This window comes from Neoarius graeffei, chromosome 21, assembly GCF_027579695.1.
Source record: "Neoarius graeffei isolate fNeoGra1 chromosome 21, fNeoGra1.pri, whole genome shotgun sequence".
Lineage (NCBI taxonomy): Eukaryota > Metazoa > Chordata > Actinopteri > Siluriformes > Ariidae > Neoarius > Neoarius graeffei.
Window position 1 is genome coordinate 23,282,837 of NC_083589.1, and position 72,089 is coordinate 23,354,925.

At 43.1% G+C, this 72,089-nt stretch overlaps 2 protein-coding genes across 3 annotated transcripts in view; both read left to right on the plus strand.

Annotated features, from left to right (window-relative positions):
- Positions 1–1,130: 1,130 nt before the first annotated feature.
- On the plus strand, positions 1,131–17,428 carry tigarb (TP53 induced glycolysis regulatory phosphatase b). 2 transcript variants are annotated; one of them, XM_060902835.1, is made up of 6 exons: positions 1,131–1,257; positions 5,918–5,955; positions 7,901–8,022; positions 14,007–14,084; positions 14,225–14,335; positions 16,622–17,428. In XM_060902835.1, the coding sequence occupies exons 1-6, from the start codon at positions 1,154–1,156 to the stop codon at positions 17,018–17,020; spliced, it is 852 nt and encodes a 283-aa protein (XP_060758818.1). In that variant the 5' UTR covers positions 1,131–1,153; the 3' UTR covers positions 17,021–17,428. The 2 variants fall into 2 exon arrangements, with proteins under 2 accessions (XP_060758818.1, XP_060758819.1); XM_060902836.1 differs by having other exon boundaries at positions 7,928–8,022.
- A 45,853-nt stretch (positions 17,429–63,281) lies between these two features.
- Positions 63,282–72,089, plus strand: part of fgf6b (fibroblast growth factor 6b) — an 11,803-nt gene continuing 2,995 nt past the window's right edge. The window contains exons 1-2 of the mRNA XM_060903592.1: positions 63,282–63,615; positions 64,121–64,224. Coding sequence (XP_060759575.1) covers positions 63,282–63,615; positions 64,121–64,224 — 438 coding nt within the window. The remainder of the gene's footprint in view (positions 63,616–64,120; positions 64,225–72,089) is intronic.

Consider the following 72,089-nt stretch of genomic DNA (forward strand, 5'->3'; position numbering starts at 1 on the left):
GGACCAGGGCATTCGCCCGCCTGGCTGTGCCCGACGAGGAGCGCTCTCGGCCGGCTTGGGAGGCAGACGGCAGCCCCTCCTGGAAGTGTGGCTTTACCATGGGCCTCATGCGGAAAAATGCCGAGGTGCATTCGCTAAGCGACTGAAAGCCAAGGTAAGGATTAGTATTATAATTTTGGGTGTATCAATTATTGATTATCATAATTCTGACTCGTTTCGCCATTTTGAATGTTTTCATCTTGGACTGTGGAAGCATTGTATCTCAATCAATCTCGAAAAATATCAGCAAAAAAAAAAACTAGCTTGCAACGGACATTAGCTAGATCTATGATGAACTTTCAATGTATGATACAAAAATAATACTTCTTTCAACAGATCATTAGCCTTTGAGCAGAATTGTTTTTAACTTACCAGGAAGTGTTATCGAGCCGACCGCTTTCAGTTTCATGGGGATTGAATGAACTCTCACTCTCAGAATCATCTGACCCGTCAGAGTAAAGACAAGATCTATGTTCATGTGAATTTCCAGCTATCGGTTCGAATTGATAGGGTCTAACTTCACATCTCTGTGAAACATCGGGAATGTCACTGTCGATGGTGTCCATTTCGGTAACCTGTTTACATTAGATTCCCAAGCGCTGGCTCCTTGGAAAGTTTTTGTGACGTCACGGGTCACGTGACCACCTAGCTAATTATTGTTTTACGCTGATGTATAAAAAAGTTGAATAATGTGATGATTTTCACATTTTTGACATCCTGCAGTGATTTAGATGGCATTTCTTATGTCCTTTATACATAATTATACCCAGAAAAAAATCCATGTCCCATGTCCTTTAATTCACACCCAGTCAACATTTAACCGAACCAGTATGATTAGAAACCAGAACACCCAGAGGAAACCCAGGCAGACACGGGGTTTCAAACTCCACACAGAAAGGCCCTTGTAGGCCATTGGGCTCGACCCCAGCACCTTGCTGTGAGGTGACAGTGCTAACCACTGCACCACAGGCCCACTCTGCTCCATAACCAGAAAAAAAGTTTATTTTAGTGTAGTTCCTATTTCTTGCCACAAGATGTCGCGTGTTTTCTACGTCAAGCAAGGCGTCGTTAGAGTCCCGTTAGCTGACGTCATCAAGCTGCGGCTCATTTCCACATGAAAATAAGGAAGTGTGGGGTGTGCGCTGGATTTATTTTTCTCGTTGGACGGGTTTGTGGTTTATTTATTATGCTTACGTTTGGCCTGACACTCATTCGACAGTAAGTGGGATTTATAGTGCTGGATTAGTGCATGCGTTTTACTAGAGGTGAGCGCTTTCCTTACAGTGTCCTGTGGAAAGAAAGGACAAGGGCGCGCGCGAGTGTGTGAGAGAGATGTGAGTGAGTGAGTGAGAGAGAGAGAGGTGTGAGACTGTGTGTGTGTGTGTGTGTGTGTGAGAGAGAGAGAGAGAGAGAGAGAGGTGTGAGACTGTGTGTTTCTGTGTGTGTGTGTGTGTGTGTGAGAGAGAGGTGTGAGACTGTGTGTGTGAGAGAGATGTGGGTGAGTGTGAGAGAGAGAGGGGGAGAGAGGGGGAGAGAGGTGTGAGACTGTATGTGTGTGAGAGAGAGAGAGGTGTGAGACAGTGTGTGTGTGAGAGAGATGTGAGTGAGAGGGGGAGAGAGGTGTGAGACAGTGTGTGTGAGAGAGAGAGGTGTGAGACTGAGTGAGAGAGAGGGGAAGAGAGGTGTGAGACAGTGTGAGTAAGAGAGAGAGGTGTGAGACAGTGTGTGTGTGTGTCTGAGTGAGAGGTGTGAGACAGTGTGTGTGTGTGTCTGAGTGAGAGGTGTGAGACAGTGTGTGTGTCTGAGAGAGAGGTGTGAGACAGTGTGTGTGTCTGAGAGAGAGGTGTGAGACAGTGTGTGTGTCTGAGAGAGAGGTGTGAGACAGTGTGTGTGTCTGAGAGAGAGGTGTGAGACAGTGTGTGTGTGTCTGAGAGAGAGGTGTGAGACAGTGTGTGTGTCTGAGAGAGAGGTGTGAGACTGTGTGTGTCTGAGAGAGAGGTGTGAGACAGTGTGTGTGTGTGTGTGTGTCTGAGAGAGAGGTGTGAGACAGTGTGTGTGTGAGAGAGAGGGGGAGAGAGGTGTGAGACAGTGTGTGTGTATGTGAGTGTGTGTGAGAGAGAGATGTGTGTGTGTGTGTGTGAGAGAGAGAGAGAGAGAGAGGTGTGAGACAGTGTGTGTGTGAGGGGGGAGAGAGGTGTGAGACAGTGTGTGTGTGAGGGGGGAGAGAGGTGTGAGACAGTGTGTGTGAGAGAGAGGGGGAGAGAGGTGTGAGACAGTGTGTGTGAGAGAGAGGGGGGAGAGAGGTGTGGGAGAGAGGTGTGAGACAGTGTGTGTGAGAGAGAGAGAGAGAGAGGTGTGAGACTGTGTGTGTATGTGAGTGTGTGAGAGAGAGGTGTGAGACTGTGTGTGTGTGTGTGTGTGTGAGAGAGGTGTGAGACTGTGTGTGTGCGTGTGTGTGTGAGAGAGAGAGAGGTGTGAGACTGTGTGTGTGTGTGAGAGAGAGGTGTGAGACTGTGTGTGTGAGAGAGAGAGAGGTGTGAGACTGTGTGTTTCTGTGTGTGTGTGAGAGAGGTGTGAGACTGTGTGTGAGAGAGATGTGGGTGAGTGTGAGAGAGAGAGGTGTGAGACAGTGTGTGTGTGAGAGAGATGTGAGTGAGAGGGGGAGAGAGGTGTGAGACTGTGTGTGAGAGAGAGGTGTGAGACTGTGAGTGAGAGAGAGGGGAAGAGAGGTGTGAGACAGTGTGAGTAAGAGAGAGCGGTGTGAGACAGTGTGTGTGTGTGTGTGTCTGAGTGAGAGGTGTGAGACAGTGTGTGTGTCTGAGAGAGAGGTGTGAGACAGTGTGTGTGAGAGAGAGAGGTGTGAGACAGTGTGTGTGAGAGAGAGAGGTGTGAGACAGTGTGTGTGAGAGAGAGAGGTGTGAGACAGTGTGTGTGAGAGAGAGAGGTGTGAGACAGTGTGTGTGAGAGAGAGAGGTGTGAGACAGTGTGTGTGAGAGAGAGAGGTGTGAGACAGTGTGAGTAAGAGAGAGAGGTGTGAGACAGTGTGTGTGTGTGTGTGTGTGTGTGTCTGAGAGAGAGGTGTGAGACAGTGTGTGTGTCTGAGAGAGAGGTGTGAGACAGTGTGTGTGTGTCTGAGAGAGAGGTGTGAGACAGTGTGTGTGTGTCTGAGAGAGAGGTGTGAGACAGTGTGTGTGTGTCTGAGAGAGAGGTGTGAGACAGTGTGTGTGTGTGTCTGAGAGAGAGGTGTGAGACAGTGTGTGTGTGTCTGAGAGAGAGGTGTGAGACAGTGTGTGTGTGTGTCTGAGAGAGAGGTGTGAGACAGTGTGTGTGTGTGTCTGAGAGAGAGGTGTGAGACAGTGTGTGTGAGAGAGAGAGGTGTGAGACTGTGTGAGTGAGAGAGAGAGGTGTGAGACAGTGTGTGTGTCTGAGAGAGAGGTGTGAGACAGTGTGTGTGTGTCTGAGAGAGAGGTGTGAGACAGTGTGTGTGTGTCTGAGAGAGAGGTGTGAGACAGTGTGTGTCTGAGAGAGAGGTGTGAGACTGTGTGTGTGTGTCTGAGAGAGAGGTGTGAGACAGTGTGTGTGTGTCTGAGAGAGAGGTGTGAGACAGTGTGTGTGTGTCTGAGAGAGAGGTGTGAGGCAGTGTGTGTCTGAGAGAGAGGTGTGAGACAGTGTGTGTCTGAGAGAGAGGTGTGAGACAGTGTGTGTCTGAGAGAGAGGTGTGAGACAGTGTGTGTCTGAGAGAGAGGTGTGAGACAGTGTGTGTCTGTCTGAGAGAGAGGTGTGAGACTGTGTGTGTGTGTCTGAGAGAGAGGTGTGAGACAGTGTGTGTGTGTCTGAGAGAGAGGTGTGAGACAGTGTGTGTGTGTCTGAGAGAGAGGTGAGAGACAGTGTGTGTGTCTGAGAGAGAGGTGTGAGACAGTGTGTGTGTGTCTGAGAGAGAGGTGTGAGACAGTGTGTGTGTGTGTCTGAGAGAGAGGTGTGAGACAGTGTGTGTGTGTCTGAGAGAGAGGTGTGAGACAGTGTGTGTGTGTCTGAGAGAGAGGTGAGAGACAGTGTGTGTGTCTGAGAGAGAGGTGTGAGACTGTGTGTGTGTGTCTGAGAGAGAGGTGTGAGACAGTGTGTGTGTGTCTGAGAGAGAGGTGTGAGACAGTGTGTGTCTGAGAGAGAGGTGTGAGACAGTGTGTGTCTGAGAGAGAGGTGTGAGACAGTGTGTGTCTGAGAGAGAGGTGTGAGACAGTGTGTGTGTGTCTGAGAGAGAGGTGTGAGGCAGTGTGTGTCTGAGAGAGAGGTGTGAGACAGTGTGTGTGTGTCTGAGAGAGAGGTGTGAGACAGTGTGTGTGTGTCTGAGAGAGAGGTGTGAGGCAGTGTGTGTCTGAGAGAGAGGTGTGAGACAGTGTGTGTGTGTCTGAGAGAGAGGTGTGAGACAGTGTGTGTGTGTCTGAGAGAGAGGTGTGAGACAGTGTGTGTGTGTCTGAGAGAGAGGTGTGAGGCAGTGTGTGTCTGAGAGAGAGGTGTGAGACAGTGTGTGTGTGTCTGAGAGAGAGGTGTGAGACAGTGTGTGTGTGTCTGAGAGAGAGGTGTGAGACAGTGTGTGTGTGTCTGAGAGAGAGGTGTGAGACAGTGTGTGTGTGTCTGAGAGAGAGGTGAGAGACAGTGTGTGTGTCTGAGAGAGAGGTGTGAGACTGTGTGTGTGTGTCTGAGAGAGAGGTGTGAGACAGTGTGTGTGTGTCTGAGAGAGAGGTGTGAGACAGTGTGTGTGTGTCTGAGAGAGAGGTGTGAGACAGTGTGTGTGTGTCTGAGAGAGAGGTGTGAGACAGTGTGTGTGTGTCTGAGAGAGAGGTGTGAGGCAGTGTGTGTCTGAGAGAGAGGTGTGAGACAGTGTGTGTCTGAGAGAGAGGTGTGAGACAGTGTGTGTGTGTGTCTGAGAGAGAGAGGTGTTGCTTCATGTTTTGAAAATTGTTCGAGCTTTGTTAGAGATTACAGTAAGGGCTTGGAACATTTGGAGTCTTGACAAAACATGAGCAACCCAGTAAGGTCAGATAATGTCCAATACTGTATTTAAAGTATTTTCTTGTTTAAGACTAGGATGATATTTAGTGAGACCAGCGCTGACCACTGAGACAGCTCCAAGTATAAATGTGAAAGAGGTGTGCAAAAAAGTCTCAAGACCAGACTCAAGTCCATCATGAACTCTAAACAGAGCATGTTGCTTTATATGAAAATAATGGCTGTCAAGGTGGTGTGATGTGGAACGACGCACAAGTGGAGTGTATTCTTCACACACACTGTGCATTTTAATGGGTTATAGTTTGAGTTACTGTTGTGGAACATCTAAGAGACTAGTTAATTCCAGTTATCACTTGAGTTATAGCCGCAATAAAGAGTTATTCTCTCTCTCGCTCTCAAAAAGCGCAGCCTGTCATGTCTTCAATTCTGTGGAGCGCCTGCTGTACAAGTCCCTGTGTATGAGCTGTTTCTATAGAAACACTATCATATTAGAGCGAGTGCATTATTATTAGCCTGCCATTCATGTTACAGTCTGAACTCCTGTCCAAACTCATAGAAAACTATTGCACACTTTCTGATCAATCAAATTCAAGCATTAAACTGCAATGTAGTATAATTTGATATAATCCCCAAATTTATCCCAAGGTTTGAGACTACGCTTAGAGCTTGCCTTCAGCCAAGTATAACTAACCTGACTGTGACACATACATTAAATTACACTCGTACTCTTGGCTCATTGTGGCGATTTGTGGCTTTGACAACTTTACACTGGTGGATACAACGTAACCTGCATCTCAAGTGTTCTTGTAGATGGTCAGATTAAGGCCTTGCAACTTCTAAGTTGTTGTTTGTGTCATCTTCTTCCTCGTAGTGGTGAAACTCAGTACAATAAAGACAGACTGCTGCAAGGTACGAGCAGAAACGTGTGAGACGCATGTATGATGTATTTTTTTTTATGTGTGTGTGTGTAATATTAGATATTATTCTATCCACATTCACTGGATATGAGCAATCGTGTGCTCTGATTGGCTACTCTACTACAAGGCTATCAGCTCATACATAGACATATAAACATAGACGCCACCTTCTGCATAGAATCATACGTCATCCTCGCCGCCATATTGGATGTGGCAAAGTGGAGATTCTTCAGCCGTCTCTGGTATAGCGTCTAGACAGTAGCCGAGAATAAAGATGCCTCATTCATGTGCTGCGTTTAACTGTACCAACAGGTTTACCGTCCAAACGAGATCACATGGGATTACCTTTCACAGGTGAGAATGGAAAAATACTTTTCATTGTATTTGGTCATTATAACGTAATTTTACAAACAGATTTTTCTGACTTTGTGGCTAATATGAAGTCTCGCGCATAATAGCCGCTCGGTGAAACCTGTCTCCAAACAACGAAGTATTTCCTTCGTAACTACGCTGATTGTTGTTAGTTGCTTAGCTAACTTTTCACATACTATGTAGGTTTCCCAAAAATAAAGACATGAAAAAGCAGTGGGAGACAGCTGTGCGACGGGAAGGGTTTTCTGCTACTCCGTCATCCATGCTCTGCAGTGAACACTTCAGAACGGAGGATTTTGACAGAACAGGTCAGACAGTCAGGATCAGAGAGGGAGCTGTTCCTTCAGTCTTCAGTTTCCCAGCTCATCTCCACCGGGTAGGTGTAGAGTTATAAGCAGTGAGAATTAGATAATACAGTGCCACACTATGATGAACGTTTTTGAACGTATGATGAATGTTTTTAACCTTTCTGAATGTGAAGGAATCAGTGATGTATTTTGTTTTGGTATGACGTTAGAACCTGGCTGAACTCAGTTTGGCGGTCATTCAGCTCACTTTATTCAACAAGAGTAGGTCTGTGTGGTGACTCAATAAATAAAACAGTAAATTTTTATTTTCATTCACTATTTCCAGTTTTTCCACTATTTCCATCATTTATCATATTCAGTCTTGTAGGTTGGTTATTGTGGCCTCAGGTTTTGGTAGCTTGCTACGGTATGCTGACTGATTAGCTTACCTGAGCTATCTATCGCGTATCTGTCGCTAGTTTGCAGTGTACAGGGTATTTCGCACACTATTTATAACCATCACATTAAAAGTTATATGTGTTGTTTTGATGCCTGTTTGTTTCCCAAATATATACATGTGTGTCTTAATGGGTGAATAAAAGGCATCGAGTTAAATATTATTGTAGAAAGGGGCTTTATGAAGTTCAGTCCATTTACTTGCATTGGTTTACGGGGAAGATTTGCCACATCAAATATCCCAGAATCATCAAAAAAATTTAATGTAATTAAAACATCAAATTTGCCACACTGACTTATCCCAGCAATGGGCCACCCAGCTCAATGCGGCGTCTATGTTTATATGTCTATGAGCTCATATACCGTGAGTAGAGAAAAACAAAGTGGCGGAACATGTTACTGAAATGCCCAAGGACGAAATAAAAACTCTACTTGAAAACAAAACCCCAAAAAAGCAACAAAATATGGAATAAAAGTATTTGATGGTAAGAGTGCTTTTTTTTTTTCCTCCCAAGGATTATCGCATTTTTCACAAATTGCTCCTGTCATTTCACCAGTTTGTTTACATTCTAAGGAAATTCTTTTGTTGGACGTTTTGTATTCAGTTTTAATTTATTGAATTTGCAAAAAAAAAAAAAAGAAAAATGCTTTGTTTCTCAAAATCCAGTGAATGAGTGGAATAACTGTTTTATTCTATCTACAATCTCATCGTACATGGCTTATAGCTAACTTGGTGCTATGTGCCTCATCGGCTATCAGCTCATGTACGACTTGATTTCGTGGAATAACTAACTGTTAAATATACTGTATCTGCGTGTGTAGGTCAAGGTATTGATTCTTCCTTGTCAGAAACGGGACTATGGCAAGCGGAGGCTGCTGGCCGGTACCTGCAAGACCTTTGCTTCACCAACGTTTTTGTCAGCAATCTGCAGAGAGCCATCCAGGTGTGTGCATTTTTATAACATAAATAGGACAGAGATCATCTCTTTAGATGCACCTCGAAGTTATTTTCCTCACACTTGTATGAAACAGTGTTTCCCACAGAAATTTTGGAAACTATGAGGGCAGCCCATTGGGGGGCGTGGCGCACATGTCAGGTTGAATTGCAGGGGTGCGCGGGGGTTGTTTAGCCTACTAATACTACTAAACTAAGACTAACAAAGAACAAATTCGTTGGTATTGGTTATGCACCTTGTATTTTATTTTAGCATATTGCTACAGAGGGCAGTCCTACAAGAAGAACATATTACAGATAGCAACCAAACCAAAAGTCCTACAATACTTCACACCCTGAACTCCTACAAAAAGTCCTACAGAACAAGGACTTCTAGCTCTGCTGTATGTCAAAAATGACCCTGACAAATGCCTGCCCTATTTACAAGGACCACACCCTGCACTTGTGCATTTGATTTTTCTTGGCTTTGAGAAAGAGTTCGAGTTCCCTTTCATAATTTATATCTTCTGGTTGCGGCCCATTAATGGAAATCCTCAAGCAGGCGGCCAGGTTTGCTCTCCTTGCAGTCTGTTCCGAAGGTCTGTTTTGACCTAAAATGGCAAACAACTTGTTACTACAATGAGTCATGTGATTGTAGAGCTCACTCTGAAATATTTAATTAAGTGAAAGTAAGATTGAACTTGGGTGGGATTTGAGCATATAAACAATGGGTAAATGTAAATTGAAATTCACATCCCTGGTTTGCCTGCAGATGTCCTTACCCTGTTCATTGTGGAAAAGTCTCTTTCACAATTCACGCTCAACACCGTCACAACAAGGGCAATCGCTGCTAAGTGCAGGGTGTCCGCGGATCCTTAAAAAGTCTGAAAAAGTCTGATATACAGTATATGGCATTTTAAGGCCTTAAATAGCCTTATATTTTGCTAATATTTCGAAGTGTGGCATTAATTTTCATATGGGTGGCATTAAATTTCATCGGGGCACAAAAATATATGTTTGTACTTTTTTTTTTTTTCCTGTGCTAACGTTGTTCAAACAGCACACGTCAATGTGTAACAAGAAGATGGCAAAAAGACCGCTCTGAACCTAAAAGTACAGGCGTCACACAACACTTAGGGGGCAGTGTTTTCCTTATAGTGTTTTGGGAAAAGACGAAGAAGTGGTTTCTTTAGCGTGGCAGACATGTAGGATGGGGAAGTGTAAGTTTAGGGACAAGTGGCTTGAGGACCAGAAATGTAGCGGTTGGTTGTCAAAAGCAACGTCCGAAAATGAAGCTCGGTGTAAACTCTGCAAGAAAGACATAAAGTTGGGAACAATAGGCTCTACTGCCCTTGACGCTCACATGAAAGGGGAAAAGCATAAACGCTTTGCCGCCAGTCAGGTAACAACAGTTCCCATGCAGATGTTTGCAGCACCGGTTGCAAACGTTAGCGCAAAGCCCACTTTCCCTTCGGTGCCTACTTCTCCCAGCACAAGTGCCTTCGGTGCTTTCGCCTCGACCGCTACACTTAAGGCTGAAATACTGTGGGTTCTGCAAACGATTGACTGACACCACTCCTACAATTCGAACGAAGACGTGGGCACCGTCTTCAGGGCAGTGTTCCCTGATTCTGAATATGCAAAATCGTTTACTTGTGGGAAAGACAAGATTCTGTTTGTAAACTGGAGATGCACTGATTAAAATATAAATATGCTTTGACCATAATAGCCTAGAGTCTGATTTGTTTTTTTTTTTTTTAATATTTTTTCCCCGCGGTAGTGGTCTTATTTTTTATTCTCACAGGTCTTAAAATGGCCTTAAAAAGTATTATTTTTGGTTATCAGAAATGTGCAGATACCCTGTAAGTGGCTGAGTAATGGGTATATCTGCCCCCATTCATCGCACTCACTTGCTAGGAGTGTTATACCAATTTGACATCCTGACAAAGACAGCAAGCAGTTGATGTTGGGCCTACCTCAGTCACTACCTCTTCATCCTGAGGTGAATTTCGATCCCTCTTTTTGAAATAATTCAAAATGCTCATGATCTGAATTAACAAAACAAATTTAGCATCAGTTTAATAAAGATCAGAGATTTTCTGTTACAGCTGTAGCGTCTACAATAAGGCTGACATCGTCACCTGACATTCAACGCGTTGCATTAAGGCCTACGTTAGTGGAGAAACACTCATCAGTAAATGTGAAAACGATCAAATTCGAGTCAAGAAGTTAATTTAATTAAGTAAGTAACTAACATTACATTCCCTTAATTATGTGGCCTAATAGCTTCACCTTTAGAAAGTAGCCTATTAGAAAAGGCTAAAAATAATTTAACGTCTTCTGTCTCACCAGTAACAAATCGTGTTAAGGCTACTAGCACTAATTCTCAAAAGTGGCATCGAAGTTCGCTCTCTGTTAGAATAGACTACTTTTCCCTTTTAACATGCAGACCTAGATTAGTTTATCACTGTTGTCGCTTCACATCTCCATCACTTGGATAGACTGCGCACATACAATGTCAAGCGGGAAGCACTTCACCGGTGAATTTGGAAACGACCTGATCCTGGTAGGATGATAAAGTTAATTTGACAAATTGGATAACTACGTAGGGCTAACTAATATTGCCTCAAAATAGCCTACTGTTGCCTTACAGAAAAGGTAGGTTTGCCAGTGCGAAATGGACAAAGTAATGCCTCGGTCACAACCGGCCGTACGTGCTCCTGTGGCCGGTCTACGTGCACAGAGCCTAATCTAGGGCGCGTAATACGTGATAATACGCGTTTTTTATCTGTCTGTCGCACATCCACTTTTTGGGCGTGAGAGTGATATCGCGTGTCTATTCATTTTGTCGCGCATTTATAAGTAGAGAGCATGTAGTCGCGTTTTACTGAATCTTGTGTGTATCAATTTGTCAGCACCAGCTAGCAAGCACTGCGGTAAATATAGCGTTGTTTACACACCAATCGGAAAATATCGGAAAGGACCGAAGTATTCCGAATGGTTTATTTAGTGGGTAAAACAGTTTTGTGAACTATTATATCATTGGTCACTGAACCGGAAGACAGTGTATCTCAACCAATCATGTGAAGTGTTTTAAAAATACCCAAAAGCACATGGCATATCGTTCTGTCTCATCCAAACATAACAGTCAGACCCTCCAGGATTTCGCGATTTGCAACATCAACGCAAATTCAACCAATCCCCGCGAATTCAGGGCGGTGTTACAATTCTATCCAATCACCGCAACTTTCCCGCAAATTTGACCAATCGTTGGCGTCGTCTTGCAGTGACGTCGACAAACTACCTTCTGCCTTACTTCCGTGTATACGTTCAAGAGAAGCAGCATGTGCGCAGTGTTGCCAGATTGGGCGGTTTTAAGTGCATTTTGGCGGGTTTTGAACATATTTAGGCTGGAAAACGTCCGCAGTATCTGGCAACATTGCATGATGTGCGAGTCAGTGTTTATATAGGCTTAAATTCTGTTACTGAAAGTGTGTTATGTTTACAGTGAAGGACTGTGTGCACTTTTTTTTTTTTTAACTTAATACAAGAAATTAATGGATGCCAACATTTTTGCCAAAATGGTATTTTATTTTCCATTGTTTAGGCAGCTTCAGCATCATACTGTGAGATTCTGTTCAAATTGTTTTTTTTTCTTCTATGAAGCCTGAGCCATTTATTTTATTAGTTTATAATTATTGTTTAATTTAGTCTTCAGGAGAGACTGCCTGCACACAGTACTAGTATTAATAGTTTTTTTCTTACATGAAAGCTGACGCATTTATATTATATTTTAAGATAACTTCATGTTGTGCTGTGAGGTTCTCTGCACTTTAACTTTTGAACCAACAGGTGCATTTGGATAAGTAAAGCCTATTTTTCTGCATTTTTGTAGTCCTGGTAATCTTACACATTCATCATGATTGCTAGTTTTTTTTTTTGAGTAATTTGTTTAATTTTTCTTGTTGAAAGTTCAATTTAGTATTATGTTAGTGATATTCTAAAAGTAAAGATTAATAAAACTGTTCTGTTTATAGATGTAATCTTGAAAATATCTACCAATGTATTACTTATTTTTCTGTCCCCACTAACTGGAACAAATGAGGGATATTTTTACCCATGTTAATATTTTCTGTCCCCTGTTCCTACAACTAGTGAGGGATCTGTCCCCTATTTTCAAATTCCTAGATTAGGCTCTGGTGCAAAAAACGCAAGAAATGCACGGAGGTCGCGCGTGTGACGTGCTGATTTTCGAGCCGTAAACTGGCCGCAGACCGGCCGCAGAGATTCTTTGTCATGTCAAACAAACTCTACGGGTGCTTATGTTTTTTTCAGGTTGCAAGACAAACTTGCGGCCAACGTGCGTCTTTCTCCACGAACAAAAAAAACGCAGCGATTTGGGAAACGCCAAAAATCGCACGGCCAAAAAATCGTACGTCCAGTTGTGACCTAGGCTTAATTTTAGACTTAGACAAAACTTTATTTATCCCCGAAGGGCAATTAGAAGGGCGAAGAGCGGTACATTAAAAGAGCAAGAAAATCTCATCTCATTATCTCTAGCCGCTCCATCCCTCTACAGGGTCGCAGGCAAGCTGGAGCCCATCCCAGCTGACCACGGGCGAAAGGCGGGGTACACCCTGGACAAGTCGCCAGGTCATCACAGGGCTGACACATAGACACAGACAACCATTCACACTCACATTCACACCTACGGTCAATTTAGAGTCACCAGTTAACCTAACCTGCATGTCTTTGGACTGTGGGGGAAACCGGAGCACCCGGAGGAAACCCACACGGACACGGGGAGAACATGCAAACTCCACACAGAAAGACCCTCACCGGCCACGGGGCTCGAACCCGGACCTTCTTGCTGTGAGGCGACAGCGCTAACCACTACACCACCATGCCGCCCAGAGCAAGAAAATAAAATCATAAGAATAAAATCACAAAAATGGGTGGGCAAAAAAAAAAAACAGCGTACAATGTACAATGGCAGGCCTGTTGCCAGTAACAAAGTTTAAAAAAAAAAAAAAAAAGGCAGCAGATAAAATATGGCAAATAAATAAAATGACGCGTGGATAAAATTAAAATGATAATATGATTAGAGTGACATTGTAGTTAAAGTGACAAGGTGATATTGTAATATTGCACATCAGGACGTGATATTGCACTAGAGTGTTGTACAGAAGACTTAAGTTATTGTAACTGTCTTAGACTTCTTAGAGTTCAGGAGGAGAATAACACTTTGAACAAAGGTTGCTCTCCTCCTCTGGGTCTTACAGGCCGGACAGTGGAACCTGTGACCAGATGGCAGCTGCTCAAATGCCGGGAACAAAGCATGAGTCGAGTCCTTAAGAATTCGACGAGCCAGGCCGCTAGCCTGCTGCTCGTACACAGTATTCAGGTGTCAACAACACCATCAACGAGCAGGAAGTCCAATAATCTTAGAACACACCTTGACAATATTATGCAGGCGGTTCCTATCCTGTACAGTAATGGAGTAATACCAACAGCATATAGAAAAAGCTAAATCACTTTCAATGAATGTATAATAGAATGTCAACAAGATGTTCTGACTGACAGAATAAGAGTTCAGTTTCCTTAGTAGGTACATCCTGAAACAATACACTTAACGTCCTCCATCAATGCGTTCTCCGTACGCCTATAAAGCACAATAGCGTAGCCTTCTCAATCGTGTCAAAGGCTACATAAAGTTGTATAAACTTACCTTAACATGTAGACGCAGACAGGATGTAGCTTATCAGAGTTGTCTCCTCACGCTGTCTCAGATAGGCAACGCACACAATGTCAGGCCGGGTGCGTCAGTGTCGCCGTGCGTGTGGGCGGGCCCGGACTGAGACTATGGCAGCCCAAATTAGACTATGGCGGGCCTCCATAGTCTCGTCAATGTGTGGGAAACACTGTGAAATTTCAAAATCTACCCAGATTGCTGTGTGTTCCTGGCAGTTCATGTGTTCCTCTCTGTTTCCCCAGACTGCAGAGATCATCTTGAAAAGCAACGTGCACTCTGCTGGCATTGAGATGGTGTTGGATCCTTTGCTCAGAGAGAGGGTGAGACGGCCAATCACAATCCTTTATCTCTGGATCATTGTGTAAAGTGCACATACAGTATTTTCCTGCTCGACACTGCAGCACAAACCAATGCAGTGTGTCTGATATGCTTGGTTTGGATTTGATTACATGCTGTGCAGGGATTTGGCATGGCTGAGGGGCGGCCCAAAGAAGACCTGAAGAAGATGGCGAACGCAGCAGGCCAGGCCTGCAGGGATTTCACACCACCAGGTGGAGAATCTCTTGAGCAGGTAAACTTCAGTCTGTAGTGCTTCAGCATGGGATCAGGAATCTCTAAGTTTGGGGTTTTGAGATTTTTTATTTATTTATTTATTTTTTATTTTCCCCACCACTTTTATAAAATAACTATCATTTTTCTCCTCCGAGAAATCCAGTAAGCTCAATGTACAGGACGTCCAGTAAGGACTGTCAGAACACATTATGCTCTAAATAGTGTTCATTGTCAGAATGATTTGAATGCTTAATCCCTTGTGGTGCTCTTGGTCGTCTTTCCTTAACTTTTTTGACTAATCTTTTTATCTTGATGTGCTAAAAGAGCTCAGAATTTATAGCATTTTTCAATTTAACATGTATACAGTATATTTTCAATTTATTTATGAATTACTTCTGAAAATAATTTCCATCAAACACTAATATCAGGCTTTTTCTCTACCTCAGTCTTAAACATTTTTTTTCCTTCCTAATTCGTATGTCGAGTTTAAAGGAGAACTGAAGGCAAATTTTTTTATCAAAATTCTATTTCTCTCATATTTTATTAAATATAGGAATGCATTTTTGATTGCTATTTTATCACTGCTATAGCAAGTTATGAGTGTTTGAAATATGCTCTGTAATATATCAGTCCATATGTCAAAGTGATGGCCGTAAACGAGATTTGTTGAGACCTGAGCGAGACATCGTAGGACGGAAGTAAAACGTACAGCGGAAATCAAAGTGACCGACATCTGTCAGCGTTGTCAAAAGACGTGCGCGCCCTCTTTTGAATGCTGATGTAATCAAGCCGGAAGCTTTGATAGCAATCAGGAAAACTTGAAGAAAGTAGGTAGTAATCGTCATTTAAACTTGTTTTTCTGCAATATTTTGTTTGGAAAACGGTTCATTTGGTGGAATAAATGCATGTAAACAATTTTCAAAATGGCGGCACTGACTGATGCTTCACGTTTTGAAGTCTTACATGAGTCTCGTGAAGATCATGCGGATAAGCGACGCTTGTCGTGGACCAAACGAACTAAATTCAACATGGCTAAAAACCGAATAGGCCGATAAGTATAATTTTAATTTCAATTAGTTGCCAATTTGAGTCACGATATCATTATCTCATTATCTCTAGCCGCTTTATCCTGTTCTACAGGGTCGCAGGCAAGCTGGAGCCTATCCCAGCTGACTACGGGCGAAACAGACAACCATTCACACTCACATTCACACCTACGGTCAATTTAGAGTCACCAGTTAACCTAACCTGCATGTCTTTGGACTGTGGGGGAAACCGGAGCACCCGGAGGAAACCCACGCGGACACGGGGAGAACATGCAAACTCCACACAGAAAGGCCCTCGCCGGCCACGGGGCTCGAACCCGGACCTTCTTGCTGTGAGGCAACAGCACTAACCACTACACCACCTGAGTCACGATATAAGGCTACTAAAACTGAAAACGTAATTGAGTAACACGTTAAGTTTAAAAATGACTTCAGTTCTCCTTTAAACTGCTAAATCAGCTAAAATGAGGTCTAAGCCTGACAGAAAACGTGCTCTCTATGAGCTGTATGAGGATCTCTCCTGATTTCAGTATACTGTGTTTATCTGATGTTTTATCAAAGTCTCCATCACCCCTCGTCTAACTTGCCCAGTTCAGCCTAGTCTGTTAATGCACTGATGAGTTTGGAGCAGGTACTCCAGGATCTTTCCCTGCATTTTCTTCTCCATTTGTGAATTTTTTTTTTTTTAATTCCCACCTATCAGCTAGCTTTCTCTGATCACATGACTGCTAAGAAAGGTTAAGACTAGCATGCGCTTCCTCCTCTACTCCAAGACTAATGAAGCCAGCTATGTCCCATCCCCCCCAAAAGTCTGCTGCTAATGTGATATCATGGGGCAGATGAGTGCAGTCACTGGAAAGAGCTAACTGCCTTCTTCTACACACATGGCCTCACAGATGCCTGCAGTTACTGTCTAGTGTCACTCTGATTGATTGATTGACAGGACAGAGTAATTCCATCCCTCCTATCCAATAATGGCCAATTTTGCTGTCTTGGACTCCTGGGAATGGATAGCTGTGTCATCATTGATCGATCATGAGTCTGAATCCTGATGATGCCGCAGCCATTCGTGACCAGTAGTATTTATTTATTTATTTTTAATTTTCTGGCCAAACAGTAAGGAGAGTGATCCATTTTCATTACATCAGACTATAGACTGTAATGCTGTAAGCACTTGGTCGTACTTGAATTATGAACAGCCAGTTTGATTCTCAGTGATAACCGGGTGTGTGTGTGTGTGTGTGTGTGTGTGTGTCCAGGTGAAGACTCGTTTTTGCAAGTTCCTCAAGTCCATGTTCCAGCGCATGCTAACTGACCACTGTCTCAGTCCGTATCCCAGTTCTAGCCCAGAGTTTCCCGAATCGTCTCTGCCAACAGTTGCAGGACTCACCAATGACGGGGTTGAGAACTTGCGCGCCCACGCGTTAGTGGTGAGCCACGGTGCCTTTATCCGCGTGGCAGTGCGTCACCTGGTGGATGGTTTGCACTGCAGCCTGCCTGAGGGGCTGAAGATGAGCCAGGTGTACTCGGCCTGCCCCAACACGGGTATCTGCAGGTTCGTCATCACACTTCAAATGGAGCAGGACGTCCCAAGACCTATTGCGCTGCACTGCATCTTCATCAACAGGAAGGATCATCTCATCAGCCTCAAAGACTAGAGCTAACAACCACTGCACAGAGTTCAGAGACGCACTAAAATTCCCGTCATTTAGAACTCTAAGGAAAAGCCGTCTTCTTGCTAACTATGCTGAGAGAGAGAGTGTTTTTTAAGCATGTGATCAGTATTGTATTGTATTTTTTATTATTTATGGTCCTGAGATTTCTGTCACAAAATATGCACAAGCTGGTTTCTAGCTGGTATTCTTCTGAAACACTATTTATTAGGATCTGTATTTTTACTGAACTGTATTATTAAGGGCAATGACGAGTTCTGATCCCAGTCGAGCTTTGATTTTTCTCTTGGACTGATCAGATGCACTTTATATTCAATGTATAGAATTTTTCTTGTGCAAAAAAATGGTCTAAAATTATCCTCTGCTATACAGAATAAAGAGTGATGAACAGTTTACAGTATTTCTGACACAAAACTCTGAAAAGTGCCATAGGTTGTAGCTTCTGTGCATAATTTGCCACAAATTTACAAAATTAAGGTGGGTAAAATGTGTACATTCACGCTACAGTGCCTTGTAAAAGTATTCATACCCCTTGAACTTTTTCACATTTTTCCACCTTACAACCACAAACTTAAAAGTTTTTTATTGAGATTTTATGTGATAGACCTACACAGAGTAGCACATAATTGTGAAGTGAAACGAAAATGATAAATGGTCTTCAAAATTTTAAACAAATAAAAATCTGAAAAATGTGGTGTGCATTAGTATTCAGCCCCCCTGTACTCTGATACCTCTAAATACAATCCAGTGCAATCAGTTGCCTTCAGAAGTCATCTAATTAGTTAATAGAGTCCTACTGTGTGTAATTTACTCTCAGCATAAATACACTTGTTCTGTGAAGGCCTCAGTGGTTTGTTAGAGAACACTGAAGAACAAACAGCATCATGAAGACCAAAGAACTCACCAGACAGGTCAGGGATAAAGTTCTGGAGAAGTTTAAAGCAGGGTTAGGTTATAAAAAAATATCCCAAGCTCTGAACATCTCAAGAAGCACTGTTCAATCCATCATTCAAAAATGGAAAAAGTGTGGCACAACTGCAAACCTACCAAGACATGGCCATCCACCTAAACTGACAGAGCGAGCAAGGAGAGCACTGGTCAGAGAAGCAGCCAAGAGGCCCATGATCACTCTGAAGGAGCTGCAGAAATCCACAGCTCAGGTGGGAGAATCTGTGCACAGGACAACTATAAGTCATACACTCCACAAATCTGGCCTTTTTGGAAGAGTGGCAAGAAGAAAGCCATTGTTGAAAGACAGGCATAAGAAGTCCCATTTGCAGTTTGCCAGAAGCCATGTAGGGGACACAGCAAATGTGGAAGAAGGTGCTTTGGTCAGATGAGACCAAAGTTGAACTTTTTGGCCTAAATGCAAAGTGCTATGTGTGGCGGAAAACTAACACTGCTCATCACCCTGCACACACCATCCCCACCGTGAAACATGGTGGTGGCAGCATCATGCTATGGGATGCTTTTCTTCAGCAGGGACAGGGAAGCTGTCCCTTCCCAGTCTCAAGTCTTTTGCAGCCTCCAACAGGTTTTCTTCCAGGATTGCCCTGTATTTAGCTCCATCCATGGGAAGATGGATGGAGATAAATACAGGGCAATCCTGGAAGAAAACCTGTTGGAGGCTGCAAAAGACTTGAGACTGGGAAGGAGATTCACCTTCCAGCAAGACAATGACCCTAAACATACAGCCAGAGCTACAATGGAATGGTTTAGATCAAAGAATATTCATGTGTTAGAATGGCCCAGTCAAAGTCCAGACCTGAATCCCATTGAGCATCTGTGGCAAGACTTGAAAATTGCTGTTCACAGACGCTCTCCATCCAATCTGGCTGAGCTTGAGCTATTTTGCAAAGAAGAATGGGCAAAAATTTCAGTGTCTAGCTGTGCAAAGCTGATAGAGACATACCACAAAAGACTTGCAGCTGTAATTGCAGCAAAAGGTGGCTCTACAAAATATTGACGCAGGGGGGCTAAATACTAATGCACATCACATTTTTCAGATTTTTATTTGTTTAAAACTTTGAAGACCATTTATCATTTTCGTTTCACTTCACAATTATGTGCTACTCTGTGTTGGTCTATCACATAAAATCTCAATAAAAAAAACTTCGTGGTTGTAAGGTGGAAAAATGTGAAAAAGTTAAAGTGGTATGAATACTTTTGCAAGGCACTGTAAATCATAACAATGCACAGTAACAATACATAATAACTGAATTGCTGTCCAGAAGATGGCACTGTACAACTGGACCAGGACGGGTTACAGAAGCCGCATCCCTGACAGAAAGACCCGAAAGAAAAAGGACACGTCCTCGTCGCAGTCACCCACGCTCTGGCCACAAGCAATCCCAGTCTCTCCCCTTCATTTTCCGTCCCTTGTTGGAAGCGTGATCTTCAGAAGCCTGTCATTTACCCGTCGGTGAGTAGGCGGTGGTCTGGTCTCATTTGTCACGCAGAGACAACCTGGATCGGTCCATAATCCTCCTGTCCAGAGTGTCTGCGGCCTCGCATTCCTGCCCTCCCACGGAACCTCCTACTGCGCCAAAAATATCGGGTGCAAGCCAAATCCATGGTCACGTCCATCACACTTATTGACACATGCTGTCTCGAAAACTTGGGCAGTTTGTTTCAGTCATTTTGATTTAGCTGCACAGATAAAGGTGACCCTCAGGTAAAGGTATAGGGTGTGTTTTGAGTTCAAGCATTTGGCTGAACTACATGCCTACGTTGTCACTTGTGTGTACATGTGTGCAGCTATAATTATATAGCATTATTTTTGATTCTTTGGAAAGGAAGAAGTGCTGGTGATTTGTCCAGCTTTTGGTAAAAAAAAAAGTGAAGAACACATGTCTAGGCACCCAAACAAAGTCATGTGAGCAGGATGTTTAGGGATGTATACAGCATGTGGCTGCCTCTCAAATATCTTAATTACATAATACAAGATTAAAAAAAAAAAGCATATGTCGAAACATTTCAGAGATTCTGGCTGGCTTAGTTTTTTGTATCAGGTTTAATATAAATGTCTGATCATGTGGGTAACATGACTGTTTCCTTTCTTTCATGTTAGTTTTTATTCAGTGGAGTAAAGAGAAGCTCCAAGTCCAGCATCTTCATCGCGTTCATGCATGTTGTCTTGCAGAATGAGCATGACTGACATGTGGATATGGATGAGCTCTCCACTGAGATTTAACACACGCGCACACATTGGTATTTTTCCAAAAGGACAATTCTGCTTCCTTAGATGCTGTTGAAACACAAAATAAATGTATACAGTATTTTTCCTTACAATTACTCCATTACAATCAGCTTAGCCTATCCTCAGGGTCTCTTTCGATGAGTGTGTGTGGTGAGACTCTGAGGTTTGTGTGTAAGAAGTGGACATTTAATTCCGTGTAGTGTAATGTGATGACTCTGCTGAATGCTTAAGAGGCCTCTAGAGCCTGAAGGGGTCAATATTATCTTGGAGAAGCATTAATCACACACTGTGAAGAAACCTATGCAACTTATTCAAAACTATGTCATAAACAATGAGCTGGTTTAATGATGCAACACACACTAAAGGTTGTAGTGAGAATTTAAAAATGACTGCATGAAGAATGCAATCAAGGGATTATATATGCGATATAATAAGGCATGTATACTTGAAAGGACATTAGATAACATCCGGACTGATTTGACATGCCTTGTGGTGGAAAAAAGGATATTTACAGAAGTACTCTGCCTTTCTAATGATGGCCAGTCAGCCTGCACCTCTGCCTTTAATTAGTGGGTTACTGATTGCACTTCCCTTGTCTTCTATATAAGGACAACCCCGGCAGTCTGTACAGGGCTTTTCGGGTATATCCGGTCACGAAGGCTGTGTCCTAGCCTGGTGATCTTCTGATTCAGAAACGGCCACTGGGGTCAGGTTTCCTCCAGGCTTGAGGCAGCTCTAGACAACATTTTGACCACAATAGCTGCTGCCACTGCCGTTCGTGGGGCCTGAGTGGGTAGAGCAGTGTGTGTACATGGGCACTGTGCTTTTCCGGAGTTTATTCCCCCCCGAGCTTCTCGACATAAGTGCACACTTTCTAATCTTTGCGGTCTGGGAAGTTGATGTGATGTGCTAATTGCTACAGGGGGGCAGGGAATTAAATTTGAGCAAGAGCTTGTCTAAGACCATATTCCTAACCACCAGTTAAGCCCTTTCACTCCTGTTTGGGTGGCAGAAGTCTTAGGGAACATTGTGTGCCATGACATCCAAGAGAACCAGAGCGCTGGCTCCATTAAAGGAAAAGAACTGGCTGGTTGATGTAGTGCTTCTTAGTTGCAGGTTCTGGGAAGTCATTTCTTGCTTTATCCATGTTCTAGATTCCATACTCACTACAAAAAAAAAAAAAAGGTACATCTTAGCTATAGTCAAGATGTCCTGAATAAAGGGCAAAAATTATCTAATAGCTCTCATTATGAAGCCCATTTCTAGGTATCTTACTGATTGTCTTGTTCTATTGCTTGGTGAGTTTGCTTCCTTCTTGAAATAAATGCTTGAAATAAACAAAAATATCTGCAAAGAGAACTTCAAGCTTGAAACAAACAGGCTACAAATATCTAGAAATGGGTTTAGTTTCACTCACAACAAAGAACACACCTATGTTCCAGATGCTCCTTCTTGCTACTTGCAAGATGTAAAGTCATTTTAATACGTTTATAACATCTCATGATGATCATTAACCTTCCTGAGGAATACAATCATGATTAGTGGAACAGAAGAAGAAAAAAATCAAGTGCATTGAGGATTCTTTGTGGACTTTCTCTTTGTAAGAAATCAGAATGGATCAGCAGACAGAGATTTACTGTATGTATAGTCTGATCTAGTCTAATCTCTAATCCTGAGTGATGTGTAAAATGTGGTGGATGTACAGATGCATCCTCACATCTATCTAGTGAAATGTGGTGCTCGTTGTGGCTGTAGTGTTTGATTTGCTCTTTGGCTATTCATTTATTCTGAGCAGATAGTCCGCATGCAGAAGCTTTGACAAACTGTGCTGTAATGCTGCAATGCAGTGAGGGATCCAGTGGAAATCATGGACTCCTCCTCCACCACCACCAGAGGGCGATACCTCCAAAAAAAGAAAACCCTTTTACACTCTATGGTTGCAAAAGGAAACTTTTCTTCCTCAGCAGTTTTGTGCTTTGACCTCCTCTGGTGATCCAGAATGTCTGATCATATGCATCACAACCATTTTACCTTTTTGTCCAAGTATCATATCAGATTAGACAGTGTTGCTTTTAGTCAAAGGAATAAGATTAGTCAATAAGTTCATTAACATGTTCAGCCTGTGCATGGTCCTTACTGGTCTTGGAAAGTATTAATTTGTGGTTACTGTCCACATAATAACCAATATGATGATGCGATATGAAACATTTTTTTTGTTTGTCCTTTTGTTTGTGATTTAATTTCTCAGTCTCTCACTTTCCCTCTGTGTGTGTGTGTGTGTGTGTGTGTGTGTGTGTGTGTGTGTGTGTGTGTGTGAGGATGTTTTTATGTCTAAAAGATAGGATATACACTCACCAGCCTAACCTTCATTAGGAACACCCATCCACCTGCTGTTTTATGCAGTTCTCTAATCAGGCAGTTCCTTGACAGCAGCACAATGCATCAAATCATGCAGATATAAATCAAGAGCTTCAGTTCATGTTCACGTCAAACATCAGAATGGGGAAAACTGTGATCTCAAAATGTGACTTTCTTTCACTGTGGCATGGGTGTTGGTTTGAGCCAGATGGACTGGTTTGAGTATTTTAGAAACTGCTGATCTCCTGGGGTTTTCACACACAACAGTCTCTAGAGTTTACACTGAATGGTGCAAAAAAAACAAAAAATATTGAGTGAATGACAGTTCTGTGAGTGGAAACAAATGCCTTGTTGATAAGAGGTCAGAGGAAAATGGCTAGATTGTTGTTTGTTTGTTTGTTTGTTTGTTTGTTTGTTTTTGGCCAGGAAGGATATAGCAACTCATACAATCACTCTTTACAACTGTGGTGAACAGAAAAGCACCTTAGCATGCAACAGCAGAAGAACACATTAGGTTCCACTCCTGCAGCCAAGAACAGGAATCTTAGAATCAAGAACAAGTTCCTATTAAAGTGGCCAGTGAGTTTATATAAATATATAAAGATACTAAGGATATCTGACAGTTTTGACTTTGTGGATACATTTGGCTAAACCTCACAAGCATATTTATTTATTTATTTACCTGCTTTCTTACTTACAGAACTGCAGTTGCTGAGGTTTAGGTTTAGCATTACTCATGAGGATAGTAAGACAAGTGTGTGTGTGTGTGTGTGTGTGTGTACACTCCCCTTTTATCTGCAAAATTACCTTGCTCGACATTCCTGGCTTTCTGCCCCCCCTAACCCATCCATTCCTCGCATGTATGTGTCCTACTGGCACTCAAATCAGCCAGTGAGGAAAGGTGCTCATGCTTTCACACACGCTTTGAGATAGCCGCTGGCGCACTTGACGCCTAAAGGGGGTGAGAACATGCAAAGTGGCCCATGAATGTCTGATAGAATGTCTTACATTCCAGCACTGGGCTCAGTGGCCTGGTGTTGGGTTCCAGCTGGAGAAATAGAAGAACTGGGATGCAATACACACTCCTGTTCCTCAGAAATCTGTTCCTCAATTACTGGTTCTTTCCAAACTAAACAACATCACTATTCTTAGTTTTTTTTCCCCCTCCATTTCTAATCAAAAGCAACGAGCCATTGTTTAAAACCAATATGAAGCAACTTTTCATTTAAGCTTTTGGAGAAATACATCATCTCATCTCATTATCTCTAGCCACTTTATTCTGTTCTACAAGGTTGCAGGCAAGCTGGAGCCTATCCCAGCTGACTACGGGCGAAAGGCAGGGTACACCCTGGACAAGTCACCAGGTCATCACAGGGCTGACACATAGACACAGACAACCATTCACACCTACGGTCAATTTAGAGTCACCAGTTAACCTAACCTGCATGTTTTTGGACTGTGGGGGAAACCAGAGCACCTGGAGGAAACCCATGAGGACATGGGGAGAACATGCAAACTCCACACAGAAAGGCCCTCGCAGGCCACGGGGCTCAAACCCGGACCTTCTTGCTGTGAGGCGACAGTGCTAACCACTACACCACCGTGCCGCCTGGAGAAATACCTTTAAATAAAAAACAAACTGAAAAATCCACTCACAGAGCACTTTATTAGGAATGCCTGTACACCTACTCGTTCATGTAATTATCTAATCAGCCAATCATATGACAAGATCAGCCAACATCTATAGCTGCTGATCTCCTGGGATTTTCACACACAACAGTCTCTAGAGTTACTCAGGATGGTGCAAAAAAACAAAAAACATCCAGTGAGCTGGAGTTTTGTGGACGGAAATGCTTTGTTGATGAGAGAGGTCGACAGAGAATGGCCAGACTGGTTCGAGCTGCCAGAAAGGGTACAGTAACTCAGATTACCACTCTGTACAACCATGGTGAGCAGAAAAGCATCTCAGAATGCACAACACGCCAATCCTTGAGGCAGATGAGCTACAAAAGCAGAAGATCAAATCAACAATAGCATTTATAGTAATCTAAATGGTAATATGCTTGTAACACTATGTTAATTGTTGTGTCTCAAAGCCCATACCTGATTTGGTTAGTACAGTCCTCGGCATGTATGTACCCTGAAATGGAAGATGCCCTCAGAGACTGTTACGACACCACGGACTGGGATGTGCTGCTTAGCCCACACTGTGAGGACATAGAAGGGCTGACACACTGTCTGACGGATTACCTCAACTTCTGTGAAGACGTGGTCTCCCCTGCTAAGACTGTATGGTGTTACCCTAATAACAAGCCATGGGTAACACAGGAAGTCAAAGCTGTCCTCAACAGGAAGAAGGCTGCCTTCAGGAGCAGGGACAAGGAGGTGATGAAAGCAGCACAGCAGGAGGTGAAACGCTGCATGAGGGAAGTTAAGGACAGCTACAGCAGGGTGGAGCAGAAGCTGAAGGAGAACAGCATGAGGGAGGTCTGGGAAGGTGTGAAAACCATCACAGGCCACAACACAAAGACCAGAGTTGTAGGGGGGGGACAGTGGAGAGGGCAAACGAGCTGAATGACTTTTTCAACTGGTTCAACCAGTCCACGTCCCCCCACCTTCCCCCCTCACTGCAGCCATCTCTCCTTCTTCCCTCAATACACCTCCCCCCAGCCATTGCAGGAGCCCCCTCCTCCCCTACCTCAACACAGACTCCTCCATGCATCACTGCAGACCAAGTCAAAGGTCAACTGAGGAAGCTTCACCCCAGGAAAGCAGCAGGCCCAGATAAGGTGTGTCCCCGACTACTGAAGACCTGCACTGCTGAACTGGGTGAACCACTCTAATGTATCTTCAACCTCAGCCTGCAGCTGGGAAGAGTGCCTACCCTCTGGAAGACATCATGCATCGTTCCAGTTCCTAAGAAGAACCGGCCCAGAGAGCTGAACGACTTCCGACCGGTGGCACTCACTTCACATCTGATGAAGATGTTGGAGCGGCTCTTCCTCAGCCTCCTCAGACCCCAGGTGCAACACACCCAGGACTGTCTGCAGTTTGCGTACCGGGCAGGTGTTGGTGTGGAAGACGCTATCCTTTACCTGCTACACTGAGCCCACTTGCATCTGGATAAGGGAAATGGCACAGTGAGGATCCTCTTTTTGGACTTCGAGTGCCTTCAATACCATCCAGCCCCTTATGCTTCAGGACAAACTGAACAGGATGCGAGTGGACACCTGCCTGGTCACCTGGATCTCCAGCTACCTTACCGACAGGCCACAGTATGTCAGGTTGAAGGACATCACGTCTGACACTGTGATTAGCAGCACTGGAGCACCCCAGGGCATGGTGCTGGCCCCTCTTCTCTTCACCCTGTACACCGCGGACTTCTGCTACAACTCGGAGATGTGTCACATTCAGAAGTTTGCCAATGACACAGCCATAGTGGGGTGTATAAGGGATGACAGAGAGGAGGAGTATAGGAGCCTGGTGAGGGACTTTGCTGTTTGGTGCAATAGGAATCATCTGCAGCTCAACACCTCGAAAACCAAGGAGCTGGTCATTGACTTTGGGAGGTCCAGACCAAGGTCACAACCAGTTCTGATCGAGGGAGTTGAGGTGGAGGCTGTGGATTCCTACAAGTACCTCGGGCTGTAGCTGGACAGCAAGCTGGACTGGACTTACAACACCAACCACCTGTACAGGAAGGTACAGAGCAGGCTGTATTTCCTGAGGAGGCTACGGTCCTTTAACATCTGCAGGAAACTCCTGTGGATATTCTATCAGTCTGTGGTCGCCAGTGTCCTGTTTTACACCGTGGTGTGCTGGGGGGGCAGCACATCCAAGGAGGACACATCCAGGCTGGATAAACTGATCAGGTGGGCCAGCTCTGTGGTCGGCGTGAAGCTGGACTCTATGGTGACGGTGGCAGAGAAGAGGACTATGGACAAACTACTGAACATCATGGACGATGCTAGTCACCCTCTGCACACCGTCATCAGCAACCAGAGGAGTCTGTTCAGTGACAGAATGCTCCTTCCCAAGTGCAGGACTAACAGAATTAAAAACTCCTTTGTCCCTCACGCCATCAGACTGTAGAACTCCTCGTGGGGGGGGGGGGGGGGGGGGGGGGGCGTATCAGAAGGACAGAGGACGGGAAGGAGCAGTAGCCTGACAAAAAGCAATACTGGACAATGTGCAATATAATGTGCAATACCTCTCCTGCTAAATTTTTTTTTCATATTTTATATTTGTATATGTTAATACTTAATTTATCTAGAAGTTTTCTCTATTTTCTATTTTCTGTTTATTCTGTAATGATGCTGCTGGAATTTTTATTTCCTTGAGGGAACTCTCCCAAAGGGATCAATAAAGTTTTATCTAATCTAATCTAATCTAATCTAATCTAATCTAATCTAATCTAATCTAATCTAATCTAATCTAATCTAGTAAAGACTGATGTAATCTTGTTTGTCCTAAAAAACAGTTGAAACCATTTTCCATAAATATCTATGCAAATGGACTAACATTAATGAGATCCACTTTGCTTTCAGGCAAAAAACAGAAATCTGGACTCAAAGTTAATTTCACCTGACTTTTGATCCAAAAATCCCTAGTATTTTTATTTATTTATTTATTTTTTTTTTTGGGGGGGGGAGGGGTCCTGTCACAGAAAACTGTGCTCACAAACAGAGAGAGAGAGAGAGAGAGAGAGCGGTAACAAAGAAGAGAGGAGTGGAGACACTCATGCAAACATGTTTATGGATCAGAAATATGTTGGAGGAGAAAGTGAAAAGAAGTAGGAAGTGATTTGAGGCAGAAAGGCACGCAGACCTTAGATGCTGAAGACGGAGATGTTTGAATTCATGTTTGTCTTGGAAAGAAGAATGTCTATGTCAAAAATGTCAAATCCCTGTCCTGCCGTGCCACTTGTCCCTTTTACACAGATGTCAATTCTGGCTCTGTTACCAATCGTTCTGGCTCAGAGGCAGAACAACACAGATCCCCTGTTCCACATTTGAACATTTTATACAGAACACGAAACAGAATAAAGGCATAAGATTTTTGCCTTTAACAGGCTGTGTAAAAGGGCAGGGTAAGACCAAGTCAAGACCAAACCAATGCGTGTGAAGGGGCCGGGGAGGGGTGACAACCGATAACAGTAACAACAAACTCAAATTAGCAATGATTCATGTTATTGGTTGCATTTGAGTCAGGAAGTTTAACATCCATTTACAGTAATGATGTTAACAAATAAATCAGACCATACAAAGGCAATTTAGTGAAATCCCCGCAGTTTTGGTAAAAATGAGTAAAAATGCAGCCGAGACCAGTCTTGAGTACTGTATTTACCGGACTATAAGCCGCTACTTTTTTCCCACGCTTTGAACCCTGCGGCTTGTACAACAATGCGGCTTATCTATAGATTTTTCTTCGCTAAATGCCATCAGGAGGCGCAAAAACATGACAGACGCAAGAGGTCAAGATAAAGAAGACGACGCAAGCAGCACAACACGCACGAATGCAAAATATTTTTCACACCCTCATCATGGAAAGTACATGAAGAAAAGCATATGATGCAGCTTTTAAGTTGAAAGCTATCGAGCTGTCTATCCAGGAAGGAAATAGAGCTGCTGCACGTAAGCTTGGCGTTAATGAATCAATGGTGAGACGTTGGAGACGGCAGCGTGAAGAACTGATTCAATGCCAAAGAACAACAAAGGCTTTCAGAGGTCATAAAAGCAGATGGCCTAAACTTGAAAATGTTCTTGAGGACTGGGTGAACACACAGAGAGCAGACGGCCGGGGTGTATCCACCGTGCAAATCCGACTGAAAGCTAAAACAATCGCCAGCGAAATGGGTATTGAAGATTTTAAAGGTGGACCATCATGGTGTTTTAGATTTATGAGATGAAAAGATCTGTCCATCAGGGCGTGGACGACTGTCTGTCAGCACCTCCCTCCCAACTACGAAGAAAAAGTTGCAAACTTCCACAAATTTATTGAAACAAAACTAGCCGAAAATTCCATCGGACCAGACATCATAAATATGAAGTACCTTTAAAGGTCCCATGGCATGAAATTTTCACTTTCTGAGGTTTTTTAACATTAAAATGAGTTCCTCTGACCTTCTTAAGTCACCCCAGTGGCTAGAAATTTCATAATGTGTAAACCAAACTATGCCCAACATTTGAGAATGGCGCGTCAAAACGGTGCGTTGATAAGCTCTTCCCTTTACTACGTCAGCAAGGGAGATGATCCCCATGCCCCCCCCCCCCTGGATTCCCACCCACTGTATGGATTGCCCCGCCCAGTTGTAGTGAGGAGACCATAGAGGACACAACAACATGGCATCACCTAAGCGAGCGAAACATGGAAATTGCGCTGTACATGGATGTGACAACACAGAAAAGAGTCTGTTTTTACTGCCGACGGGAGAGCCCCTGAAGACGCAGTGGCTTAATTTTATTTACTTCAATAATACGCCGTCGAGTCTACCTAAGACGGTGTATGTTTGTCGGAAGCATTTTCCTGAGGAATGTTTCCACAACTTGGGACAGTACAGGGCAGGTTTTGCACATCAACTGTCACTGAAGCCTGGGTCCGTACCAAGCATCCCTGCCGCATCAGCAACAAACACCGAACAAGTAAGTGTATAACTGGTCGTTTTGCCGTGTTTTAAAATCGGTGCGTTAGCCTAGCAATGGCTACATTAGCTGTGCAGCTAACCGCTTCCTGCAGTTAGCCAAGTAATCTGCACTACAAAACTAAAGAGCATGCAGCATGCTCTGTTAAACTGAGTTTAGTCTGGAAATTGACTGTAACTTATGAGCTTATGTTTGACTATTGCTCCGCAATGCATGTCTTCTGTTGGATAAGCGCTATGTTGCTGTAGTTGCTGCTTCTATCCTCTTTGGTTATGGAGTGCGTGTTCAAGCCTAGGGTATTATATGTTCGTAAACTACCACTCCGAACACTCTCACTCTCTGTTCTCTGTGTCACGTTGAGTTTACGAAAGGAGTCCGAGGGAGAACGGGGTTTTGTCTTAGCAGCATGGCTACAGGCGCTGATAGCAGTGAGTATGTGTGCACGCAGCTTGGTCAAGCCCCTCCCCCTCCCCCCATGGCCTGCCCCACCCTCTACCCTTCCCCGCCTCCTGCTTCTCATTAGCAAAACGACGCACTGGGAAAAGTGCTGAAATGGGGCTTTCTCCCAGGAGGCTATATTTATGTGCCAATGGTTCATTTCGAGAAAGGCTGCGGATATAACATCCGGAAGCCTCCATGAGCCCGTTTAAAGCATCAACAAACCACCATGCCATGGGACCTTTAACATTTGACCTGCCTTTAACTAGAACTGTTAACAAGACAGGAGCGTCATCCATTATGATGAAAACAACTGACCACGAGAGAACGCATTTCACGTGTGTTTTGAGCTGTACCGCATCCGGACAGAAGCTTCCACCGATGGTGATTTTCAAGCGGATGACTATGCCAAAAGAAAAATTTCCGAAAGGCATAGTCATTAAAGTTAAGAAAAAAGGGTGGATGATAGAAAGCCTAATGACTGAATGGCTGACGGAGTGCTACAGTAAGTGCCCGGAAGGATTTTTTCACCGGAAAAAATCATTGCTTGTTTTGGACAGTATGAGGGCCCATATAACAGATTCTGTGAAAGCAGCCATCAAGAGAACAAACTCAATTCCAGCTGTGATTCCTGGAGGTACAACTAAGTTTTTGCAGCCACTCGACATCAGTGCAAATCGTGCATTTAAAACGGCACTCTGAAGTGAGTGGTAGGCTTGGATGACCAGCGGCGAGAAATCATTCACAAAAACTGGCCGCATGCGAAGAGCATTCATTTCTGAGGTCTGCCAGTGGATCCTAAAAGTGTGGAGCAGTGTGAAAGAATCCACGATCACCAAGGGGTTTCGAAAGGCTGGACTGCTGCATGGAGAGAACAGCGCAACTTCATCGGTAACTGTGCCTAGAGATGAAAGTGACAGCACAACTTCATCGGTAACTGTGCCTCGAGATGAAAGTGACATTGAGAGCGACACCAACAGAGAGACTGAAAAGGTGTGTGACGGAGATGTTCTGAGGCTCTTCAACTCCGACACTGAAGAAGATGACTTCAGTGGTTTCAGTGCATAGGAGGAGGATGAATAAAAACATTAATGACTTTTCTGTTTTGTTCAATCAGCTGTTTTACTGCCGTGTTACAGGCACCGTTTGGAAACAGTTAAAGTATGTAAATAAACATTTACAAAATCTTTGTGTAAATATCTCATTCACAATGTATATATCTGCGGCTTATAGTCTGGTGCGGCTAATGTAATGTAAAAATATTTTTTTCTTTTAAAATTTAGTGGTTGCGGCATATATTCCGATGCGCTCTATCCGGTAAATACGGTACTACAACACTGTCTTCACATGAGGTGTCCTCGCTGCCGCCTCTCCTGGCAGGGGGTTTCCTCCTGTACCTCATTCGAAGCAGCTGGCTTAAAACACTCCCTCTGCTCGCTCTTCCCTCCATGGAGGACAGCACCTTGTGACTCAGACCTTTGAGACGTCACAGGGTTTTCAAATGGGCACTTCCCACTGGTGTTTCATTGATTGGCCCATGACACCTCAGAGGGGCTTGACAGCAGAACCAGCGTCCTGGAACCACCCCCTCTGACTCTCAGGCCTACTCATCACTCAGCTAGTTGCTGTCATGCAGCCATGTAGTTGCTGTCTCAACCTGCCTGGAGATGTCTTCAACCAGTTTCTTGCGGGTGGGACCTCTCACCCCAAGGACTCCCAGTGCCCTCCAGAGTGATTGCCATGGGAAGCCCCCGCAACCTACTTCTACCAGGAGATTCCAGGCTCTCCATCCCCTCTGCTGGCATTCAATGATGATAGCTTGGTATCTTCCATGCTTGCGCTTGTGCTCCTCCTCAATCCTTTCTTCCCAGGGTACTATAAGCTCCAGGAGAGCCACCTGTCTTGTGGCTCTTGATCAGAGAATGATGTCAGGACAGACGTTGGTGTTGGCTATCTCTTCTGGGAATTTAAGATGCTTTCCAACGTTAACCCTCAACTCCCAGTCACCTGCTGTGGCGAGGATCCCTGTACCCCCCCGCCTCTTTGCCTGCCTTGACACCTGGCTTGAGGAAGTTAATGAAGTGGGGTCCTTTGGCTTGTAGACTGATGATCTTTCACTTTCTCTCCAACCCTTTGGCCAGCTGGGCCAGCACCTGATCATTACTTACTTACTTACTTAGGCCCTTTGCCCCCTGTGGAGCATAGGCCATCGATCAGTTTCCTCCAGCGTATCCGGTTCTGGGCCTTCCTCCCTATCTCGGTCCAATCCAATCCTGCCTCCCTCATCTCCTTTTCTAGATCTCTCCTCCAGCTATTTCTTGGTCTGCCTCTTCTTCGTTTACCCTGAGGGTTCCACTTGAGGGCCTGGCGTGTGATGTTACTTGCCGGCTTATGCAGGGTATGGCCTATCCAGCCCCATTTCCTCCTTCTGATCTGCAATTCCACTGGTTCCTCGTTCGCCCGCTCCCATAGCTCTTCATTTGTGACTTTGTCCTTCCAGCTTATCTTTAGGATACGCCTTAAACAGGTGTTAACAAAGGTCTGGATCTTGCTCAGTGTTTTCTTTATCATTCTCCAAGTCTCTGCACCATATAACAGGACAGACTTCACGTTTGATCTAAAAATCCGTAACTTGGTTCTAGTAGTTAGCTCTTTAGATGACCACATGTTCTTTAACATGAGGACCACTCCCCTTGCCTTTCCAATCCTTACTTGCACATCCTTATCTGTTCCTCCTACTCTATTTACCACACTTCCTAAATACGTGAACTCCTCAACGTCCTCTAGTTGATGTCCATTTACTACTACTGGTACCTCACTTGTGGTATTCATCCACATTACCTTAGTCTTCCCTATGTTAACTTTCAAGCTAAGCTTGGCTGACTCCTCTGCTAGTCTTGATGTTTTTTCTTGCATTTGCAGCTGGTTATGTGAAAACAGTGCAAGATCGTCAGCATAATCCAGGTCATCTAACTGCTCCCAGGGAGTCCACTGTATCCCGTTCTTGCTCCCGCTTGTTATCGTTCTCATTATCCAGTCGATAGCCAGGAGAAAGAGGAAAGGAGATAGCAGACATCCCTGCCATACACCAGTTCTTACTTCGAAAGGTTCTGAAAATTGTCCTTCGTGGGCCACTCTGCACTTCATACCTGTATAGCTGGACTTAATCAAGGTGATAAGCTTCTCTGGAATCCCATAGAAGTATAATAGCTTCCAGAGTGACTCTTGATCTACACTATCAAAGGCTTTTTCATAGTCCACAAAGTTTACGTACAGGGATGAATTCCATTCCAAGGACTGTTCTATGATGACTCGTAAAGTGCATATTTGGTCTATACAAGAGCGATCTCTCCTAAATCCCACTTGCTGGTCTCTCAACAACTTATCCACGGCATCCTTCATTCTTACCAGTAGTATTCTGTTAAACACAGAGAGCAGCATAATGCCTCTATGGTTGTTACAATTTCCAAGATCACCCTTCTTAGGAAGTTTCACAATGATCCCTTCTCTCCACTCTTCTGGGATACTCTCCTCTTCCCATATCCTAGCAAATAGCCTATGGAGGATTTCCACTGATGTTGTTAAATCCGCCTTCATAGCTTCAGCAGGAACCCCGTCAGGTCCTGATGCTTTACCATTCTTTAGAGCCTGAATGGCAGCCTTTATTTCCGATTTGCTAGGGTTTTCGCAATTCAGGGGAAGAGTTGCATCTGGCAGGGGGATGTCCGGTTGATGTTCTGGTGCAGGACGGTTTAGAAGCTCCCCAGAGTGTTCGGCCCATCGCTTAAGTTGTTCCTCAGCTGTAGTCAATGGCTTTCCATTTTTGCTCCGCACTGGTTTCAGTATCCTCTGATGCTTCCCCACCATTCATCTGGTGTAACTATACAGGTCTTTCATATTTCTCTTCTCTGCTGCTTCTTCTGCTGCCTTTGCCAGATTGTCAATATAACTTCTTTTATCCTGTTGAACACTTCTTTTCACTGCTCTGTGGGCACTTCCATACTGTTCACTGGCCTTTGCCTTCGCTGCTCTTGTTCGCGAGTTGTTCAATACCTCTTTGCACCTTTTCCTAGCCTTGATCTTCTCCATTGTTCCTAGAGACATCCAATCCTTGTCTGTCGATTTCTTCTTACCTATTGTCTCTTCACATGCTTTGATCCAAACATTCTTCACTTGTCTCCATTCCGTCTCAATGTCTGCTACTCCCTCCGCTTCATATAGATCTTGTAACACTTGAAATCTATTTGACATACTTAAACAAAACTGGTCTCTCATAGTTGATTCCCTGAGAAGGTCAACATTGTATCTTGTCCTGCCACTTGTTGGTTGTCCATGGTGCTTAAGGCGCAACTTTAGGGTGGCAATAACAAGGTGGTGATCTGATGCCACATCTGCGCCTCTTTTAACTCGGACATCTTGTAAGGTTCTTCTAAATTTCTTGCTGATGCAGAAGTGATCGATTTGGTTCTCTGTCATTCCATCGGGTGACACCCACGTAGCTTTGTGTATCGACTTATGTGGGAAAACACTCCCTCCGATTACAAGTTGGTGTAGTGCTCATAAGTCAGCAAATAATTCTCCATTTTCATTCATTTCTCCCATTCCATGCTTACCCATTACTTCCTCATATCCGGTGTTGTCAGATCCTATTTTGGCATTTAAGTCTCCCATGAGAATGGTGATATCTTTGGGTCTCTCTTTGTTAACTAGATCTTGTAGTGTGGAATAGAACTCTTCCTTCTTGGTCTGTTCTGCATCATTTGTAGGGGCATAACACTGTATAATACTAACCTTGATGTTCTTCTGCTTGGTTAAGAATTTAGCTGTCACAATTCTTGGACTGACTGGCTCCCAACTTATAAGAGTTTTTGCTGCATCTTTAGATAACATTAATGCAACGCCTTCTGTATGGGGGGTATTCACTTCTTCATGACCTGAGAGCAAAACTACTTCCCCAGTTGATAAAGTTAGTCGACCAGCCTGGTTCCATCGCACTTCGCTCAGCCCCAGGACTGATAAATGGTAGTTTCTCATCTCCCTTACTATCTGTGCTGCTTTTCCTGATTCGAACATCATTCTTACATTACAGTTCCCTATTCTGATAGTCTTCCTGGGCGTCAGTAAAACATTCGGCCTCACAGCTTCCGGTTGGCTTTCACTGTGCCGCGTCATAAACCTTCTACTAGAAAGCTCTACTTCCCCCAGGACCGATTGTTGTTGTAGGTTACTTCTCGATGATTCTGTAACATTCCTTTTTTTTACAGTAGAGGGTTGTTAGCCCTAAACCAACCTCCCAAGGGAGGAAAGTGTGGGATCACTCTTTGTCTGGCCCCTACCTTTCGACCTGTTCAGCATGGGTGACCCTACCGGGAGCCACGTGGCTCCTGCCGACATAGCTCTAGAGGTCATTGGGACACTCAAACCGCCCCACCACAAATAAGGTGGTGATCCCATCGGAGCGGCACCTGATCATGGCACCACCTAAAAATAACTTATTTTTAGTGATTAAAACACTAAAATATGAAGTGCTTTGTGCTTGAGGATGATTAGTAAACACAGCTGTTTTTTCCACTGTTATAATAGTACTGTCAGAATGCAGGCCCTTACGGATGTATGTGCAGGGGAGAGCAGGGATGCAAACAGGAAACTTAGCCAAATTGGAACGCGAACTCGTAGTCAGGAAACAGGCAGTGGTCAGTCGATCAGCAGACAGTGTAGTAGAGAGCAGGCAGAAGAATAACATGGGGAAACGTAGCAAAGGTTCGATAACAAAAAGGCATGCAGACAAGAATGGCTTGGTATGACTGGTAGAAACACAGAACGATACTTCGCACTGACTGTGTGTGAGGGAGAGGCTTAAGTGGTGTAGTATATTAACAGAGTTAACGAGAGTCAGCTGAATCTAATAGGAGGGAGACAAGGGGTGTTGTGAACTTTGAGCATTGTAGTCCTTGGAAGCTATGTTTGTAGTTTGTTCAGCGCTTTGGCTCATAACGTCATTACTGACAAGTACATATGATAATATTAGATATTCTGTTATTTAAAAAAAATATTGCATTGCCATTTAAACTTCAATTCAGCTTTTCATTCTTACAGCTATGTATTTTGCAGTTGTTTCTGATAATTAAAAAATACAGATAAATTACCTCTAGGTGTGAGTGAATGAGCGAGTGAGTGAAGATGTATGCATGGTGCACTGTGATGGATGGGCATTACAATCCCATCCAGGCTGCATTATTATGCCACACCCAGTGTTCCCAGGATATGCTCCAGGTTCACTGCAGCCCTGATCACCATAAAGTGCTTACTGAAGATGAATGAATGAATGAATGAATGAATGAATGAATGATGAAAATTTGGTCTCACTGCACTTTCATTACTGTTAGTTCCTTCAGCAGCATTATGCTTGATTTATGCTCACCGGCCACTTTAATAGGAACTTGTTCTTGACTCTCAAATTCCTGTTCTTGGCTGCAGGAGTGGAACCCAATGTGGTCTTCTGCTGTTGCATGCTGAGATGCTTTTCTGCTCAGCACATTGTAAAGAGTGATTATATGAGTTACTTTATCTTTCCTGGCAGCTCAAACCAATCTGGCCATTTTCCTCTGACCTCTCTTATCAACAAGTTGTTTCCACCCACAGAACTCTCACTTACTAACTCAGTGTTTTTTGTTTTTCACACCATTTGATGTAAACTCTAGAGACTGTTGTGTGTGAAAACCCCAGGAGATCAGCAGTTTCTGAAATACTCAAACCAGTCCATCTGGCTCAAACCAACACCCATGCCACAGTGAAACACTTTGAGATCACAATTTTTCCCATTCTGATGTTTGAAGTGAACATTAACTGAAGCACTTGATTTGTATCTGCATGATTTGATGCATTGTGCTGCTGTCAAGGGATCGGCTGATTAGAGAACTGCATAAACCAGCAGGTGGATGGGTGTTCCTAATAAAGTGGCTGGTGAGTGTATATTCTACCTCACTTGTACATTTTGGATAAAAAATGGCTACCAAATGAATGATTGTAAAATCAGGGGCAGGTAAGACAGAGATGTCAAGAAATTGAAATCGTCATCAAGTTTTCATTCCCAACAGTGTTTTTTTTTAATGTTGTTATTTTTTTCAGACATTTAATAGTTATTCCATGAAATCGAGTTGTACATGAGCTGATAGCCAATGAGGCATATAGCACTGAGTAGTTGGCTATAAGCCATGTACAATGAGACTGAGTGGAATAATTGTTTTATTCTGTCCACATTCACTGGATTTTGAGAAACAGAGCATTTTTATTTTTATTTTTTGCCTTCAGGTGTGTCTTCAGTAAGTGAAAAGCATGCTCAGTTGGGTTGACTGACTCAGCAATTTTAATGAACTTTCCATTTTTTGTCTTAAGAAGCTCTTGGATTGCTTTTGCAGTATGGGTCATTATCCATCTGTACTATGAAGTGTTGTACTATGAGTTTTGCAGCATTTGACTGAATCTGAGCGGAAAGTATAGCTCTATATATTGCAGAATTCATCCTGCTACTTCTATCAGCAGGCGGCAGGGTGGTGTAGTGGTTAGCGCTGTCGCCTCACAGCAAGAAGGTCCGGGTTCGAGCCCCGTGGCCAGCAAGGGCCTTTCTGTGCAGAGTTTGCATGTTCTCCGCGTGGGTTTCCTCCTGGTGCTCCGGATTCCCCCACAGTCCAAAGACATGCAGATTAGGCTAATTGGTGGCTCTAAATTGACCGTAGGTGTGAGTGTGAATGGTTGTCTGTGTCTATGTGTCAGCCCTGTGATGACCTGGCGACTTGTCCAGGGTGTACCCTGCCTTTCACCCGTAGTCAGCTGGGATAGGCTCCAGCTTGCCTGCGACCCTGTAGAACAGGATAAAGCGGCTAGAGATAATGAGATGAGAGACTTCTATCAGCAGTCACATCATCAACAAGCACCAGTGACCCAGTTCCATCGGCAGCTATATTTAACAGTTATTCTACAAAATTGAGTCGTACGTGAGCTGATAGCCGGTGAGGCGTCGAGCACCGAGTGGACCATAGCATGAGATTGAGTGGAATAACTGTTTTATTCTATCCACATTCACTGGATTTTGAGAAACAGAGCATTTTAATTTTTATTCTTTGCAAATTCGATAAATAAAAACTTGATACAAAAGTCAAAGTCCTTCCCGCACCATTCATGGCATGTTTGATGGCACCGATCTCTGTTTCGTAGCCCTCGGCCTCTCGCTTATTACATAGCTAGGGTTACAGTGGGGGGTGGGTCCTCTGGTAACCACAAGAGTTTGGTTCCCCACTCACATCTGTATTGTAGCGTGCCTTGCCAGATGGCAGTTTTTGGCAGAAAAATGGCAGAAGACCATTTTTATGATGGTCTTTTGGTATGACCCAACCATGAGCAGAATTCATGATCTCCCGATCGAGAGGCGGACCCACTAACCATTAGGTCACTTGCCGGTACAAAATGGCCGACAAAATCATTTCCGCTTAGAATGTAAACAAACTGGCAAAATGACAGTAGCAATTTGTGAAAAATGTGATAATAATAATTGCTGAAAAATAATAATAAAAAAGATATGTTCTTACCATCAAATACTTTCATTCCATATTTTGTTGCTTTTTTTGTATTTTTTGGGGTTTTGTTTTCAAGTAGAGTTTTTATTTCATCCTCGTTTGGTTCAGCAGCACGCTCCACCATTTTGTTTTTCTCTACTCACAGTATATGAGCTGATAGCCTACTAGTGGAGTAGCCAATCAGAGTGCACGATTGCTCAAATCCAGTGAATGTGGATAGAATAAAAGCTGATGGTCTATTGACTTGCTCACCTTTCTAGCTGGTGTGCAATTTAACTTCATAAATTTATTATTGCCACTAGTAGTCAAAAATGGGAACTGATAAAAGCACAAAATGAGGCCCATTGGGGCAGGAATCACACTGACTCATGCTCGGGGGAATCAGTGGACAGGACAGTTAACAGGGTTGTCAGATGAAAATTTTTTGTGGAGTAGGGGATGGGAGGGGTGTTAAAATATCTTGGTTTTTTTCACAAATAATTGAAATTTTATTCAGCAAAGGTAAATTATAAGTGCTGCATCAAGTCTGTGATGTACAGAACCATTTCTGTTGTAATATATATCACAAAGAATGGGAAAGGGAAAGGGGGATTATGGAGAAACTTGTGTGCACCATGGTGACCTTGTTTCCCAAACGCTATGAACAAAGAAGAAAAAATGTGTCTTTTCTGTAATATCTTGTTTTTTTTGGGGGGACAGTTTTTGAAATGTATTTGGGCTTGAAAATTTGCTGAAACTTGGCAACCCTGGCCTCACACACCTGTAATGAACACAGTTGAACAAAGACATGTCTAAAATCTCTTAAAGTGTGATGATTTTATACTGGATCACTGTATATTGTCAACTGGTTACTCTAAAATTTCACTCGATAGTAGTCTACAGCATAAACCAAGTGTGATAGCCTCTCTTCAGTTCTTTCATTAATAGGCTCTTTGCAGCTCGAGGTCACGTGCTTGGATACCATATAGCAACGCCATACTGGAGAGCAAGCTTTCAGGTAAACAAAACCCTCGACAAGGTCAGGAACAAAAGTTTCAGCAGTTTATAGAGCTTAATCTCTTTCCTTTTCTAGAAGAATTGTCAATGTTGATTTCTAAATTTTAGATTTCTAAATTTTAGACTCATATCTACAGGAAAAAAATATATTTTATCGTGAAGGCATTGACTTTCAATGGACGGCGTTTGGATCTTTGCAGCAAAACAACATCGCGACTTCACACAGTATATGTACACCAAAAAAAAAAACCACCCTTGTAAAAGCACTTATTTTAATTCTAACAGTTCAAAGCAGCTGCATAATAAAAGTTTTCAAGGTATATAGTTGTTTTTGTAAGGTTTGGCTCCATCTTGAGTATATAAATGAACAATTTACTGTAATGATATTGATAACACACTTATTACAGTGCATCAATGGCTCATTGATCATTTTATGTGACATGCTTTTGTTCATTTTTTTTCACTAAGGAAAGCGGTTTTTTTAGTCAACAAGAATCGCATTGCTATGGTAACGGGATTGTTTCCTAGTACCCATATCATTACTGTGTATGCATTATTTCGCCGAGTGAGATTTAAACTTCATAAAAGTGAAGTCTGTTAATTTGTGTATTTTGTTGCCAGTAAAAATCACATGGTTACAGAAGACTTCTGATTAGATTTTCAGAATCAGAAGCCTTTATTTATCACATATACATTACAGCTGGGAGGAGGAGGGAAGCCAAGCTTCATGTTATCATCGTGGTAAATTGTTCGTTTATATCTTCAAGATGGAGCCAAACCTTACAAAAACAACTGTACAGTGTCTTGCAAAAGTATTCATCCCCCTTGGTGTTTGTCCTGTTTTGTCGCATTACAAGCTGGAGTTAAAATGAAGTTTTGGGGGGTTAGCACCATTTGATTTACACAACATGTCTACCACTTTAAAAGTGCAAATTGTTGTTTTATTGTGACACAAACAATAATTAAGATGAAAAAAAAATAGAAATCTGGAGTGTGCATAGGTATTCACCCCCCAAAGCCAATACTACATAAAGCCACCTTTTGCTGAACAATGATCTTCAAGTTATGTCACAGATTCTCAATTGGATTGAAGTCTGGGCTTTGACGAGACCATTTCAAGACATTTGAATGTTTCCCTTTAAATCACTCCAGTGTAGCTTTAGCAGAATGTTTAGGGTCATTGTCCTGCTGGAACGTAAACCTTCGTCCCAGTCTCAAACCTCCGGCTGACTCAAACAGGTTTTCCTCCAGAATTGCCCTGTATTTAGTGCTAGCTATCTTTCCTTCAGTCCTGACCAGCTTTCCTATCCCTGCAGATGAAAAATATCCCCACAGCATGATGCTGCCACCACCATGCTTCACTGTAGGAATGGTGTTCTCAGGGTGTTGGGTTTGTGCCACACATGGCATTTCCCATGATGGCCAAAAAGATCAATTTTAATCTCATTTGAACAGAGAGTCTTCTTCCATGTGTTTGGGGAGTCTGCCACATGCTGCTGGGCAAACTCCAAATGTGTTTTATTGAGCAATAGCTTTTTCCTGGCCACTCTTCCATAAAGCCCTGTTCTGTGGAGTGTGCGGCTGAAAGTGGTCCTATGGACAGATACTCTCATCTCCATTGTGGATCTTTGCAGCTCCTTCAGTGTTATCTTTGGTGTCTTTGTTGCATCTCTGATTAATGCCCTTCTTGCCTGGTCTGTGAGTTTTGGTGGGTGGCCTTCTCTTGTCAGGTTTGTAGTGGTGCCATATTCTTTCCATTTTGCTATAATGGATTTAATGGTGCTCCCTGGGATATTCAAAGTTTGGGATATTTTTTATAACCCAACCCTGATCCATACTTCTTCACAACTTTGTCTCTGACCTGTTTGGAGGCTCCATGGTTTTCATGTTGCTTGCTTAGTAGTGTAGCAGAGTCGGGGTCCTTCCAGAACAGGATGATTTATACAGACATCATGTGACAGATCATGTGACACTTTGCACACACGTGGATCTTAATCAACTAATTATGTGACTTACAAAGTGAATTGGTTGGACCAGTTCTTATATAGGGGTGAATACCTATGCACACTCCAGATTTCTGTTTTTTTCATCTTAATTATTGTTTGTGTCACAATAAAACAACAATTTGCACTTTTAAAGTGGTAGGCATATTGTGTAAATCAAATGGTGCTACCCCTCCAAAATCCATTTTAATTCCAGCTTGTAAAGCAATAAATCAGGACAAACACCAAGGGGGATGAATACTCTTGCAAGACACTGTATACCTTGAAAACGTTGATTATGGAGCTACTTTGAGCTATTAGAATATGTGCTATTATTACTATTTTTTTTGGTGTACACACACACACACACACACACACACACACACACACACACACACACACACACATATGTGTACCTTGCGAAGTCTCCACGTTGTTTGGTCGCAAAGATCCAAACGCTGTCTGTTGAAAGTCAATGCCTTCGTGATAAAATTATTTTTTCCTGTAAAAATGAGCCTAAATTAAACTTCGAAAACTAATTTGGCAATTCTTCTAGAAAAGGAAGGAGATTAAGTGCTATAATCTGCTGAAACTTTTGTTCCTGACCTTGTTGAGGGTTTTGTTTACCTGAAAGCTTGCTCTTCAGTATGGCGTTGCTATGTGGTATCCAAGCACGTGACCTTGAGCTGCAAAGAGCCTATTATGTCGTCCTTCCCCTCCAAAATCTAGCCACTTCTGAGTAATTTAATAAATTGTGATAGACTTTAATTTAAAAACTCTCACAAAAACAGCAATACATTGTTCAGAATATTGCTTCCACCTCTTGTAGGAAGTTGAATCTTCTTCAGGAGTGATTCTGACCATGCTGTGTGATGAATCATTCATGCAAAATGTGGATCAAAGAAAAAAGCACAATGAGCCACACATTTATCCCAGGCAGCAAAGAAAGTGGTGACCTCTAGATCTGTAAGCTGGCAGCATTTATGCCTGAGTCATCCCTCAGTATGTGCTTCGGTACTTTGAGTTCTCTGTCTCTCTGCAGGGGGCAGATGCGGTGTGCTCACAAGCCACACTTCTGCATCCGATCCTGTTAGCAAAGTCACGCTGTGGAACATTAAGACAGCTTGGGAACACATGCTCGAGTCAGGCTTGGAGAAATCTCACTGCAGAAAAGAGAGCCCATTTACTGAGAAAGGCCACAGTCACCACCACGAAATCAGCTGTAGATGGAAATAAGCACTGGAATTCTTTTAGCTGTTCCTTCAGTTTAAAAAACTGTGTTCACTAGATTGTAGCTGTAGATGTACACTAACCGCCATTTGCTGATTCATGCAACTCTTAACGTGGCAGCAGGTCAACATCAGAGTGCGATCTCAGTGACCTTTGACATGGCTGACGTATGGTTGTTGGTGCAATATGGGCTGGATTGAGTATTTCAATGGGCTCAGACCACTGAGCTCTATATAAAATCTGGAGAGCTCATAGCCTATTCCCCGCTGTAGAGACGAGTGAAGCCATCTGGCATATTACCACTCCCAAGTGTATTTTGCTTATATGTTAAACCGTGGTTTCCGATCAAATTTGCCCCTGACTTTTTTCCCTTTCATTATCTCCTCTTATTTTCTCAACTTTATCCCCATTCCTTACATATCTTTATAGTGCTCCCCTTCACTGTTATTGTTTTTTGTTCCATTTCCAGTCCAGTCTCTGATCATTTTTCTTAAGGGCTCTTTTTCATCTCATCTCATTATCTCTAGCCGCTTTATCCTGTTCTACAGGGTCGCAGGCAAGCTGGAGCCCATCCCAGCTGACTACGGGCGAAAGGCGGGCTACACCCTGGACAAGTTGCCAGGTCATCTTTGGTGAGTGGTGCAACAGGAACCATCTGCAGCTCAACACCTCGAAGACCAAGGAGCTGGTCATTGACTTTGGGAGGTCCAGACCAAGGTCACGACCAGTTCTGATCGAGGGAGTCGAGGTGGAGGCTGTGGATTCCTACAAGTACCTCGGGCTGTGGCTGGACAGCAAGCTGGACTGGACTTGCAACACCAAACACTTATACAGGAAGGGACAGAGCAGGCTATACTTCCTTAGGAGGCTGCAGTCCTTTAACATCTGCAGGAAACTCCTGTGGATGTTCTATCAGTCTGTGGTTGCCAGTGTCCTGTTTTACACCGTGGTGTGCTGGGGGGGCAGCACATCCAAGAAGGACACATCCAGGCTGGACAAACTGATCAGGCGGGCCGGCTCTGTGGTCGGCATGAAGCTGGACTCTCTGGTGATGGTGGCAGAGAAGAGGTCTATGGACAAACTATTGAACATCATGGACGATGCCAGTCACCCTCTGCACACTGTCATCAGCAACCAGAGGAGCCTGTTCAGTGACAGAATGCTTCTTCCCAAGTGCAGGACTAACAGACTCAAAAACTCCTTTGTCCCTCATGCCATCAGACTGTACAACTCCTCTCTGGGGGGGAGGAGGGGTAAAAGGAGGACAGAGGACGGGAAGGAGCAGTAGCCTAGCCTAACAATAAGCAATACCGGACAATGTGCAATATAAAGTGCAATATCTCTCCTACCTCCGCCCCCCTTCTCCCCACTTCCCCCCCTCCTTCCCCCTCCCCCTTCCTCTCTTCCCCCCTCCCCTTCCTCTCTTCCCCCCTCCCCCTTCCTCTCTTCCCCATATCTTATTCTTTTTATATATTTGTATACTATATGTAAATACTTAATTTATTTTAATTTATCTAGAAGTTTTCTTTATTTCTTTTCTCTGTTAATCTGTAATGATGCTGCTGGAATCTTAATTTCCCTGAGGGAACCCGCCCAAAGGGATCAATAAAGTTTTATCGAACCTAATCTAATCACAGGGCTGACACATACAGACAAACAATGATTCACACCTATGGTCAATTTAGAGCCACCAATTAGCCTAACCTGCATGTCTTTGGGGGAAACCAGAGCACCCAGAGGAAACCCACACAGACATGGGGAGAACATGCAAACTCCACACAGAAAGGCCCCTGTCAGCTGCTGGGCTTGAACCCAGGACCTTATTGCTGTGAGGCAACAGTACTAACCACTACACCACTGTGCTGCATGCTGTATATACAGTATACTATATATATAGGCAGCAAGGAGAGTGTGTATATATATATATATATATATATATATATATATATATATATATATATATACTCTCACAGGTGAAATGTCCGTCCACAACCGTTGACCTGACGATTTGTACAGTTTATTGCTGCACATGTAGGCATCTCATTTCATCTCATTATCTCTAGCCGCTTTATCCTGTTCTACAGGGTCGCAGGCAAGTTGGAGCCTATCCCAGCTGACTATGGGCGAAAGGCAGGGTACACCCTGGACAAGTCGCCAGGTCATCACAGGGCTGACACATAGACACAGACAACCATTCACACTCACATTCACACCTACGGTCAATTTAGAGTCACCAGTTAACCTAACCTGCATGTCTTTGGACTGTGGGGGAAACCAGAGCACCCAGAGGAAACCCATGCAGACACGGGGAGAACATGCAAACTCCACACAGAAAGGCCCCTGTCAGCTGCTGGGCTCGAACCCAGGACCTTATTGCTGTGAGGCAACAGTACTAACCACTACACCACTGTGCTGCATGCTGTATATACAGTATACTATATATATAGGCAGCAAGGAGAGTGTGTGTGTATATATATATATATACAATATATATATATATATATATATATATACTCTCACGGGCGGCACGGTGGTGTAGTGGTTAGTGCTGTCACCTCACAGCAAGAAGGTCCTGGGTTTGAGCCCCGGGACCGGCGAGGGCCTTTCTGTGTGGAGTTTGCATGTTCTCCCCGTGTCCGCGTGGGTTTCCTCCGGGTGCTCCGGTTTCCCCCACAGTCCAAAGACATGCAGGTTAGGTTAACTGGTGACTCTAAATTGACCGTAGGTGTGAATGTGAGTGTGAATGGTTGTCTGTGTCTATGTGTCAGCCCTGTGATGACCTGGCGACTTGTCCAGGGTGTACCCCGCCTTTCGCCCGTAGTCAGCTGGGATAGGCTCCAGCTTGCCTGCGACCCTGTAGAAGGATAAAGCGGCTAGAGATAATGAGATGAGATGAGATATACTCTCACAGGTGAAATGTCCATCCACAACCGTTGACCTGACGATTTGTACAGTTTATTGCTGCACATGTAGGCATCTCATTTCATCTCATTATCTCTAGCCGCTTTATCCTGTTCTACAGGGTCGCAGGCAAGTTGGAGCCTATCCCAGCTGACTATGGGCGAAAGGCGGGGTACACCCTGGACAAGTCGCCAGGTCATCACAGGGCTGACACATAGACACAGACAACCATTCACACTCACATTCACACCTACGGTCAATTTAGAGTCACCAGTTAACCTAACCTGCATGTCTTTGGACTGTGGGGGAAACCAGAGCACCCGGAGGAAACCCATGCAGACACGGGGAGAACATGCAAAATCCACACAGAAAGGCCCTCGCCGGCCATGGGGCTCGAACCCGGACCTTCTTGCTGTGAGGCGACAGCGCTAACCACTACACCACCGTGCCACCCACATGTAGGCATTTTTCTTCTAATTTTTCTCACAAACTACATAAATAACTTGTCCAATTTTGTGTAGCTTCCAGTAGTCTAAATGACAGTTCCACTCCTTGATGAGAGTGGTAAGATGGCGGACAGCTGGCATCACTCTGACGAGCCTATGCACTCTCCAGATTTTATATAGAGCATAGTGGCTCAAATGCACCAAAACCAACCAGCTGAATATTAGACAAAGACTTCCTGGGTCTTTTTCCAATTTTGGTGAGCATCCTCAGTATCCCCACTGCATCCTCAGATTCCTGTCCTTGGCTAACCAGAGAGGTAACCCATTGTGGTGGTCTGCTGTTGTAGCCTATCTCTCTCAAGGTTTGACATGATGTACATTCTGAGATGCTTTTCTGCTCACCATGGTTGTAAAAAGTGGTTATTTGAGTTATCGTCAGTTTGGTGGTGCAGTGGTTAGCACTGTTACCTCACAGCAAGAAGGTTCTGGGTTTGAGCCCAGTGGCCAACAGGGGCCTTTTTGTGTGGAGTTTGCATGTGGGTTTCCTCCACAGTCCAAAGACATGCAGTTAGGTTAACTGGCTACTCTAAATTGCCTGTGTGTGAGTGTGTAGAAAGGAACTGGCTATCCTACTACTGCAATTCTGGCCAAGTCAAGCAAATATGGTTTGGCAGTGATGACAATGATTTCAGTTATCATAGCCTTCCTGTCAACTTGAACCAGTCTGGTCATTCTCCTTTGAATTCTCTCATCAACAAGCCACAAAACTGCTGCTCAATTGATGTTTGGTTTTGTTTTGTTTTTCCACCAGTCTGTTTAAACTCTATGGACTGTTGTGCCTAAAAACCCCAGGATATCAGCAGTTTCTGAAATACTTTTTCCTCCATTCTGATATTTAATATGAACAAGAGGTGAAGCTCTTGACTTGTATCTGCATGATTTTATTCATTGCACTGCTGCCACATGATTGGCTGGTTTGATAATTGCATGCTTGTGCAGGCATACATGGGTTCAGGGAGGGTATACAATTTTGTGATACAGTAAGTCCATTAGCATTCTGTACTTGCCGAAGCAAAAAAAGAAAGACTTGCAGTAGTATGCCACATGATTCCTTTAATCCTGAATAATGGATAATATTGGCCTTCTTTTTAAAAATGTATTATCCCTTCATGACTCATATCTTTATTTATACATTTGCACAGGTTTTTCCATGACATTAGGAAGTCGCAAGACCCACCAGACGTGAAAATACAGCTGCCCCCCTGTGGAGTATTAAATGTTTAATGGACTTTCATGGTCCTTCTGTCATGCTTGGGTAATTCCCTTTGCACTCGTATTGCCTCTTCTCAGCTGCTGTATGTATACTGTATATCCCTGTGTTCATATAAACCTAATTTAAAGGGCTCGAAGTGCAGTAGATCCCATTACTCACACTGCTGCACTCCTCCAGGGCATATTGGTATGGCCATATCATGCTTAACCATTTTGAATTATATTTGGAGGAGGGGCTGTGTGTGGTGTGTGTGTGTGTGTGTGTGTGTGAGAGAGAGAGAGAGAGAGAGAGAGAGAGAGAGAATGAAAGAGAGAGAGAAACAGCTGACCAAAGACAAAAGTAACATTCATGACGTTCCTCCTTGTGGTCCTCAGATTTCAAGTTATGTTTGACGGCCATGACTCTAGTATGGGGGAGCTGAGAAGAGCTGAAGTGTATAACCTGTTGGACTTATTGAAACCTGGTCTATACTGTGTTGTTGGGTCATGCATATTCAAGAAGATAGAACACACACTTCAGTACATTCAGTATCTCTCTCTCTCTGTCTCTCTGACCTTCCACCTCATTGCTGAACGTCACAAGATTTCAGCAACTATCATCTGCGCTGTCCCAAATAACACGGCCTCCTCTGTCATCTCTGTATTCGTGAGATTTGCCAGCTGACCTAGTTCTAACAATGTGCTTGGACCCCCCCGTCTAAAATTTGCCGTATTGTTGTCTTCTAGGTCAGTGTTTCTCCATCCTCAGCCAAAATGCCCTGGTACTGTAGGGGAGAGCGGGGAGACTTAAGAGAAGTTTTCAGCTTTTGTAGATTGTGTAATTCTTTGCAAGTAGCATCACATTCATATTGCATTAGAGAGTATTTACTCTGCCCTCTTAGCACAACATTAGTTTCTCCTCTTGTCACATATCCTGGCCTTCAGGCTTCACTTTTTCTGTCATTATTTTCTGCAGGGAGACATGAGACGTTGAGGAGAGACCTGGGACATTATGTTGGGAGACTTGGGACATAGTTGGGAGACATGGAACAAAAATAAAATACCTAACTTAATCCTACATGTTTCAGTTTTATTTATTATCAAAACTTGTAACATATGAACTGTATGAACACACAGTGCTGGTACAGCGATAGAAAAATGTCAGTTTGCTCCAAACCTGACTCGACAAAACAGTTCCATTCTCAAGAAGGAATGAAATGAGTTTAATCCTCATGCAGGGACATGCCCACATTTTTAACAAACATTTTTAAACAATTTTATATTTGTAAACCACAAGAAAAAAACCTGTAACATTATGAACTGTCCCAACTCTTTCAATCTGGCCATTTTGAAAAAAAATCCTGAAATGTTTTTTCCCCAGAATTTAAATTTAATAAATAATACTAGACAGACCCCTTACACTGATGTCACATTTACGTTAGCAACCGTTGCTACCCTAGTCCTGGGGACAAGCAAACTTTGTTTACATACTGTTCACATACTGAAGCCAAGCGAAGATGTCCGGCTTCTGTTGCTGTTGTCTGAAGAAAACTACAGCTAAAAAAGCTCTACTACCAGATTACTTGGATAATCTTAGTCAGAAAAAAGAGCAGGATAGATATACGTGGAAATTAGAGTTTATTAGCAGTTATGATCAGTATAAAATTCCTCAAAATGACTGGAGTGGCAGTGCAGATTTGTGGCCTTGTGTTAGCATTAGCTACATGTTGGAATGTACCATCTTTTTCCCGAAGAGTCCCGACACGGAAGAGCAGTTTTTTAAAAAAAGTCTTTGTGTCGGAAAGACTTTTTCCTGACATCAGCTTTCGGGAACAGAATACTGCGAAAGCCAAAGCATTTACTCTCAAAGGGCCCTGACCTAAACTGTGGTCTGGATGGTATTCCTGGCCCTCCCTGTCTCAGCAACTCCACGGACATGTAGTTACACAGCTATCTGCACTCTATCAGTACAGTGATGCGTATTATTGTTAAAACAATATCTGAAGTGTTATTTTTTTGTAAAATAACAAAATATCTTGCTCTAGACTTTCAAACAATATTGTAAGATTTTATTTTTATTTTATCTAATAGCAGACGGTACAATAATCACAAATGCTAACAGAATCAGCACATTCCAGTTGTAGCTGTAATCATATAGTATATATATATATATACTATTATCAGCCTTGTAATAATAATAAACAGTTAATGTTCAGTTCCCTCTTCATTTATTCTCTATTCAAAAGGCACAGCTGAGTCACACAGGTTGATAAGGGTGTAACAGACAGTAACAATTTTATCCCAAATAGTTTTTCTTGCCGGGGCAGCACGGTGGTGTAGTGGTTAGCGCTGTCGCCTCACAGCAAGAAGGTCCGGGTTCGAGCCCCGTGGCCGGCAAGGGCCTTTCTGTGCGGAGTTTGCATGTTCTCCCCGTGTCTGCGTGGGTTTCCTCTGGGTGCTCAGGTTTCCCCCACAGTCCAAAGACATGCAGGTTAGGTTAACTGGTGACTCTAAATTGACCGTAGGTGTGAGTGTGAGTGTGAATGGTTGTCTGTGTCTATGTGTCAGCCCTGTGATGACCTGGCGACTTGTCCAGGGTGTACCCCGCCTTTCGCCCGTAGTCAGCTGGGATAGGCTCCAGCTTGCCTGCGACCCTGTAGAAGGATAAAGCGGCTAGAGATAATGAGATGAGATGAGATGAGTTTTTCCTGCCGGGGCAGCACGGTGGTGTAGTGGTTAGCGCTGTCGCCTCACAGCAAGAAGGTCCGGGTTCGAGTCCCGTGGCCGGCAAGGGCCTTTCTGTGCGGAGTTTGCATGTTCTCCCCGTGTCTGCGTGGGTTTCCTCCGGGTGCTCCGGTTTCCCCCACAGTCCAAAGACATGCAGGTTAGGTTAACTGGTGACTCTAAATTGACCGTAGGTGTGAGTGTGAGTGTGAATGGTTGTCTGTGTCTATGTGTCAGCCCTGTGATGACCTGGCGACTTGTCCAGGGTGTACCCCGCCTTTCGCCCGTAGTCAGCTGGGATAGGCTCCAGCTTGCCTGCGACCCTGTAGAACAGGATAAAGTGTCTAGAGATAATGAGATGAGATGAGTTTTTCCTGCCGGGGCGGCACGGTGATGTAGTGGTTAGCGCTGTCGCCTCACAGCAAGAAGGTTCGGGTTCGAGCCCCGTGGCCGGCAAGGGCCTTTCTGTGCGGAGTTTGCATGTTCTCCCCGTGTCTGCGTGGGTTTCCTCCGGGTGCTCCGGTTTCCCCCACAGTCCAAAGACATGCAGGTTAGGTTAACTGGTGACTCTAAATTGACCGTCGGTGTGAATGTGAGTGTGAATGGTTGTCTGTGTCTATGTGTCAGCCCTGTGATGACCTGGCGACTTGTCCAGGGTGTACCCCGCCTTTCGCCCGTAGTCAGCTGGGATAGGCTCCAGCTTGCCTGCGACCCTGTAGAACAGGATAAAGCAGCTAGAGATAATGAGATGAGATGAGTTTTTCCTGCCTTCGTCAATTTGTTTCCATTTCAGTGTGTTTGTATAGAACTCTCTCGAACTGTAGGGTCATTACTACACTCTGGCTCCATGGTGACATTTTGCACAGGACTGGGTTCCTCTGATAACAGAAACAAAGCTCCAGCACTCTTTGCTCTTAATCTTTTCTGTTCTTTCAGGATATATCGCGCATGTCGTTCCTTGTTGGGTTTTTTACTGAGTTATGAGTTGTTTGTCTGGTGCCAAATCTTTTTTTTTTCTGTGTCAAATAAGGAAGTTGGTTCACCTGTAAGAAAATCATTTGATTTTGTTTGAATACTTTCATGAAGACGCTAACTCGAATGCAAGCAGAAAAAAATAAAACGAGATTGTTAAGCAAACTCTTCCATACTAATTTCCAACATTCTATTTAAAAAAAAAAAAAAAAAATATATATATATATATATATATATATATATATATATATATATATATATATTTTAAATACAATCACAAATTTCTCTGGAGTTTTCAGGCTTAGCTCCTCTCATTGTATTCTCTTTAACCACTCATTTCTTTGTTAACATTTTTCTTGATAGTGGGGAGATGTTAATACATTTGATCTATTTCTTGATTTGAACGATTTGAACAACCAAAAACAGCGAAAAATGAATGATATTGAAGACAGATTAAGCCTTGATTACATGAAAGATGGTTTCTGTTTGACCCCCAAGTCTAATTATCACGTGATGTGTGATATCATGTGCAAGGGGTCTATATGGTAACTCGAGGCTACATACTTTAATTCCTAACAAATCCCAAATTCACCAGCATACATTACACCATAGAATGGAGGTGGAGGCAAGGTAGAAAATCCAAGTTTTGGTTGATAAAAATATTGAACTGCACAAACCTTACTGCAGTGTCAAGCTTCGTGGCTCCAAAGGAAGTAGGTTACTCTCAGGGGCAGCATCTAACGTCTGATGTAATCTAAAATCTGATTGGTTGAAATTAATTTATGGGAATACAAACTGTCCCAAGGCTCCCTGTCCCAAGTCTCTCTGCTCTCCCCTATATTTAATATCATTAGCTCAGTCACAGTCTATTGCTAAAACCAGTGCTTTCTATCTGAGGCCCTGGATAAGGAAACACTGACCTATATCCTGGGTGCGATTTGCTGGGGGGGATAGTGGGGATCATCCCCCCCTCTGGTTTTTATCTCTGCTGAAAAAAAATCCTCGGGGACAACCCCGTCAATAAAACAAACAAACCAAAAAAAAAGTTGACATGACAGGCATGTTGTGACACAGTTTTCTATGGTCTACATTGCACTCACTTTCAAAATGACCCGAAGTGGCAGCTTTGATGTTCACGAACGTCCCCAGCAAATAGATACATTGTAGATAATAACAATATCTTTGCGTTATATACGGAAATTAGCACTGCTAATGAAAACGTGCGAAAATGAAACGCGTCCAGAGCAGTATTTCATCGTTCTTCGTTGGGCCAGCAAATAAAAAACAATCAAACCCAACATCCACACTTACCTGCAGCACAAAGGATGAACAGGAGGAGGATGCCCAGGATAAGTCCCGTAGAGAAGATGACGTTGTTCACAAGTCTGGGAACATCTCGCAGCATGCGGTTGGTGGCTGTCTAGAGCCAGCACGATTTGTTAAATGGCAAGAGGGTCGAGAGTGGCTAACGGTGTCAACTGATGGGTCAGTGAAATGTGCAGCTTGCTCTGAAGTAAAAACTTTAGGCCCCAACACAGACGAGTGCCTTCACATTGATCCGGCATTTGTGAACGGTGTTAAAACCAGCTCAGCTAAAAAGCTGAATGATAAAATTAACAAGCATGGCAAATGCCAGTCCCACATGAAATACCTTAAAATTCTCCAAAAGAGACGTGATGCAGCATTTGAAACTGCCAATAATGTAAGCGCAAGTCTGTGGAGGAAGAAGAATGAGGAGAGAGGGTACGGGCCACAGTGTACTGTATGCGCACTGCGTACATGATCTGCCAGAACGACCTGTCATTCAAAATGCTGCCACAGGTAATCGAACTGCAAGAACTGAATGGGGTTGATGTAGGGTCAATGCTGCACTCCGACAAAGCCTGTCGGAGTATGCTGATGTTCAACGCCCAGAAAATGGCAAGCCAATTAGTAGGGTTCATAACAAAATCACCTGCCAAATTCAGCATCCTCATCGACGAGAGCACGACCGTCTCAAATAAAACATGTCTCATAGTTTACATTCGCATTTCCTTTGATGGAGAGGTTTGCAACTTCTTCTATCAATTAATCAAATTGGAATCATGCATAGGTTCTGCCATACGAGACATGTTGCTGGACACCCTGGAGAGAGATGGCATCACCAAGGAAATGCTGCACTCCTGGTTGATTGATTTCGCGACTGACGGGGCCGCCGCTATGCTGGGCCGATACATGGGAGCTGCCACTCTCCTGCGTGATGAGATTAACCCTGACCTTACTGTAATTCACTGCATGAATCACAAATTGGAACTTGCAGTCCATGATGCGGTGAAGCACACAACAGACGCAAATCATTTTCAGATGTTTATAGATTGCCCGTATGCATTTTTCTCTCAGAGCCCCAAGCACACCCGCGAGCTTGAAATTGCCGCCTCCAATTTGGGCATGCATGCTCGCAGAATAGGCAGGGTGTTTGATGTGCGCTGGCTGTCTTCATCATGCACGTCAGTGACAGCTCTCTGGGAGAGTTATCCAGCTTTGGTGCATCTCTTTTCTGCGCTGGCTGTGGACACCTCAAGATCCACCACAGAAAGGGCGAAGTGTCAGGGAATTCATTCCCAGATGACTCAGTGGATTTTTCTGATGGAACTAGCGCTGGTGAAAGATGCCCTGGAAACTCTGAAAGCCCTGTCTCTGTTCCTGCAGAGGAGAGATGCCATTGCCATCCAGGCCAATGCAGAGGTGGACATCGCAGTGAGGGCCCTGTGCTCCATGAAGCTCGCTGATGGCGCCAACACCAAAAGCCTGAGACAGGAACTCGACACGCACTCATTCAAGGGGGTGAATATCTACCAGCCGAGCGACCGAGAGCAGCAGAGGGCAAGTGCGTTCCGTGACCGCTTCTTCACCTCGCTGTCAGATAACGTGGAACACAGGCTGGATGACAACGGTGTGCTTGCTGCGTGTGCTGCGCTGTGCCCCTTAAGCTGGCCGAAGGATGAAGGCGAGCGCATTCTGTTTGGGGAAGACAAACTTGTCAGAATTCAAAAAACCCTGGCAGCTGAGGTCTCTGACACCACTCTGCTGCTGAAAGAATTTCGACAGTACAAGTTCAACGGAGTCCAAGGAGAAAATCTCCTCAACTTGCTTTCTGTCGTCTCCACGCTTCCCGTGTCAACAGCAGAGTGTGAACGTGGATTTAGCACCATGAATCACATCCTTACTGATGAGCGCAACAGAATGAATGTATCCACACTGAACAGCCTTCTTTTCCTCGCTGTCAATGGGCCAGACGTGCGTTCCTTCCCTGCTGAGAAATTCGCAGAAATGTGGATTAAAGAAGGGCGAAACGCGGCGGATAGCGCACCGACGGGAAAGCAGAAAAGGCCACATGAACTGCGCCATCAGAGCAAACTGTTCATTTAGTATTCATGTATTTTAGTGATTTTTGAGTCACTGTCCATTTAATCCGGAGGGAGAGAAACATCACAGCAACGCGACAAGCAATGCGAACTTTGTTGTGTGTTAGTGTTCGTGTATTTAGTCAGAGAGATAGGAAGATGAATTTACTATCTCTGGTTTAGTGTTCGTTTTCATTTAGTGTTATTCATTTGATATCATTGGATGTTATTGAGCTGTTAGCCTATTGTTACCTTAATTTTGTGACGTTTCATGATTTAAAAAAAAACATCCCCCCCTTCTGGTTTTTTGATAAATCGCACCCTGCCTATATCATTTATGATTTATTTTAATATACTATATTATCATGCGGGCGGCACGGTGGTGTAGTGGTTAGCACTGTCGCCTCACAGCAAGAAGGTCCTGGGTTCGAGCCCCGGGGCCGGCGAGGGCCTTTCTGTGTGGAGTTTGCATGTTCTCCCCGTGTCCGCGTGGGTTTCCTCCGGGTGCTCCGGTTTCCCCCACAGTCCAAAGACATGCAGGTTAGGTTAACTGGTGACTCTAAATTGACCGTAGGTGTGAATGTGAGTGTGAATGGTTGTCTGTGTCTATGTGTCAGCCCTGTGATGACCTGGCGACTTGTCCAGGGTGTAACCCGCCTTTCGCCCGTAGTCAGCTGGGATAGGCTCCAGCTTGCCTGCGACCCTGTAGAAGGATAAAGCGGCTAGAGATAATGAGATGAGATGAGATGAGATGAGATATTATCATGCAATGTTATTATATTTCTATTATTTTTAAGTAATTGCAAGCCATTGATATTTCCTTGGTAAAACACTAATCAGAGACTAAGTATAGTAGGCGTTTTATTATTTGGACCATGGATACACTAAAGGAAAAATTGAACCTTTTTCTAAGAGGGTACCTTCAATTCTTTGTGTGGCAGTAAACACCAGTAGTAAGTGATTTCAAAGTAGATTATGCCTCGGAAATGATTTGCACTTATGCAATGATGCACTTCTGTTGAAATTGCTGTAATTGTGTCACCGTGACACCTTAACAAACCAGAAAACACATTTTGAAGAGGGCAGCAAAAGTACCGAACAAAATTGAAAGGCATGTTAAAATCTGCAGATGCAAAAGTCGAGAGAACAAATCAGCACAAATGTATTATGAAACATTTCTATCCTGGTGGGTGTGGTCTCTTCCAGGATGACTCTGCCCCATCCACTGGCCATGAAGGTTCACTGTATGGTTTGATGAGAACAAAAATGATGTACAGTCAGGTTCATAAATATTTGGACAGTGACACAATTTTCAGAATTTTGCCAGAATCCACTGCAACAATGGATTCGAAATGAAGCCATCAAAATGTGATTGAAGTATAGACTTTCAGCTTTAATTCAGGGTGTTTAACAAAAATATTGCATTAACTGTTTTGGGATTATAGCCTTTTTTTTCATAGTCCATCCATTTTCAAAGGCTAAAAAGTAATTGACCGAGAAGCAGTTTTGTGGCCAGGTCTGACCTTTTTCCTTGTTATTTCATGACAAATTAAAGAGATAAAAGGTCTGGAGTTTATTCCAAGTGTTGAATTTGCATTTGGCAGCTGTTCATGGGAACTCTCAATATGTGGTCCAAAGAGGTGTTGATGCAAGTGAAAGAAGCCATCATTAGATAGGTTTGTTTTTTTCCAATCAGAGAGAGAGGGAAAGAGAGCAGAAACTTTAGGAGTGGCCAAATCAACAATCTGGTACATTCTTTAAAAGAAGGAATGCACTGACAAACTCAGCAACACCAAAAGGCCTGGAAGACCACAGAAGTCAACTAACGTGGATGATCACAAAATTCTGTTTTTCGTGAAGAAGAATCCTTTCAGAACATCTAGCCAAGTCAAAAACACTCTCAGAAAAGTAGACCTATCGATGTCAAGGTCTACAATCAAGACACAACTTCATGAATGTAAATACAGAGGGTTTTACCTCAAGATGGAAACCACTGGTAACACTCAAGAACAGAAAGGTCAGATTAGACTTTGCTAGAAAGCTTGTCCAGTTCTGAAAGAAGATTCTTTGAACAGATCAAACCAAGATGAACTTGGAGCAGAATGATGGGAAGAGAAGAGTATGGAGAAGGAAAGGAAGGGCTCATGATTCAAAGCATACCACATCATCTGTCAGACATGGTGGATATCTGCATTTATTCTATCCACATTCACTGGATATGAGCAATCGCGTGCTCTGATTGGCTACTCTACTACTAGGCTATCAGATCATATACTGTGAGTAGAGAAAAACAAAATGGCGGCACATGTTGCTGAAACAACCGAGGACGAAATAAAAACTACTCGAAAACAAAAACCCCCCAAAATACAAAAAAAAGCACAACAAAATATAGAATAAAAGTATTTGATGCTAAGAACGTACGTTTTTTAATTTTTCAAGAATTATTATTATTGCATTCTTCACAAATTGCTACTGTCATTTCACTGGTTTGCTTACATTCTAAGCGGAAATGATTTTGTCGAACTTTTGTATAAATTTTTTATTCATTGAATTTGCAAAAAATAAAAATAAAATGCTCTGTTTCTCAAAATCCAGTGAATGTAGATAGAATAAAACAGTTATTCCACTCGATCTCATCGTACATGGCTTATAGTCAGCTCAGTGCTATGCGCCTCACCAGCTATCAGCTCATGTACGACTCGATTTCGTGGAATAACTGTTACATATAGCTGCCGATGGAACTGGGTCACTGGTGTTTGTTGATGATGTGACTGCTGATAGAAGTAGCAGGATGAATTCTGCAATATATAGAGCTATACTTTCTGTTCAGATTCAGTCAAATGCTGCAAAACTGATAGGACAACATTTCATAGTACAGATGGATAATGACCCATACTGCAAAAGCAATCCAAGAGCTTCTTAAGACAAAAAATGGAAAGTTCATAAAAATGGCTAAGTCAGTCAACCCAACTGAGCATGCTTTTCACTTACTGAAGACAAACCTGTAGGTATCAAGACCCACAAACAAGCAGCGAATGAAGGTGGCTACAGTAAAGGCAAAGTATCTCAAGGGAGGAAACTAAGTATTTGGTGATGCCCATAGGTTCCAGATATCAGGTAGTCATTAACTGCAAAGGATTTGCATCAAGTATTCAATATGATGCTTATACTTATAATCATGTTAGCTTGTCCAGTCACTTTTGAGCCTTTGAAAGTGAAGGGACTATGTAAAAAAAAAAAAAAAATCAACATTTGGAATCAACTCCAGACCTTCTATCTCCTTAATTTGTCATGAAATAACAAGGAAACAGGCCAGGCCTGGCCATGAAACTGCTTATCAGTCAATTGTTCAATTACTTTTTAGCCTTTGAAAATGGATGGACTATGTAAAAGATGGCTGTAATTCCTAAACAGTTAATGCAAGATTTTGTTAAACACCCTGAATTAAAGCTAAAAGTCTACACTTCAGTCACATTTTGATGGCTTCATTTCAAATCCATTGTTGTGTTGTACAGAGGCAATATTACAAAAATGGTTTCACTGTCCAAATACTTATAGATGGTTTACTTCTGAAGTAACAATTAAGTAGCCTTCACAGCTATTAGATTTCAACCCAACTGAACATCTATGGGACATTTTGAAGTAACATGTTCGACAGCACTCTTCACCATTGTCATCAAAAAACACTGACTTGGGGAATATCTTTTGGTAGAAAGGTGTTTATTCTTCCAGTGCAGTTCTAGAGACTTGTAGAATCAAACCAAGGCACAGCCCAACACCCTTCTAACACTGTACTGGTTTTTCCTTTCATTTGTCTCTAACCTGTGGAGAACTGTCTTCTTCTTTAGTGATCTGTCTGATGGCAGGTCTGCTCTGATGGCTTCAGCCATCAAAGTCTCTAGGGAACATTACAGTAGTGGTTTCCTGTTGCCTTCTACTGGATTATTATAGAGGTTTTCTTCTCTCAACCATTCACACCTATAGACAATTTAAAGTAGCCAGTTAACCTACAGTGGTGCTTGAAAGTTTGTGAACCCTTTAGAATTTTCTATATTTCTGCATAAATATAATCTAAAACATCATCAGTTTTTCACACAAGTCCTAAAGGTAGATAAAGAGAACCCAGTTAAACAAATGAGACAAAAATATTATACTTGTTCATTTATTTATTGAGGAAAATCATCCAATATTACATATCTGTGAGTGGCAAAAGTATGTGAACCTCTAGGATTAGCAGGTAATTTGAAGGTGAAATTAGAGTCAGGTGTTTTCAATCAATGGGATGACAATCAGGTGTGAGTGGGCACCCTGTTTTATTTAAAGAACAGGGCTCTATCAAAGTCTGATCTTTACAACACATGTTTGTGGAAGTGTATCATGGCACGAACAAAGGACACTTCTGAGGACCTCAGAAAAAGTGTTGTTGATGCTCATCAGGCTGGAAAAGGTTACAAAACCATCTCTAAAGAGTTTGGACTCCACCAATCCACAGTCAGACGGACTGTGTACAAATGGAGGACATTCAAGACCATTGTTACCCTCCCCAGGAGTGGTCGACCAACAAAGATCACTACAAGAGCAAGGCATGTAATAGTCGGTGAGGTCACAAAGGACCCTAGGGTAACTTCTAAGCAACTGAAGGCCTCTCTCACATTGGCTAATGTTAATGTTCATGAGTCCACCATCAGGAGAACACTGAACAACAATGGTGTGCATGGCAGGGTTGCAAGGAGAAAGCCACTGCTCTCCAAAAGAACATTGCTGCTCGTCTGCAGTTTGCTACAGATCACATGGACAAACCAGAAGGCTATTGGAAAAATGTTTTGTCGATGGATGAGACCAAAATAGAACTTTTTGGTTTAAATGAGAAGCGTTATGCTTGGAGAAAGGAAAATACTGCATTCCAGCATAAGAACCTTATCCCGTCTGTGAAACATGGTGGTGGTAGTATCATGGTTTGGGCCTGTTTTGCTGCATCTGGGCCAGGACGGCTTGTCCTCATTGATGGAATAATGAATTCTGAATTATACCAGCGAATTCTGAAGGAAAATGTCAGGACATCTGTCCATGAACTGAATCTCAAGAGAAGGTGGGTCATGCAGCAAGACAACAACCCTAAGCACACAAGTCGTTCTACCAAAGAATGGTTAAAGAAGAATAAAGTTAATGTTTTGGAATGGCCAAGTCAAAGTCCTGACCTTAATCCAATCGAAATGTTGTGGAAGGACCTGAAGCGTAAGAAAACTCACCAACATCCCAGAGTTGAAGCTGTTCTGTACGGAGGAATGCGCTAAAATTCCTCCAAGCCGGTGTGCAGGACTTATCAACAGTTACCGGAAACGTTTAGTTGCAGTTATTGCTGCACAAGGGGGTCACACCAGATACTGAAAGCAAAGGTTCACATACTTTTGCCACTCACAGATGTGTAATATTGGATCATTTTCCTCAATAAATAAATGATCAAATATAATAGTTTTTGTCTCATTTGTTTAACTGGGTTCTCTTTATCTACTTTTAGGACTTGTGTGAAAATCTGATGATGCTTTAGGTCATATTTATGCAGAAATATAGAAAATTCTAAAGGGTTCACAAACTTTCAAGCACCACTGTAAAAACATCTTTCGATTACGTTCATTATGTCTTATATTGAATATTGTTAGTTTTTTCTTTCTTATCAGACATCTAATTTTTTAGGTTTGTTTACCTGACATGTTTCGATGTACGACTGTTGTCTTCCTCAGAGTGTCACCGGATGTTATTGGTGACGCATCTTTTATCAGCTGATGTTTCTGAAGACGTGGCCTTCCTGTCTGGATTGACAGGTCGGTCATGCCTTCTACTGTCAGTTCGTCCCCTGCAAGATGGCACTCCAGGTATGGGAGAGCATGTATGCTCCCTCATCTCGGTTGATGGTTCTCGGACTTCGCTTACGGATCTCTATGGCCTCCCTGATCCAGCGCTGATGTTTATTATCTTCTGTGCGGATGACTCTGGCATTCCCCCAGTCCATAATATGATTTTCCCTTTTGCAATGATCTGTTATGGCTGACTTATAATTTTCCTGTTCTGCCTTTTCTTTTATTGTTCGGGTTTGTCTTGTAGCTGTCTCCTTTTCGCACTCTTTCTTATGCTCATTTTTTCTTGTGTTGAAACTCCTTCCTGTCTCCCCAATGTAAGTTTTATTGCATAATTGGCATGGAATCTCATATATGGTGTTGCATCTGTTGTCCGGATGTATTCTGTCTTTGGGATGAACCAGGATCTGACGGAGTCTTGTGTGTGGTTTGACAGGTGTGTTAATGTTGTATTTCCTCATTGCTCTTTGAATGCGTTCCGTTATTCCTCTGATGTATGGTAATGTCACTACTCCCCTGTGTTCTTGTTTGTTGGTTTGTTTTTTCTCTTTCTTCTGTGTTTTATTGTTTTTGACCTGTTCCACCCCTTTGGATATTGCCTATTGTGGATATTGACATGCCTTCAGTGCGTGTTGTATATGTTGTTCTTCCTGTTCTTTGTCCTGTGCATCTGTAATTATTGCTGTGCGTTCATGTAATGTTCTAACTACAGATATTTTGTGCATTATGGGGTGTTCGGAAGTCCAGTTTAAATATTGGTCGGTGTGTGGGGGTTTCCTGTGTACTTTTATTTTGATGTCCCCCTCTTCTGTGTGATGTATTTTTAAGTCCAAAAATGCTATTGACTGCTCCGTTTCCTCTTCATGTGTGAATTTTATATTGCTGGTATTGTCTATAGTATTGAGATGGTCGGTAAGTTGTTGAGTGTATCCCTTCTTTACTTTTTCCAATATGTCGTCCACATACCGTTTCCAGAGTGTTGGTCTGTATTCCACTGGTATTGTAGTGAGTGCTTTCTGCTCCAGGTCTTCCATGAAAAAGCCGCACATGATGGCTGATAGTGGGTCTCCCATGGCAAAACCTTCCTTTTGTCTGTAAATTGTGTTCCTGAACTGAAAGTATGTGGATGTGGCGATGAATTGAAGGAGTTGAGTTGAGATTCCATGCCAATTATGCAATAAAACTTACATTGGGGAGACAGGAAGGAGTTTCAACACAAGAAAAAATGAACATAAGAAAGAGTGAGAAAAGGAGACAGCTACAAGACAAACCCGAACAATAAAAGAAAAGGCACAACAGGAAAATTATAAGTCAGCCATAACAGATCATTGCAAAAGGGAAAATCATATTATGGACTGGGGGAATGCCAGAGTCATCCGCACAGAAGATAATAAACATCAGCGCTGGATCAGGGAGGCCATAGAGATCCGTAAGCGAAGTCCGAGGACCATCAACCGAGATGAGGGAGCATACATGCTCTCCCATACCTGGAGTGCCATCTTGCAGGGGACGAACTGACAGTAGAAGGCGTGACCAACCTGTCAATCCAGACAGGAAGGCCACGCCTTCGGAAACATCAGCTGATAAAAGATGCGTCACCAATAGCATCCGGTGACACTCTGAGGAAGATGACAGTCGTACGTCGAAACATGTCAGGTAAACAAACCTAAAAAATTAGATGTCTGATAAGAAAGAAAAAACTAACAAAACCTAAAAACATGTCTTTGGACTGTGGGGGAAACCAGAGCAAACCCACGCAGACACGGGGAGAACATGCAAACTCCACACAGAAAGGCCCTCGACCAGCTGCTGGGCTCAAACCCAGAACCTTCTTGCTGTGAGGCGACAGTGCTAACCACTACACTACTGTGCTGCCCCGGAGAACTGTCAAGATCAGCAAAATTTAAAGCACGACAGTGAAAAGTTAAAAATGGCGAGCTGTCAAGCAACTCTGAGGGGTCACTCAGCAGAATCATAGCACCGCTTCACCTGCTGTCCGACACAACTATCGACCTCAAGCAGTCTGTCAATTGATCTGTCGTTATTTCCCTACGGGCTCTACATGGCATCATGTTTAAGACAGCTGATGATACAGCATACGACTGTGCAGATGTGTCAGTGTAGCAGCCTTCTGCCATGTAGTGCAATTCCTCAGACAGACATGCTTCAAGTGCATGATCTTTTTAATGCTAACACTGAAAAAAGTATTCCTTGTATTATATAGGCTACTAATAGTGAAAGGTTTTCTTAAGAGTTAATTGTATAAAGTTGAAGGGTAAATCTCTGTTGTAGTCTATTTTAGTTTCTTCTCCAGTGTTTGTAAATTATTATTATTTTTTCTCTTTCCATTCTACTCATTGCCCCGAACGTGTTAAAAAGCTGACCTGACTGCATATAAAGAGATGTTATATGCAGTAAATGTAATGCAATGGCGGCTAAGTGACGTCAGTTTGCCAGTGACCGAGAGATGCTGCGCTGACGTCACGGCATACTGAGCGGCGCGCGCGTTTGGTCCAGCACTGCACAGCATCACGCGCATCCCTGTAATCTAAACCTCAAGTGTGTGTGTGTGTGTGTGTGTGTGTGTGTGTTGGGAGAGAGAGAGAGAGAGAGAGAGAGATGCTGTATGTTTTCACTGCGGGAAAAAAAGGAGCTTAAGTTTTTATAACCTGTATAAACTTCCTCTAATAAGGCAGCAGGGGGAAAGTGTCACACGGTAGTGTGAGTGCCATTGCTCTGCTCTCCGGTGTCAAGTGGCCTGTTTTTACACCTTCCTTCTAAATAAGGAAGCGGCCTGGTCAGCTATATGACCAGCGTCCCAAATTGGGACGCTTGTACCGAGTCCCATCCGGAGCAGCAGCTACTGCTTGGGTGCTCATCACATCACAACTTCCTCTGTGCCCCCTCCCCTCCCCTCCCCTCCGGATCGCGCGGGACAGTGCGTGAAGACAGAGTGATGTCACATGTCAGGGATGCTGGGGGCCTGGCAAGGTGTGATAGGTGTTCGGTGAGTGTGGGGCCACACACACGCACACACAAACTGAGCGGTCCGGCGTTGCCCCTAAAAGCAAAGAGGCGAAACATGCTAATCACTACTATCAGCACCGCCACAGCCACCGCACTTCGCAGCGCGCTCTTGCTCCGTCCCCCACTGACTCCGAGCTCGCGCTTCGCTCCTGAAACCCTGCTCCGTGACGCTAAAATAAGCTCGTGCAGCCATGCCGAAGGCAGGAAAACAGGAGGAGCGGTATTTTTAGCGCCGTGCGCTTCGCACCACGTGCCCCCGAGGTAAACCGGATGGCCATTGCGCGAAGGTCGCTCGTCAGTATGGTCCGCGAGGCCAGCGCGCGCTGGCCGCTCGCCGCTGTGCTCTTTCTGGGCTTGCTTACCGGGATCGGGCCGCCCAGCGCCAGCGCCATGAACGGGACTTGGCCCGAGCGCCGCTGGGAGAGCCTGCTGTCGCGCTCTGTGCTGGCCATCTCGGGCGAGAGGGCGGACACGAGCTGGGAGAGCGACTATTTGCTGGGCATCAAGCGCGTGCGGCGGCTCTACTGCAACGTGGGCATCGGGTTTCACCTGCAGGTCCTCCCAGATGGCCGGATCAACGGTGTGCACGACGAGAGCCAGTACAGTGAGTTTGCGTGCAGAAATTCCGTAACGCAACAACCCACACGCACATAAGCGCGCGCGCGCACGCGCACATCCCGGACGCACAGCTTCTTTCATTATATATATATATATATATATATATATATATATATATATATATATATATATATATATATATATATATATATATTCACATGTAATGCATTTATTTCGTGTAAAAAAAAAAAAGAAGTTAAGTATCCACATGACACGAATGCTTGACCGGATAGGCTATAGATAGACTGCAACTTGCAACTTATTTTTACACCGACTCCTTAATTCGGAAGTCCTGAATCCGCTGTGTCCTGTCCTGAGTGGACTTCTGTCTCTAAGATTCATTCTGTTTGATCTGAACGGGTCTTGGAACAAAGCCGCCGCCGCGCGCGCGCGCGCGTCCCTGCGCACTACCTGCGTGCGTGTTGCTGTTCCTGGTGCTGCAGGATGTGATGTGGTGTGATGTGAGCTCTAACGCTGTGCTTTGTGCTCAGGTCTGATCGAGATCTCTGCGGTGGAGCGCGGGGTGGTGAGTCTGTACGGCGTGAAGAGCGAGCTGTTCGTCGCCATGAGTAGCAGGGGAAGACTGTACGGCACGGTAGGTTCCTCCTTCCTCTTCACTCAGCATCCTTAAAGGCAGTGTTTCTCAATCCTCCTCATCTTCCTCCTCCTGCCCCTGCGTGCTGCATATATTTTTGTTACACTTCTCTAACACAGTTCTTCATCTCAAGGGCTTTTTATCAAGTGTGAGAGCAGCACAGATCACAACAACTGCGCTCTGTTTTTTTTATTTTTTTTATTCCCAATATAAAGATAACCTGAGAAGAAATCAACAGACTTCATTCACTGTTGTAACTCAAAGCTGAAGCAATGAACTTTCAATGACATTGGTAATTTTAATAGTATTCTAGCAGAAAATAATGTCCCATACAGCTCTTACCTACTCATTTTACTCATTTCAGCCAAATAAATGTTTTGTTAACGGACTGAAGTAGGTATTAGAGAAGTAGACGTGTTGGCTACTAAAGTGCACAGACTTGAAATTCTACTGAAACAACTGATGCTATGCATGATCAATAATCCACTGTTTTTTATACATATACAGCACCCTCCATGATTATTACCACCTTTCGTAAAGATTAGTAAAAAGCGTAAAGGAAAAAAATCCACTTTTTGGTGAAGTTGCTTCATCTCACACTGAAAAAATGAGAAAAATCCAACCTTTTATTGACACAAATTTATTCAGAGAAAAAACAAATCCCTCAAGAATTTTTTTTTTTTTTACAACAAATACACACGTGCCACTATTATTGGTACCGCAACATTTAATATTTTGTATAACCTCCTTTTACCAGTAAAACAGCACTGAGTCTCTCCTGTAACATTTTATAAGGTTGGAGATACAGAGCAGGGCATCTGAGCCCATTCCTCTTTACACAGTCTCTCCAGATCATCCGGGGCCTCGACCCTCTCCTGTGCTGTCTCCTCTTCAGCTCAGCCCACAGGGTTTCACTGGGGTTCAGGTCAGGGGACTGAGATGGCCAGGGCAGAAGCTTGATTCTGTCCTCAGTGAACCATTTTTGTGTTGGTTGTGTTGATATGCTTCAGATCATTGTCTTGCTGGAAGATCCAATGACTACCCTGTTTTAGTTTCCTGGCAGGGGCGCCAGATTCTGATTTAAAGTGTCCTGGTATTTCATGGAGGCCATGATGCCATGGACCCTAACAAGGTTTCAGGGCCTTTGGAGGAAAAACAGCCCCAAAACGTCACAGAACCTCCACCATATTTTATAGTAGGGATCGGGTTCTTTTCATTATAGCCATCCTTCTTTTTACACCAAACCCACCTTGAGTGTTTATTGCCAAAAAGCTCAATTTTTGTTCCATCAGACCATAGAACATGGCTCCAGTCAAAGTTGTCGTAGCGTTTCACAAACTTCAGGTGTTTATGTTTGTGGTTAACTGACAGAAACTGCTTTTTTCTCTCAGACATTCCAAATAATCTGTTGACATGGAGGTGGAGTCTGATGGTGGTTTTGGAGACTTGGAAACCACAAGATATTACTTTTTCTTGTAATTCACCAACAGTGATCCTTGGGGGATTTTTTTTTTTTTTTGCCTCCCTTACCCTCCTCACTGTACATGGGGGCAAAATAAACTTGGGTCCTCGTCCAGGTGAGTCTGTAACAGTTCCAGTTGGTGTCCACTTTTTTTATTATTGCTCTAACAGTAGAAATGGACATTTTCAGGTGAGGAGCTATTTTTATAGCCATTCCCTGACTTATGAAGGTCAGCACACTTCTCCTTCATTTGGTTTGTCTGTTCTCTTATCTTTCTCATTTTTATGGATGACTAAGCAAATTTGGCCTCTGTGTCACCTCATATTTGTCCCCCAGTTAATCAGGAAGTCATAGATTACAGCTTGAAAGTTCCTACACACTCCAGTCAACTCAAAAATGTACAATTTAAATGGGAAACATGCTTCAGTTACATTATGTTCACTATCATTTCCAGGGGTGCCAATAATAGTGGCACATTTGTTTTTGTGGAAAATATTTATTTCTTGATCAGGGGTTTGTTTTTCTCTGAATACATTTATTTCTATTAAAGGTTGGATTTGTCTCATTTTTTCAGTGTGAGATGAAGCAACTTCACCAAAAGGTGGATTTTTTCTAACCTTTTTTTAAAACTAATCTTTACAAGGGTTGCCAATAATTGTGAAGGGCACTGTAAATATATATATAATTGCTTTCATCAGAATGAAATTCATGGATGTTTTCCAAAAAAGTGCTTAAGATTTACTGTAAGTCTATCTTATGTCTTTGTAATCTGCAGATTTTGAAATACTCACTGTTTAGATTTCTTAATAGGTTAAATCTAGACCCATTAGGTTTCTTTGTCCCTTTGGGGGGACCCTTAATTGTACAACTGAGGGTCTCCCTGTCAGAAATGTATTCAAGCAGATCCCTTTTCGGATTCATGGATCAATATATTTAAATTCAGGACAGAATTTCCACTTCGGTAAAATATCTAAGATCAGCTAAAGGTAAGTCGGTAAATGATGGCAGATTTATGTTCAAGTCTATCCATCCATCCATTATCTGTAGCCACTTATCCTGTTCTACAGGGTCGCAGGCAAGCTGGAGCCTATCCCAGCTGACTATGGGCGAGAGGTGGGGTACATCCTGGAAAAGTTGCCAGGTCATCGCAGGGCAGACACATAGACACAGACAACCATTCACACTCACATTCACACCTACGGTCAATTTAGAGTCACCAGTTAACCTAACCTGCATGTCTTTGGACTGTGGGGGAATCCGGAGCACCCGGAGGAAACCCACGCAGACACGGGGAGAACATGCAAACTCCACACGGAAAGGCCCTCACTGGCTGCTGGGCTCGAACCCAGGACCTTCTTGCTGTGAAGCGATAGTACTAACCACTACACCACCGTGCCAACTATGTTCAAGTCTCATCTCATCTCATCTCATCTCATCTCATCTCATCTCATCTCATTATCTCTAGCCACTTTATCCTGTTCTACAGGGTCGCAGGCAAGCTGGAGCCTATCCCAGCTGACTACGGGCGAGAGGTGGGGTACACCCTGGACAAGTTGCCAGGTCATCACAGGGCAGACACAGAGACAAACAACCATTCACACCTACGGTCAATTTAGAGCCACCAATTAGCCTAACCTGCATGTCTTTGGACTGTGGGGGAAACCGGAGCACACGGAGGAAACCCACACAGACACGGGGAGAACATGCAAACTCCACACGGAAAGGCCCTTGCCAGCTGCTGGGCTTGAACCCAGGACCTTCTTGCTGTGAGGCGACAGTACTAACCACTACACCACCATGCCACCTATGTTCAAGTCATTAAATAGAAATATGTACAAACTTAATTCACTGTAGTCAATATGTAAAAGCTATATAAGGCCTTAATCACTTTTTAGAGTAAAGCTAAGCACCTTTGTAGGCTTTATTTTTTTAATATATATATATATTTTTTACAGCGTGTATAAGTAGGTGAACTTACATGTGGCAAATTAAATTGATCAATATTGTGTCTAAAACATTTATGCATGCATTTATTTTATTAATTCATCCATTTTCTGTACTGCTTATCCATTGAGGGTTGTAGGTGAGCTGGAGCCAATCCCAGCTGATATTGGGCGAGAGGTGGTACAGACCGCCAGATCGCCAGACTATCACAGTGCAAACACACAGAAACAGATAGCCATTCACAATTACTTTCACACTTGTATGGGTCATTTAAAGTAGCCAGTTAATCTAATCTTCATGTAAAATAATTCATGCATGAACACACACCATTAATAAACTCACCAAAGTAACAACATCTCATCTCATCTCATTATCTCTAGCCGCTTTATCCTTCTACAGGGTCGCAGGCAAGCTGGAGCCTATCCCAGCTGACTATGGGCGAAAGGCGGGGTACGCCCTGGACAAGTCGCCAGGTCATCACAGGGCTGACACATAGACACAGACAACCATTCACACTCACACCTACGGTCAATTTAGAGTCACCAGTTAACCTAACCTGCATGTCTTTGGACTGTGGGGGAAACCAGAGCACCCGGAGGAAACCCACGTGGACACGGGGAGAACATGCAAACTCCACACAGAAAGGCCCTCGCCGGCCCTGGGGCTCAAACCCAGGACCTTCTTGCTGTGAGGCGACAGCGCTAACCACTACACCACCGTCGCCCAAGTAACAACATTGTAAAAAAAAAGATCTCCAGTGTTACAGTATTCCTAGAAGTCCATCTGGAAACGAAGGGTTAACTAGTACATTAATTCAACACTGCAGTTATTGATGTGAAGGTCCTGGATAAGTGTGTCATGGTGAAAGTAGGATCCAGACTTTTCAAAGTTGCAAAAGTGCAAGACTGAAAAACTACTTCAGAAGCAAAACTACGGTACTCATGAAGTCCTTATTGCCCCGAATCACCCCTGAGTGATTTTCACATCATCTGTTCGCCGTCATTATAGCCTTGTTGAAAGTTTCAACATCCTTTACATGATATTCTCTCTTTAGTTGCGCAATTAAAACCAGGTCCCTTGTGACAAGCATGAACACCATGACCAAGACAGCTCGGCGTTTCAAATGTCAGGTCGAAGGAAAACATATTTGAGCATTGAACATGAAATGGAATGACGAATAGCTACCGAATAAATACAGTAATACATTCAAATATAATGTATTCAAATATATTGTGGACAACTGCTTTGGGATAAGGTTTAATCATTTAAACCGCATCTATGGACTTGTATATTATTCAGTAAATACAGTATAATAAAGGCTTTGCACAAATTTGGATTCATCAACAGGTCTTCAAGAGTTGAAGGTGCTAAATAAACAAGTGTTAAATCTTTTAATCTTCGTCGAGCTAGTTTTCTTTCTAAAGTATCTGAAATTCAGGATATTGAAGAAGGTGAACTTATCATTCAGCATTTGCAGGACGTTTGACCAAAATGCCCCGTGCAACCTGATCATTTTAAGGTCACTATTTACCACAAGCAAGAAACATGCCAGGATTCATATTAAAGATAATTTTATCATTTTTAATGTTCATTTCTGCAAGAAAAAGAAGTCTGTTAATTTATATACGCCGGAAAGAACTTGAAATATCCATGGGGTTTAATTGCCGCTAAAAGTAACCATTAAGGTCTTGCTGCCATTTTTATCACCTTGCAGCAGCCTGAGAGTTTACAGCATTAGCTCAGTCACAAAATGTCCAAACCCAGGAATGGATTCTGCTTATTCAAACATTTGTGTTGAAAAGACATTGCTACACTTTGCATTTTATTACCTGCATGACATTGACATTATCTTATCATTTGTCTAATTATACTGTATATATGACTTGTTCCTGTTCTTGTATTTGTGCTTTCCAGTCAAATTTTTTTCTTTATTTCTGTTACCTATAGCTTTCTTCATTGCTTTTCATTGCTACATAGTGCACGGCTGTCCATGTTTACCAGAAGGCTAAAATGTGTCAGGATTAGTTTTCATTAACAATCGTTCCTCGCTCCCTCTCTCACCCCTCTAAATTTGTCACACTCTGTGACCTCCTGACGCGAAGCCCACTTAAGATCCGACCTCATGTGCATATTTTCAACAAGCAGAAAGACTTAATTTAGCCACATTCAGAGTCAGCAACTTACCGTAAGTTCAGGAGGTACAGTGCTGTGCAAAAGTCTTAGGCACCCTTTTTTTCATGCAAACTTTGTGATAGATTTCTATTTTATGACTTCTACATTATCAAGTCAAAACATTACAAAACCATTTTAATGTTCACTTTTTTCCAGCACAAAATTAAATGTTACAGGAAAAAAAGGTTGTATCTGAGCAGCATGTTACATAAGAAGGCACTTTTCAGATGAAAAAAGAAAATATAATGAAGGCTGCTGGGTTTCGGTGCAAAATGAAGACGCGAGTGCAACAGTCAAAGTGTTCAGAAGAACTGTGGCTGGTTCTGGAAGATGCTCAGTAAAACCTACAGCTCATTTCCGCATAAAACTGCACTCATTGTACCTTAGACTACTATATATATATATATATATATATATATATATATATATATATATATATTTTTTTTTTTTTTTAAAGCAAAGGGTTGTCCCACACCAAATATTGACTTTGTTTCATTTATTATGCCTTACTGATTACTGTTTATAGTAATTTTTAATGTTGAAACATTTAATTTCATTAGTTTTTAAGCCATTTTTGGTCTACAGCATTTCTTTACATGTGCCTAAGACTTTTGCACAGAACTGTACGTCAGTATTTCTGCATATTCAGATTCTGATTACGCTCGGAGTACTTGAATTACAATTATACAAGAGCCATTTTTATTACATATTACAGTACTAACATTACCCGCATGCAGTTCATGTTGCTGTTCACAATGAATTTTATATTTGTGTGTAAACTGAACTAAAGCAAAAGCACTTTTTTATTGTTTTAAGCTTTAAAACAATCAGGGAGGGGATAGAAAATGTGGACTGACAAAGCAGAATGCATTTTCCCTCCTACTATGATGATAAAAAAAATAGTTTAGACAATTCTGCAGTAGAGAAAGATTCAAAAAATGATATAATAGTAATTGTGTACTATTTTAAGCATGTTAGTTCCGAATATTAGCTGGAAAGGATACTACTTGTGATAATCACACTAATGTCGCAAACATTTATTGGGTGCCAGGTTAAAAATATAGCACTTGATGCAGCATATTTTATTTTTATACAATGATGTGGAAGTAGTTTTATATTTCGTACCAGCAGAAAGCATTAAACTGAGGCAGGAAGAATTATTCTAAAGTCTTGTATTATTATTATTATTATTATTATTATTATTATTATTATTATTATTATTATTATTATGTATTTCTTACACAAATTAAACCTTTATTATGATATACCTATTGCTGCTGCACTACCAAATAGTTTACAGTTTACAATTGTGTATTTATTCTCCCGCACTCATGTCACGTTGTTGTGTGTTTGTACTTTATAGTCCTGTGCACTGTTATGTGTTAGCCCTGTAGAAATGATATTTCCTTCCAGTGTATACCAGTTATATAGAGAAATGACAACTCTCTCTCCTTTTGCATATGAGAAGACAGCTATAAGCGCTGGAGGTGCTATGCCTGTGAGGACTGGCAGAAACTCAGTTGGTGTAGGCCAGATGCATCCAGTGATGCTCCTACTCCATACTGGTGCTGCATACTCTACAGCACTGTAGACCAGGGTGAGGGCACTGGTTCTTATGGTAGATGTTCTTGCACCCCATGAGGAACCCACCAGGCAACGTAGGAGGTTGTTTCTTGAGGTCACCTTTAAACGCAGCGGCTCCAAGTGTTGTCTGTAAGTGAGCTGCCAGTTCAGTTTCACCCCTAGGTAGGTTGGAGTCGGGTTGTACGGGAGGAGTGAGCCATTGAGGTTGATCTGGAGTTGGCGGTTGGCCTCCCTGGTATTGAGGTGGAAGGCAGTTGAGGTGGTTTTAGCAGCGCTCAGCTTCAGTCTCCATCTCTTGAGATATGTTGCAAGTTGGACCATATCTGTCGAGAGTGTCTCCTCTACCCTGGGCTAGTTGCTGTCAGCATAAAGTAAGGCTAGGTCATCTGCGTAGCCATATTGTTGAGATGTTGTACAGGGTAAGTCGTTGATGTACAAGTTGAACAGCATTGGGGAGAGCACTGATCCTTGGGGGACTCCATTTCTGAGGCGCCGTGGCCTACTGGTCTGTCCGTTGCTAGTCTTAAGGAATGACAATTAATTTTATTATTATTTTTTAAATGACAATTAAAAAACCTAGTTGATTTGACTTTTGTGTGCCGATGCAGAAAAAATTGAACATTGAGGTTATGAAACTGTAATGTGTGTGCACAGTGAACTTATTCATGATTTCATTAAGTTGTTTCATTTATGCTTTTTTCTA

What these genes read in the sequence shown, in the direction of transcription:
- tigarb (XM_060902835.1), top strand. Translation starts at nt 1,154, where the DNA reads ATGAAAATAAGGAAGTGTGGGGTGTGCGCTGGATTTATTTTTCTCGTT. An exon ending in GGCCTGACACTCATTCGACA is followed by an intron (nt 1,258 to 5,917) that starts GTAAGTGGGATT and finishes TCTTCCTCGTAG; the next exon opens with TGGTGAAACTCAGTACAATA. An exon ending in ATCTGCAGAGAGCCATCCAG is followed by an intron (nt 8,023 to 14,006) that starts GTGTGTGCATTT and finishes CTGTTTCCCCAG; the next exon opens with ACTGCAGAGATCATCTTGAA.